Source organism: Bubalus kerabau, chromosome 21 (genome assembly GCF_029407905.1).
Source record: "Bubalus kerabau isolate K-KA32 ecotype Philippines breed swamp buffalo chromosome 21, PCC_UOA_SB_1v2, whole genome shotgun sequence".
In the NCBI taxonomy this organism is placed as follows: domain Eukaryota; kingdom Metazoa; phylum Chordata; class Mammalia; order Artiodactyla; family Bovidae; genus Bubalus; species Bubalus kerabau.
In genome coordinates, this window is record NC_073644.1 from 44,807,405 (window position 1) to 44,858,713 (window position 51,309).

The 51,309-nt window shown below is 47.0% G+C and overlaps 1 protein-coding gene across 4 annotated transcripts; it reads right to left on the reverse strand.

The window, feature by feature from the left end:
* Positions 1 to 2,013: 2,013 nt before the first annotated feature.
* PPP4R1 (protein phosphatase 4 regulatory subunit 1) lies at positions 2,014 to 50,788 on the reverse strand. Of its 4 annotated transcripts, none has more exons than XM_055558987.1 (20): positions 50,552 to 50,788; positions 50,415 to 50,459; positions 31,661 to 31,745; positions 30,731 to 30,837; positions 27,033 to 27,175; positions 26,439 to 26,585; positions 23,825 to 23,932; positions 23,632 to 23,697; positions 22,827 to 22,985; positions 22,356 to 22,483; positions 15,096 to 15,607; positions 12,332 to 12,480; positions 11,434 to 11,532; positions 9,869 to 10,054; positions 8,723 to 8,884; positions 6,427 to 6,527; positions 4,530 to 4,650; positions 4,310 to 4,444; positions 3,853 to 3,994; positions 2,014 to 3,131 (listed from the first exon to the last, which is right to left on the reverse strand). In XM_055558987.1, exons 1-20 carry the CDS (start codon positions 50,556 to 50,558, stop codon positions 2,968 to 2,970), a joined length of 2,766 nt encoding a protein of 921 aa, XP_055414962.1. In that variant the 5' UTR covers positions 50,559 to 50,788; the 3' UTR covers positions 2,014 to 2,967. The 4 variants fall into 4 exon arrangements, with proteins under 4 accessions (XP_055414962.1, XP_055414961.1, XP_055414959.1 ...); XM_055558986.1 differs by having other exon boundaries at positions 15,096 to 15,604; positions 31,661 to 31,796; XM_055558984.1 differs by having other exon boundaries at positions 11,434 to 11,529; positions 31,661 to 31,796.
* Between the last annotated feature and the right edge of the window lie 521 nt (positions 50,789 to 51,309).

The following is a 51,309-nucleotide window of genomic DNA, read 5'->3' on the forward strand; positions in this document are numbered from 1 at the left end:
GGGGACGGGCTGCCAGGAGCAGGCACACCCAGTGCCACACAGGGGTGGGAGGGACTCTGTGGGCTGCGTCACCAGGCCGGCTCTGTGACTCAGCCCTCGCCAATTCAGGGTTCCAGAAAGTTCCAGAAAGACTGCAGGGGTCTGGCATCACAAGAGCCTCGGGGGCTTCAAGGGGAAGCTCACAGGCACAAAGGCAACCCCCAAGCCTCCAGGAGTCAGAGGAGAGCTGGTGGCCTTGGGTGGTGGGTTTCGTTAGGGAGGGACACTCAGGCACTCGGGAGAGGCTCAAGGGTGACTCCCCACTGGGGACACGGGGGACCTGGGAGTAGGCCCGGCCGGAGGGAGGCAGGCGACACAGGGGCTGCAGGAGGGGCGACAATCAAGGACACTGGCCAAGCAGGAGGCTCCAATTTGGAAAAAGTGTTTCCGGTTCACTCGGGTCACTCAGAGTCCCACAGCAGCACGGAATTACTCCCGTGAGGAGCCGCCCAACACTAAATTCCACCAGCACAGATCCTGTTCATTTCTTGCTGTATAATAGTTTGGGTACTTACCAGACTGTGGTCTCTTTTAGCCTCTGGGGGACCTGGAAGAAGCGCGGAGGCGTCAGTGTCTGAGTCCGCTGGGTTTCACTGCCCCTGGGGGCCAGTGTCCTCCCGTCCTCAGAGCCTCCACCTGCCGCTCCATTCACCCCTAAGGGTGACTAGAGAAAGCCGCGATCAGGAGCTGACGGGCCAACCTCGCCTTCTCTTGAGCGCTGTCTGAGGTGTCCCACGCCGGGAGGCCTTGACCATCACTCAGTGGTGTCCTCCCCTGCCCGCTGTGTGGAGGCACCTGGAATCCAGTTTAGGACCCGATGGTGAGGACATGGCCCAGTGCCACAGGAGGAGCTGGCTGATGCTCTAGCTGACCCTAAATCCAGGTTCTTTACCCCAAAATGGACTGTTACTCTTGCCACTGCTTAAAAAAAAAATGCAGCTACTAGTACAGCGTTGTTCAGTCGCTCAGTCATGTCTGATTCTTTGCCATCACATGGACAGCAGCACGTCAGGCTTCCCTGTCCTTCACCATCTCCCAGAGCTTGCTCAAACTCATGTCCATTGAGTTGGTGATGCCACCCAACCACCTCATCCTCTGTCGTCCCCTTCTCCTCCTGCCTTCAATCTTTCCCAGCATCAGGGTCTTTTCTAATGAGTCAGTTCTCTGCATCAGGTGGCCGATGTATTGGAGCTGCAGTTTCAGCATCAGTCCTTCCAATGAATATTCAGAGTTGATTTCCTTTAGGACTGACTGGTTTGATCTAGTGCAGAATTCTAATTAATTTATGGAACTGAAATGGGAGGGAAGGGACAAAGTGTATCTTTATAGCCTAATAGCAGAGAACATGCATCTCAGAAGCTAGGCTGACATCAAGAGGCCTCACCTCCCTCCATCTCTGCTCGTACACTGACTCACAGGCGCGTTCCCCTAACGCCTGCCCGCCACCCCCATCACTTTTTACTCTGCGGCTCTGCCCTTGTTACCTGCATCACACGTTACCTGTGTGTTTACTTTTTTGTTCGTCTAAGTGAATCTGTCCACACACGTTCCCAGAGCACAAACATCCGGTTATAATGGAGGAGGAGGAACCGGAGGCTCATCTGTAATGACAAGCGCAGGAAGCAGCCTGTGGATCCCTGAGGTCTGAGGTCACAGTGGGCTCACGACACGCCTGGGGAGTCCCCACCAGCCGAGAAGACAGAACCGAAACCACGGGAGTGCCGCAGCCACTTGAGCGAGCATCTCTCACAGCCTTCACAAAGCTTGTCCACGCGGCGTCTCACTTGCCAGACGGGGGGCGGGCAGGCTTCACCATCCCCTCGCACGCACAGACCTGGGCTCAGAGGCCTTTCCTGGGAGTGAAGACCCCCCAGGCGGTGGGAGGGTGGGAACCGGGGTGCATACTCGCCCTCGGGGGGAGGCCCCGCTACCAGCCCAGGATGTGCACAAGTTTCAAAGAAGTTACCAAACTAGTTAAAAGACAAATATTTTAATCCAGTTTTCCCATTTTATACTAAAATCATTAATACAGGTCACAAATTGCATTTATTCTAGAAAGCAGTCAGAAGTGTGTCCGTTTCTGTATAGATCTTAGTAATAAATTTTATTTGGACAAGAGAACTTGTGCACAACAGTCCAAGAGCATGATTACAGACTGCGGCCCTCCCCGGGGGCACGGGGTATACAGTATGTGAGACAAGTTGCACCTCAGAGCCGATCATGATCAAGTTAAAAACACCTGACATACAGAATACGTGCTAATAAATTTCCTCCGGGTCATGACCAGCATGAAGAAACCAGGACACAGACGCTCGGCAGACTCTGTGAGTGTGCACAGCAATATGCTGCATTTAAGAGTCACAATCAGCTCCACGTAGTGTTAGCATTGAGCCCTCAGGAGAAATCCAAAAAATATCTCCTCCCCGTTTATGCACGGCTAAACTAGTCACACTTTGGGCTGGACGGGGCGGCGGCCACAGCCCCCGCAGGGCCCTGCCTGCGTGGACACGGCGAGGCCTGGTGCTGGCGGTCTCGGCCCAGCCTGGCTGGCGGTCTCCACCTTCTGGCTGCGCTTCCGTCTCGCGGAGGTGAGATCAACCAGCGGGAAGCAAAGAGGCCTCGGCGTCGCATCCCTTCCGAGGAGAACGCTGGGCAATTCAAGTTTCGTTCAGTCAGGAAGACGGAAGGATTTAAGGCTTCGGTGACAATTATAATCCTCTGAGAAAAGTGTTTTCCCTTCAAGTCAAGACGAGACAACGGCGTTGACTGTACTTTCTCTTGACTCTGAGAATCCCTGGAATCGGGGTAGGCAACTTGCACCTGCAGCCGAGTGTCGCGGGAGGACGGGCCCCGAGGCTGCCCGGCCACGTGTGGGCACCAGCGGGACCTTGGCTCCCCGGGAGCGGGAGGCCCCCGGGACCACGCCAACTAGTAGGTGGAGGAGGCTGTGCTCAGGGCGTCTTCGGAGATCCTGGTGCTGGCCGGGTGGGTGCTGGCGAAGTACTTGACGTCACTGTCGCGGTCCATCTGCAGGGCCATGATGGTCTGCTCCACGGCTTCCTGGTGACAGCTGGCAGAGGTCAGGAAGTGCTCTGGAAACAGGAAGTGCAGACAATCAGAGTTAGCTTTGTTGGATGACCAACAGTGATCCAGACTGACTCATGTTCTATAGAAAAAACCCGAATATAAGAGAATCAAAAATTTACCTTGTTTTTGTAACAGACTAAATCTTGTGAGATCTAATGGCAGCAATGCTAATAAATATATTAAAACTGGTGCTGGTTACAGCCATTACTTGACTTAGGTAGAGGAAAAACTTTTCCAAATACAAACTACCTCCACAAAGAGAACCAGAGTCTTCTCCAAGCATTCAGTGATGAATTCCCAAGGACAAACAGGGAGCAACGTACAGGCCCCTGTGTTCTATTTCAAAGTTTGTCTACGCAAAACTCTACCTGTCCCTGATCACGAATCCAAACGTTCAAGGGACATTTATCAGGCCTTTGGGTGGGGGCAGTCCAACAGCTTGAGACTCGAGGGAGGAGCTTATAATCTGCAGCAAAGCAGACACTAAGGGCACGTCCTCCGCCTGATGCACACGCGCCTCCTGCCCCGACGGTGAGATGGAGGTCAGGTGGGTGCCAAAGGCATGGTCCTCGCTGGATACCCAACTGGCCATACTACTGAGTTCAAAGTATGAAGACAAAGTCATGTGGAACAGGCGGGTCAAAGTTCAGCGTCCCTCTCCTCGCCCCTGACTCGGTGTCAGACTTTCCCACAGCCCCAGCCCTCCCGCTCAGGCCGCTGGCCCACCTTTCTCCAGCAGAGTCTGTCTCAGTGTCTTCGCGAGCAGCACGCGCACATTGGGAACCCTGTCGTTCGCCAAGGTGAGCAGGTGTGGCATCAGCTGCACGGCGAACTGGTCCATGGGCAAGCAGTCGTCCTCGATGACGGTCTGGGGACAGAGACCTGCGTCAGCTGCTGGCTCCATCGACCAGGCCGGAATGTCAGCTCAAGAAGCCCTTCAGAAACCGCTAAAGTGCCTCCGAGTCCTGCGACTACCTTTAAACTAATATCTCAGGCACTCAGGAACTCGACGTGACACAGTAAGTCCCCAGGAGATGCACAGCGGAGGCCTGGCGACATGTTCACCTTCACAGACCCGGGAACTCCAGGCACCAATGGCCGCTACTGGGAGCTCAGGGGACGGGGTGCCCAGATAGCAAAGCTCTGCCCTCAGGGACAGGGCGGGAGTGAAGGGGGCCCTCACCTGGCAGACGAAGACAAAGGCCTGCCGCCCGGACCACCGTGGACAGCGGCCGAAGCTCTCCACCAGCTCCTGGATGAGGTCCGCCCCGAAGGTGGGCGGCGCGGCCCGGTGCAGCTTGCGCACCATCTCGCTGACCTGGGGGGGACACGTGGGTGAGCCACACTGCTGCCCGACCTCACCGAGGCCACTGCTCCAGGGCTGTAATAACGCGACCGCTTACCAGCTTGTAGGAGATCCAGCGCACGGAGGACACCTTGTCCGCACAGAGGTTCAGGGCGATGGGGCGTAGGTAGTCGTACACATCCCGGGGGCTGTACAGCTCTAGGAGCAAGATGAGCTGTCTGCAGAGTGATGAGAGAGACAAAAACATAGTCACAAACCCTCAGCCAGCACGAAAGACGGCTGCTCACCTGCAGCACACGCCGTCCTGGTCGAGTCTGAGAGTGGAACGCATGGCGGGTCACGTGTGCAGTCAGGTAAACAACAAAGTGACGAGATGCCCCATCCAAGGGCACGTAGACCCCGGGAGAGGTGCCCTGCAGACCCTGCCCCAGCCTGGGAAAGTGGAGGAGGCCATGCCCTCGTGAGCAGAAGCCTCAAGCCCCCAACTCCATGGAAAGGCAGCAAAGCCTGTCAGCACCCCACCTGGAAGCTGGCCTGGAAGGCCAGGAGGAGCTTCCTGAGCTGAGACCCCTTGTTGATGCCAAGCAAGAGTCTCGTCCTGCTGGAGTGCAGTGGGGAGCACTGCCCAGATGGAGCACAGATCCAGGCAGCGACACGGCCCCAGGGAGGCTGAGGCCTCCCCAGGACTGAGGCCCAACCAAGGGGGCAGAGGGCCTCCCTTTGCCCTGCACTGGGCAGCCTCCACCACGTAGGTGGCAACCCCAGCCCAGGGCTGGGAGGGCTCTGGGTAGAGGAGGCCCCCAGTCCCCACCCTCATCAAAATGCAACAGCAGCCCATGCTGTGTAAAGTGCCCTGGGCACAAAGCTGACATGGAGACACCACCTGATGTGGCGCCCGCTGCCTGGACAGACGCCCCACGTCCACACCAGCTGCAGAGGAGGAGGCCGGCAGGACACAGCCCGGGTCAGTGACCCTGGAATGCGCTGAAATAAATACCCCAACCCCACACCCAGGCAAAGGTGTCTTCTGAAAATGCAGGTGATGCCCAGAATCCAGAATATTTAATAAAGACCTCTGACAATGCCCAGTTGAAAAACAAGCAATGGACTTGAAGAGACATCTGTCTAGAGAACAGGTACAAGTGGCCAACAGCATGTGAGAAGGTGAGCATCACTAATCACTGAGGAAACGCACACCAAGACCTACGGTGCTACTCTACACCTGCTGCGAAACTGGCTACAACTGGAAAAAGAGGGAAGCGTGGAGAAATGCCCCCCTAACCCGGGCACACCCATCACTGGTGGGGATGCAAGAGCCGGCACCCACTGTGGAAACAGCCACGCGGTTCCTCGATCAAATGAACACACAATCACTGGATGGCCCAGCACGTCCACCTCAAAAAACTGAAACCACCTCCTATCCATAAGTTCACAGCAGCAGCGCCCGCACCAGCTGAAACACAGAACCCACTCAGGGGAACGGGCCGAACGGTGGTGTGTTCACCAGAGCGGTGCACACGCGTCACAAGGAAGGTGATTCCGACAGCTGCCCCGCGATGAGCACAACAGCACGGCTGTGTGAAGGGGCCGCACACGCGCCGGCGGCCGGCGCAGCGCCCCCTGGAGGAGACGCTCACGAATGCACGGACACGGCGGACTGACTGTGCTGCCGGCGGGCGGAGGGTGGCCGGGCGTCCTTCTCGGATGGAGAGACGCTCTAAACGGGACGGGGGGGGACACTGCGCCAGCGGCAAAGGTGCTTGAGTGTGTTTTACCACAATTTTAAAAAACAAAGGTGACAGTCTTAAAAAAAAAATCTGTGAGAACCCACTGCCAGTCAGACCCCACATCACAAGCCACATGAAAAGAGCTGGACACCAGACAGAAATGAGGATCCACGCGGTGACGAGGAAGTAAACCCAGGGCAGGCAGAGGGGGAGCAACACCCCCACCCCCCAAACACCCCAAGGGTTGCTTCAGTCGTGAGGACTCACTCGGCCAGCTCGGCTCGGAAGCGCCAGTTTCTACTGTTGTCAGTCACCAAGAACTCCTGAAGCTGATACAGATACTCTCTTCTTTTGTCGATGTGAAGAAGCTGAAGAAACAAAATAAGCGCGTTCACGAGGACGAGGCAGAGACAGTTTCCCTCACCCGCTGCTGAGCATCTGTAAACCACGCTCCAGGCCTGGAGGAGGACAGACGCCGCCTCCAGCGCTGGCTAAAGCCCACCTCCCCTGATATCGCCACCCACTGTCAGGACGCAGTCTCTGCTGCCTGGCCCAGCGCATGGCCTCCTTTGGCCTCCGCTGTGCCCTCCCCCCTCCCCGCCCCCACCCCAGGGCCACCCCCGAGGAGGCACCGTGCTCTGCTTGCACATCTGTGCCCAGTGCACGGCACTGTAATGGCACACAGTAGGTGTTCATAAATACTTGAGTGAAAAAAATTAATTTATCCCAGTCACTGTTCTGTAAATATTTGAAAGTAACTTCATAGTCAATGAGGGGCAACCTCTTAAAGGTTGATGTGTCTATTAGTCGTTCAGTTGTGCTTGACTCTTTGAGACCCCATGGACTGTAGCCCACCAGGCTCCTCTGTCCATGGGATTCTCCAGGCAAGAATATTGGAGTGGGTTGTCATGCCCTCCTCCAGGGGATCTTCCTGACCCAGGGATCAAACCTGGGTCTCCTCCACTGCAGGCAGATTCTTTACCATCTGAGCCACAAAGAAACAGTCTAAGCTTAAACTCAGTATTCTGACTCTCTAGCTTCACGGAGTACATTCTAATGACAATGTGCTGAAGGAAGTCCTGACCACTATGTGGCTGGTTTCATGTTGACTTATTATTGGAGCAATTCTGAAACTTTTTCATTTGCTCAACTAAATTAGCAAATAACTAAATATGGTAATGATGCTAAAAACCAGAGCTTTTACCACAAGAAAAAGTGTGAAGAAAGGAGAGGAAATGGTATTGGACTGGAACTGAAGACACCATATAAACTAAATGCCTTTTCAAACCCACTCCCCAAGCTCTTGTACCCTGAGAACGAGGGCCTGGAGCTCAGCTCCAGATGCCCAGGCTCCCCAGAAAGGACCAGGGCTGCTGGGTAGACAGGAGAAGCCGGGCCTGAAAGTGAGACATGCCTGGACATGAGGGGCAGAAAGGACACAGGAGGTGGCTTCAAGGGCTCTCAGTTGCCAAATTTATGCTTCAAATAAACAACAGAAATGGATTATGTTACACAGAATAAAAAGGTAATTCCAGAGCCCACACTGATACTATTAAAAAAAAAAAAAAACTTCCAAAAAGCAGAGGAAGAGAAGAAAAAGGTTATCTTTACAGGAGATACTAGTAAATACAGAAAGAGTTACAAAAACAGAACACTGGTATTTTACAATCCACACAGTCATAAGTGATTCAGGGGGGAGCTGAGTATAGACGCACGAGTGCAGAAGCAGCGGGGAGAGACGCTCAGAGCCTGAACGCACCACCCACTGAGGAGGTGCCGACCCATGACCAGGAGCCTGGACTCAGCACCACCGGGGCCCCAGGAGCCCACACCGTGTTACCCGAGAGGAGACCCGGGACCCATGCAGAGAGGCCGTGCCCCTGCACGCACCACCTGTGAAACTGAATCTGACTAGTTGAGAGCGCTCAGACATTTAAAATTGGGGACATTCAGCAAGATCACCGGCCCAGTCTCTTCAAACAGGCCCAGGCCACTGAAGGTGGGCGTCAGGGAGGCTGATCTGAAGAGACACTTCAATTCAGTGTGTGATTCCCCACTGGGGTCTGAGTCGAGGGGACAATCCGGGACAGTCTGAGAAACTGTGATTATAATTCTCCTGCACCTCAGACTTAGGACTATAGTAGCTGCCCAGGGCTAAACCATTTATGGTCAGTGCTCTCCTACTGGAGACCACAGTCCACATCAGAGGGTGAGGACAAGGGGACCTCTCAGAGTTCCCACACACCACAGAAGGCTGAACGTCTATGGGATTTTCTGTGTGTTCAGTTCGGTAATGTTTGAGAAAAAAAATGTACTAATGTTGTAACCATGATCTAACATCATTTCCAAAGGAAACTCAGCGTGATTTTTAAATTAAACACTAAAGTGACACCAGCAAAACTGATCAGAATGGGACTATTTTCTCAGTCACCTTTTGCCATCAAGCTCATGGCGACATTTCTCACGGAACACACGGGAACCTATCTTGATGGCAGCGTGGAGTCAAAACTCTAAATCTACAGTGGAAGTCCAGTGTTTTAATGTAAAAGGACTTAAAAGTTACCTTCAGAAAGTCGTGCAAGTGCTTCAGGACACCTATCCTGACTTCATCTAGGTCTTTTAAAAATCCATTAAAAATTGGGACCAGGTCTGCAGCTGTGAGCTGGTCTCCCAGGATGACGGCGAGCTCGTGGATGGAGAAGGCTAACGTTCTTCGAACCTTCCACTGCACAAGTGAAGACAAAGGCATTAGTGAGCTGAATACAAAGTCCTGGTGCTTTAGCGTCTGGACAATACACGAAGGCTAATTTATATCTGAACAGTGTTATTAACCTCAAGTGAAATCAAAATAAAATAGTAATAATAGATACCCAGTTTAAAATGCTCACTTTCTATCAAAAACTGGCAGAATAACATCAAGTCCCTCAGAGTATGTATCATTCCCCCTTTCACTGAGGAAGGAAAACAATGCTTGGCGAGCTCAGTGGAGGGGGCCCGACTTCCTGGTGTCCCCCTCCTGACTCCACACGGTCTACCCTGGATTAAAAACAACCCCAAAACATATTCTTAAGGAACTGGCCATTAAAGAAATACAAGATTGGGGAAATCTCTTGAAGGCAGCCCTGGAAAAGAACCACTGAACAGGAATGCCCTGCTTTTACAGGCAACTTTATGTCAAAAACTTATTTCTCTTCATGTGACCTTAATTTAAAAATTTACTTTGTTATTTTGCTTAAAACTTTACTTGCTGAGAAGCTGGTTAGGACAAGGGGTTTATCCCCATTTCCAAACACCAGGACCTCTTCCTGAGATGGAACGCCGTGCCCACAGTGATGTGCCCCACGGAGGAGGACGGGGTGCTCGGAGGGGCCCCCGCCCCGCTCAGAGCCGTCCCCTCACTGTCACGACAGCCACGAGAGACTGGGGACAAAGGCGGAGAACCGCTCAGACGGGGCCACCAGCCTCTGCTACTGTTTCTGCGGGAAGGGCCTCACTTTCTTAAGAATTAATCTGCACATGTATTTCAGACCACAGTGCCAGCACCTCTGTGAGCTGGGGATGTCGGCAGTTCAAATGGGAGTCGGATTTTAGGGGTTTAGTCCAAAAGAAGGCGCGATGTGCGAGTGGAGGGAGGAGCCTGGACCTGCAGGGAGACCCTCTGCATGCAGCCCCGCGCCCTGGCCCCCAGGTTCGGCCGGTGGCCCCACACCTGCATGTCCGAGGCCAGCGTCTCGTAGGTCTCGCGCAGGCAGTGCCAGTTCTGGCGGCCAAGCGTCAGCGCCACGCCCGGCAGGCTGTAGGCACAGTGCTTGGCAATCTCGGTGTCCACAGTCTGCGCCCGCGAGGGGTCGGTCATAGACAGGTACTGGTCGAGCAGGGCCTGGGGCACCACATCCTAAACGAGACAGGGTGAGACTTTGTAGATTAGGTACGCTTATGTTAAATATCTGGATTTAACGCAGCATCTCATACAGCAGGAAAAAACCTGTCTCCACGTCTCTAATAACTGAAAGAGATAAGAAAACACGCGAAGGGAAATACATGTATCAATGAATAAAAGTACCTCTAGGACAAAGACGACAAACAAGACCTTAAAACAGAAAACAGCTTAGACGATGATGAGAACTGTTCACTAAATTTACAAGACGCCAGAAACAAGAGCAGGTGGTTCAGTGCTGGCAGAGATTACAGAGTCTGGAGTGACCCAGAGACCCAGGGGAAACGGCCTGCTCCTGAGCCGTCACCAGCCAGCATCTTAAAACCACCACCACCACCTCCAGAGGGGAGTTTTAGCAATTATGGAATTGCTTGAAGTGTGGAAGCAATTGGAAACTTGAAGTGTGCACACCTCTAACAACTTGTATGAATGATCTTGAGTGATACAACTTTGCAAGGAGCTATAAGATAAAGGCACAACTGCTGCCTTGGGTGAAAAACCAAGTGGGTGCTGGAGATAACTGTGAAGGAAGCTCAGTTCTGAACTTTGTAAACCTATTCTCTATTTTTAAAAAATAAAGTGGAAATTCATGGATCCAATGAGACAGTCTGTATGTACTGGTTTGGAAAGCGTGCTTTAAAACACTGTGAATGTGGACTCCATTTTTAATCAACAGAACAAACAAAAATCAAGGATTTGCCCCCTCTGGCCCAGGCACCATCATGATGCATGGGCTTCACCTGTAATGTCATTGCACTCTGCACACCCGCCACAGCCCTGCCCACATTGGGGGGCGGGGGGGTTGTTGTGCTGGGGTTGGGGCGGAGGTGGATCTGTGTTCCTGTGCAAAGAGCTCTAAGACATGATGTTTTTAAAACGAAAAGAAATAAAGGCACCACCACACCCCAGCGGTCCCACACTTGAAGCCTCTGCCGCAGGTCACCTGTGGCCGACGGCACCTCATGGCGGCTCTGGCCCCGTGTCCACGTTCTCTCTGAAACCCAGCTCCACCTTATAAGCCACACAACCCAGGCATGAAGACCAGGCATGAAAGCCTGTCTGTCTCTGAAAGACAAAGGTGTGCACACATGTGCTCACGTGCCCGCAGACACGCTCTGAGGAAACACGGAAGGAGGGTGGCTGTGGTCACCCTGGGGGGAAGGGGTCATGGTGTGAGAAAGGAAAGGTCTCTACTTGTCCTCCACTCCATTGCTTGAATCTTCTCATCAAAAATATGACACACAAGCACTCCTTTCCAAAACAGTATCAGAAGGGCCAAATTCGGGGAGAAGTGGGTTGAAAAGTGGAGTGAAAGTAACATGCTTGGGGTCACTGACCTGGACTTTAGCTCTCCTTTCCTCATCGGGGCTGAAGCCACTGCAGGTGCCCGCGTCCGAGTCATTGTGAATGCAGTGGAGGGCCGAGTCCATGGCCTGCTGGGAGAAAAGTCACTCAGACAGCCACCCCTGTCAGGCAGCTCCCTGCTCTTCCACCATCTAAGCTGCTCACCTTTCACGACCTCCAAGACAGGAATGCATATAAAGTCTTCATGCTTTTCAACATTTATAAACAGATGTAAGACCTCCTAAGAGTTCTCCTGCCTCAAGTCAAACTTGCAGAATAGGCTACTTAAGGTTTAAAAATAAATTCCGGAAGAAATGTAATTGAAAAGCAAATTCAGAAGTAATTTTGAAAAGGCCCAAGTATCTAAAATTAGCAATCAATAAAAACAGTACTTAGACGTCCTACAGTCGACTCTTCTACGGTATGTCATATGCAGTTTTTCTTCTACTGTTTCTATTCCTGGCTATTTCTAATTTCACAAATACACCTTTTTTTCTTGTCACAGATGACACAGCAGCATGGGGAAAGCCAGTGCAGGACACAGGCTGGGGGCCAGCACAGCCCACGCCCACTCCTGGCCTCAAGTCCTGATCTTCGCTCAACACCATGCTCGCTGCAGGGAGAGGCCGGTCAGAGACCCAGCACCTCTCCAGAAAGACACGGGAGGAGTTCATCACCCCAACAGAGGGCTCTGCCCCCTGCGGTGCGATCACCTGGACTGCGGTGGGCAGGTGGGGAGGACGGACCAACTGCTAACTCCAAGCACCAGCCGTGACCCTCGGGTGTCACAGAGATGGCACGCGGTGACTTTATGAAGAAGGGGGGCACTAAGTGGCCAGGATGAGCCCCATGGCCACCCGAGAACATGTGCCCGCCCCGCGGCACCCTCACCTCCTCACTGATCAAAGGCCCTGCGGCGTCATGGTCGAGCCGGCAGCTGGGGAGCTCGTCCTGGGGGGCCCTCCGGGCGGCCTCGCCAGCCTCGTCACCGGCGTCCAGGCTGGAGGCGCGCAGGGCAGCAGCCAAGACATCCACCTGCGCTGTGGGCGGAAGGACAGCTGTGAGCAGGGCCGCTGCGCGGGACTCCCCCTGCGCGGACGCTGTTATGGGCTCAACGAGGTGCAGTGTTCTGGGGACACTACCCTCGAGAAGCTGAAGAGACCACTACTGTGGTCAGTCATTAGTTTTCCCAGGGAAGAAGTAGAAAACTAATACGCTTTCATGAGATTAAAGTGTTTACCCACTACTGTGCATTATTCTGCGTTAGTATGAGAAGAGGTGCTATCTAGTCAATTTCAAGGTCAGTGAACTATGTTTTGGGGACCATGAGCGGGACTGGCTTACTTACTAAGCCACCTTAGCAGGAGAGCAGTCACACAGACCCTGCCAACATAAAACACGGGAATTACAAAGACGTCTGTGGCAGTCACATTTAAACATCTCACATCTTACTCTGGATTATTTCTATTTTCCTCTAATTTTTTTAAGTGGAATCAGTGACTTGCCCCAAACACAGGGATCCCAAACAAGCACTGTCTTGCTCTCAGGAAAGCAAAACAACAGATGGCCAAGCAGCAGTGCTCAAGTCTGACACATAGCATTGTCTACAACTTTTGAGTTACATCTTCTGTATAAAAGTTGTTGAAAGCGAAGATAAGCATTCTTCCTCCTCTGCCCCTAACAAATGAGGAATTTAGCAAAAAAAAAAAAAAAAAAAAAATTTTGTTTAGCATTAATTCAAGTAATAATCCACTTGGATGCTCAAAACATAGGAATTTATAAAGTTTAACTGCAAATTTACTTAGTACAAAGATGAGAAAGCGGGCTCCTGCTCTACTTAAAGATGATTAAAAAGCAATCAGCATTTTTTAAGATAGCCTATTACCATGCTACAGCATTTATAAAATTTACTATAAAGTTTCCTATGAGTAACTGGCAGCAGAGACACAGGAAATGTACAGGATGACGCGCTGACTGAACACATTACACTGAGGTGTCCAATCGTGAAAGCTTACTCGTGGACTGTATCCCCACTCTTCCGGGAATCTCAGCGGCTATCTGTACTAATCCTTTAGTCACTTCTGCTCCCCTTTTAGAATCCTCTGAGTTCCCACAAGGAAACCACTGCAGCAATAAAGGAGGCCGACTGTCCGGTCCATGCTCTGGACTGGGCAAGTGCTCTGTCCCCGGTAGACACGGCGGGGGGGGGCGGGGGGGGGGGGTCTGTGTCCCTGACCCCCGATGACCTGTCCCGGGAAGCCTTTCACAGAGCATACCTCACACAGGCAGCCTGCTCCGCAGGGCGCTCTGCACACGCCTGCTAGTCAGCCAATTCTCTAACACCTAATAAACATTAATGGGAATATCGAATATGCTACTTTAAATGCTTTTTAAACAAATACGCTAGAAGTAATCTGTGTAGTTTGCTTTTTGAAAAGAGCTACACGGACATATGAGTTTCATATGTGTGTTTCCCATCGTCAAACAGTGACTAACACTGTTTGACTTAAAATTTACAGCCTGTAATTGAGATTTTGGTACCAATACTATATTACGATTTAATTATTTCTCTAATTCAGCTGTTAAACCTGCTACAATTTAAATGTGTCATGCCATTCTTTCTGTCCGCAATGCTGATGTTTGATAACATAGTCATTTATCGACTAAATCATCCAGCGTCCCTTACCGAGCACCTTGCATGTGCCAGGTGCGTCTTCCAGACAGTGACCATATAGTGACGACAGACGCCAAAGCCCAACGAAGAAAACTGCTGACCTCACCTCCACTGGTGAAATTTCCCAAGTTTAAATGTAACTAGATTTTGTGTGTTTAGAAGGACACTGAAGGTATGGCTCTGTCTGCTGCAGGGATCTGCTAACACTGAGCAAACGGACAATTTACAAAGGACAGAGAAGTCCACAGAAGATCTGGAGACTTGAAGTTTGGGGATTTTTCAAAACTGCTTTCTGTTTTACGGTGACATTCCAGATTGCCCTGATGATGCTCTGATGTCACTGGCGTCAGATGCCCACGCTCAGACCGTAAACCACCCCCGGCACCCACCCCCGGAGTGGGGTGGCCTGGGCCCTCTCCCCACACCCCTATTCCACCATGTGAGAGCAGCTTGCTATTTTTACACAGTCACACACAGCGACCTTCAAGGCTGCCTTTCACAATGGCAGAACCCAGGTGACACATGTGTAACCCACTGGGAACAAGGGCTGAACTGGGGCACGAAGACACCAGGGGGACCCTCACCAATGAGCACCGCATCCTGCTTCACAGGAAGACGGGCATCTCATCCCCGCTAACAGGTCATGGGCCTTCCTACACAGTCCTCCTTATGTAAAACAAAGCACTGTCTATTGAGACCCAGGGCAGATGAGCAGAGGCAGGACTCGAGGTTTAACCTGTAGACCAGTGAGTGCGTGTGAACACATCAGAGCCATCTGTGAACCAGGACACTGGAACCTGCTACACTTAGACAATGACAAGGTCCTCTAAAATTTACTCCCTAAAATGCAGACCAATCATACTCAAGATAAGAATGCATGATGACAACGGTTGATAGCAATTTTTAAAAGGTAATCTTTCTGGCAGAAAAAAATCAGAAAGTAACATTTCATCAGAACAAAGAACCGACTCCCTCCCATACCTTTCACATCGGGGTCGTCAATGTGTGGCTCCAGGTTTTCTATCATCTCCTCCAGCTCCTTCCTGGTGGCCATGGTGATGCTGGCGGAGCCGGGGGCGGGCACTTCAGGCTCCACATCCAGCCCCTGTGGGCCGGGCTCGCTCCCGGAGCCCTGCTGCAGCTCCACGTCCAGGTCTATCTCAGGGAGAGGAGTCCTCCAGAAGTGGAAGGAGTTGTACAGCTCCTGGTCCAAGGGAGCTGAGTCCTGTGCACCGGTGCCCGCCTCTGGCTGGGATGCTAACCCGCAGGCGCAGAGCTCTCGCTCCTCCTCACTGCCAGCCGCGTCTGGGGGAGGCTCTGGGGACGACCGGAGAGGTGAGGAGCTCTCCGCGGGAGCGCTCAGTTCACCCGGCGGCTGCCTCAGGCTCTCAGCACCGTCCGCCAGCATCTCTTCCAGGTGGACGCTGGAATCGCCCCCAGTGGGCCTGGCCTCTATGTCCTCTGGAGCATCTGCACCCCTGATCTTTTCACTGCTTCATTTGGGAAAAAGAGAGTCAAAGTATCAAGATAATTCCTGAAGAGAACCAATAAAAGACACTACTTAAAGCTTTTAGAGTTAAAATTAAATATTAAAGATTTTTATTTTTAAAAATATTAACTTTAAACATTAAATATTAAAGATTACAAATTATCCATACAAATTCAGCAGTTTGTGTATATCACTGATGATGCTTCTTTTTCCATCAGGTGTTCTGTGTTCAGAGAAGCAAACATCAGTTAAGTCTAGATATTAAACTACCAGGTATTAGTTGGAGAAGATAATTAAGAACTCTGTGATGATACAATACCATGCTAATTTCAATAATAAAGAAACTAAAAAGGAACAGTAGGAAGATAAATTCCCACAGGGCATTTTAAGCTAAATACATCTTTTAAATTATCTGATTTTTAGGATTATAGTATTGTCACTGTGTTCCAGTGACATACTGACAAGCTGAGAATGAAAGCCGCCTTGCCCACACTGAAAAGAAACAAACCCCTCCCTGCAGCACTAGAAAAGATCCTTATTTACTGTCTTACAAAATACATTCAAGTTCACTTAAGTGTAAATACAGTTAATTCTACTTCTGCACTTTCAGCTCTACTCCCAGATGTTTCCCCCAAATAGGAGTCATGACCTAATTGGTAGAGAGATGGTACAAGCCACTAAACGTAAAGCTTACTAGTCACTACATCCATCACTGGAACTAAGTTTATCCCCTAAAGTTTATTTGACTCAATTACATTTAACAAACGTGTACTGAGCACCTACTAGGAGCCAGGAGGTGACATTGTACTGAGGATCTGTGTGTGAATGAGACTCAGGTCCTGCTCCTGAGGTTGTAATTAGAGGCAAAGAGCAACAGAGCAGGTGACCACCGTCAAAGCAGTGCACACAGAAGCATACCTATGATCACAGGAGGCGGGGATGGGAGGAAAGCTTCAGTCGAAACAACAGGAATTGTGTCTGAAGAACCAGACACAAGGGAAGGCTTGAGGGGAAGCGAGCTCAGACAGATGTGCGAAGGCAGGAGCGACAGAAGAGGGGCAGCGCTTTCATAAAACAGAAATGCGAGCGTGATGGCTGAGAGAGGAGATGCTGCCGTCTGCATGGGCCGAGTTGGGATCTACATGCAGTTCTGGGTGGTGACGCCCTGGGAGAGTGGTCAGACCCTGAGCCAGACCAGAGGGGACTCAGGAGGATGAGTGTGGGCTGGGCCTGCGTGTCCACACGCCAGGCGTGCAGAGTAACCAAGAGTGCGGCATTCCTCTCGTACAAAAGAGTGCGTGAGGTGCAGGGAGAAAGGTCTAAAGAGATGAAGAACTGGAGATGCAGGAGGCTGATGGAATAGCTGGCAAAGCCACGTCTTTCTCGGGATGACAAGACATGGGCTGAGAACACAGGCGGGCAGATGAGACAGGTGATGAGACACCTCTCTCTAAGAACCATGACAGGGAGGTGAGGATGGACACGTCAGGTGAGTGTGCGGGGAAAATTAAAGGTGCTTCCCTGAAACTCACACCCTTGAATATACGAATAAAAGACATTACACAGGAGGCTCCCCGGCCTGCGCCCTGGCAGGTGATGGCACCACCTACGTGATACCCTGGCCACCATGCGTGGTCTTGGGAGGTCACCACTTCCCGGATTAGGTTTTGTCTTGTAGGAATCTTTACACTGTTTTCAGAAACTATTTTCTGAAAACAGCATGATTATTTTACAAAGCTGTTTTAGATACAAACATTTTAAAAAGTCATCTGAAAACAGACCACACAGTGATAGCATTTAAAATTCTGGTGCTTCTCCTCCTTTCTGATAAACCATAAACCAGGCCACGTGCACATGCAAGCCGTGCGAGAGCGCGAGTCTCGCCCTGCACGCACGCTGCGGGCTCCACGTGCACACCCTGCTCATAAGGCGAGGGGCTGGCTGCGAGGTCTACAGCACCTGGAGCTCCCCACCAGTCCTCCAAGCCAGTGCTCCTGTGTGTAACAAACGTCCTCCATGTGCGTATGAATTGCATGACGTTTTTCCAACCATCTTCTCTATTAAAGATATTTTTTCTTTTGTTTTAAAAAATGATTGGGATAATTGGTAATATTTGAATGAAATCTCTAGATGACAGTATTGTATCTATTTTAACTTTTCAATTGTGGTAATGAGACTGTGGTTATGTGTTCACGTCTGTGTGTTTTGAGGAAATACAGAGTGAAATATTTAAGAAAGAATATCATGTCTAAAACTTATCTCAAATAACTCAGAAAAATAATAAAGCAACTATGGTAAAATCTTAACATTTGAAGAAATCTAGAAGAAGGGTTTATGGGATTCTCTGTACTATTTTACAGCTTTTTTGATATTATGCAAACTAAATTTTAAAAATCAAAGCAACAGAATGTTGCTTGGTGGGGGTGGGGAGCAAATGACTGAAACTTCAGACGTCATCTGTTATTTGAAGAACTTAATAAATTTCCATTTAAAATTCACAAACAGAACCCAATTCAAAGCCAATTAGTTTGGAAAACTATTCCAAGGGCCTGAAGCTCCTTTATCACTGCCTCATCTTGGCATTAAAGTTACATTTTAACATTCTCAGGAGGAAAAGCAGAGTCACCAGCCAAGTCACTCTATCTGCTAATGAAAAATTACTAATCTGTCCTGACTTCAAACTCCTGCTACAGTTTTCGAGAGAAAAACATCTTCCCTCACATCAAATTCTGCAAATTATTAAATTCTGTATGAATACCAGTTGCTTCAAACTGTCAAAAATATAAATTCTCTAAATATGCTTTTTCCTGAAGCTGAGTAATAACCAGTGCACCATCAAGCTGCTGAAGATGGTCAGGATTCTGACCTTCCTAACAGTCTTGCAAACACCGCCATACGTGCAAATGCCGCCATACGTGCAAACGCCGCCATACGTGCAAACGCCGTTCAGAGAAAGGAGGAGAGGGGTTGGCACAGTGAGCAGAGCACCCAGCTCCTCGGTGCCAGAGGGTCAGCCAGGAATGCGTCTCCACCAGCACCCACGTCCCCTCGGCATCTACACTGGCTGACAGTTAACATCCTTAGGGTCCAGGTGAGCCAAGACCCTGGCCTAGGAAAGTGACTGGGGAACCGCTGGTCCCAGAAGCGCATGGGCATGCGGGGCAACAGCAGACACGGACTCCACGTGCTCACTTAATGGAGTCTCAACATCAGTGAAATACTCCCAGATTTAAACCAATAACAATCAATTTTACTTACACAAAGTTAGCTTTACACTAAAGGGACAAAGACTACCAAACATGATTCAGTTACTTAAGGCTTTTGGGATAAAATCCATTACTTTCTTACATTAACTCATTTGAGATTTATCACGTGCTGAGCGCATGCCAGGGCTGGTAATGGTGTGAGAACACAAGATAAACCCAGGCTACCACGAAGGGGACCTGCAGTCTGTGGATGTTGTGTGCGAGCACAGGATGAGTAGACAGGCCCACATCGGCGCTTGTTCTCCAGCGCTCAAGACAGACAGGATGCAAACGCTCTGGGTTTCCTCCAAGACACTGAGGTCGTCCATCCAGACAGCTCTCTGTTAAATGAGGTGTGGGCAGAAGAGGATGGCATCCCAGACAGGAAGAGGGAGACCCAAAAGGCAGCAGCATGTGCAGAGAGTAATGTGATATTAATAGCTGGTTTAGCTAAATGGAAGACGGGGTGCTCATTTCAGATAACAGTGCAAATCTCAACACTTAACCACTCTGGAAGCACCTTTCTCAACACCTTCAAAGAAGCCCGATCCAGGGAGAGTGAGAGAGAAACCTGGCATTTTATAAAGTCAGAGGTTTATAATCAATACATGCTTCAAAGAGTAGTAAGTGATATTAAGTATCTCCAGGATCAGATGAAACAATACAAATGAAATAAACAGCAGTGGAAATATATTGCCAAAAACTTGTTTTGTAAGACATCTGCTTGAGAAATCTGAATTCTAGGAAACTCAGAGGACCCTGAGAACAAGAACCAAGTCCTGTGTATCTGGCTACAGTCACTGGTTCATAGTAGGTGTTCAATTAAGTTTTGCAAAATCAACCAATCAACCAACCTTAAAAAGCAAAACTAGACTTAGGGCAGCTCAACACGTATTTAAGAGTGGGCCATCCAGCTAATGGCTCTGAGATGAATAATATATGCAACTACAAGACGGCTTTTACAATATCTAACAGAACTCTTAGCAGCCAGGAACTGCCTCCTCCCTCCACCAACGTCATTAACACGAGTCAACCAAGTCTAAAAATATAGCAAAAGTCCAATGCTACAATAGCACTGACCCGACACTAAGACAGACCTCATGACAATGGAAGGGGAGTTAAGATTTGTAGCCAAAAGATATCTAACAGTCTTTAAACGGCTCTTCCAACAAGATCCTATAGAGGCAGTCCAGCAAGATCACCAGCCATGTTTGGCCACACCAATGTTTTTGTCAATAAAGTTTTATTGGAACACAGTTGAGCCCACACACCACGGACTGTCTGCAAAGACAAGGTGAGTAGTTCTGAAAGAGACTTAAAGTATTTACTGCAGGTCTTTTACGGGAAATCTACTCATCCCTGTCCTAGACGATTCTCTGTAAATTCACATTATCACTTCCTAGACTCTTTCCAGATTCATAAATAAATAAAAGCTACGCAACAGTCTTTATACAATTAGTGCCACTAGCGAAAAGGTTGCTGATGTTAACACTGAGGAGTAGAAAACCCCCACTGCCCATCATCACTGAAAAACGTCCTGCAGCAATGGTTTTCAAAAGAAGTGACTTTCCTTGCTAGGAAGACAGCTTTAGCGTGATTTTTCTTCCTTCACAGAGAACAGTACCTTGGGTTTGTTTGACTATTTAGCAGGACAGGAGGAGAACGGGCAAAAAGGTAGAACAAGGCAGCAGAGAAGAAAGGAAGGAGTGCCAAGTCACAACATCAAGAGAGGAAATGCCACAGAACCAAGACCTACAGAAGAAAATGACCATTAGCATCGTGACAAGGGGGACGGGTGCCCAGGGAACTCGGCCCAAGGGCACACCTGTCAGAGTCTGTGTGTGCTTCCCGTGCACTAAGTTAAGTTAGGTCTGGGCTGTTTTCCCCCAAGGATATACTAAATCATAAAAACTAAAACTCAATTTAAAATTAAATGCAAAAAAAAAAAAAAAATTTTTTTTAAGTAAAAATCAGAGGTGTCCTCTAAGCTTTAAAATTTGGTTGCCTTATTGTTGTCATTCAATCTCCAAGTCATGTCTGACTCTTTTCCACCCCATGGACTGCAGCATGCCAGGCTCTTCCCTGTCCTTCATCAACTCCCGGAGTTTGTTCAAACTCATGTCCATTGAGTGGTGATGCCAGCCAACCGTCTCATCCTGTCGTCCCTTTCTCCTCCTGCCTTCAGTCTTTCCCAGCATCAGGGTCTTTTCCATTCAGTCAGCTGTTTGCATCAGGTGGCCAAAGTACTGGAGTTTCAGCTTCAGCATCAGTTGTTTCAATGAATATTCAGGGTTGATTTCCTTTAAGATTGACTGCTTTGATCTCCTTGCTGTCCAAGGGACTCTCAAGAGTCTTCTCCAGCATGACCACTTGAAACCATCAGTTCGGTGCTCAGCCTTCTTTAGGGTCCAACTCTCACATCCATACATGACTACTGGAAAAACCATAGCTCTGACTATATGGACCTTTGTGAGTAAAGTGGTGGTCTCTGCTTTTTAATATGCTGTCTAGATTTATCAAAACTTTTGCTTCCAAGGAGCAAACGTCTTTTAATTTCATGGCTGCAGTCACCGTTTGCAGTGATTTTAGAGCCCAAGAAAATAAAATCTGCCACTGTTTCTACTTTTTCCCTTTTATTTGCCATGAAGTGATGAGACCAGATGCCATGATCTTAGTTTTTTGTCTTATTAAATGCTCTTAAAAGTTGATATTTCAGTTAATAAGTACACCGGTGGTGCGTGGTTTAGTGGCTGAGTCATGTCTGACTCATGTGATCCCATGGACTGTAGCCTACCAGACTGCTTGTCTATGGGATTCTCCAGGCAAGAATACTGGAGTGGGTTGCCATTTCCTTCTCCAGAGAATCTTTCCCAACCCAGGAATCGAACCCAGGTCTCCTGCATTGCAGGCAGATTCTTTACTGACTGAGCTATAAGGGAAGCCCCAGTAAGTACGCCAACTTAGAGCTAATCATTAAAATATTTCCCCCTCAATTGACAAATAATTATGATTACTGACATAATCATTATTCTGCAGAGAATTGAAGATCCAAAAGGAAATTGACTAAAGAGGAAAATAATGGTAAGAAACTGACTTTAGAGTAACACATACTCCTAAATTAGGTTTTACTCCTTGAAAAACCAAACCCTTTAAATTGTATAACCATTACTTTATATTCTTTGTTAAGTGTTAACAGATGGTTTACTAGGTAAATTAATTATTAAATAAACTTACTCAACAATTATCGACTCTATCACGACAGCTTTCTATGTGCCCAGCACCGAGCTAGTTGTTTACATGCATCTTCATCTTCTCATTTCAATACACAATTAACCAAAGAGATGCTTAACAAATGCATTTAAAATAAAATTCTATAAAAAATATTTACCAACTTTTATAATGAAGAGAAATAATAAACTCTCCAAAAAGAACATAATAAAAGTAGTGAAAATGAAAAAATTGCTCACAAGCAGTAAAACTTGAAAGCAAAGTTTTTAAAGATCTTACCTATTTTTGTCCTCTACTGATGTATCTTCTGAGCTTTTGTTTTCTTCTTTAAAATACTGGCCCGAGCTAGATGGATTAGCGAACGTAGATATGAAAGGTCCCAGAGACTGGAAAGCTGCTTGCCGAACCTACGGAGGGAAGAAAGGACATGAGCAGACCCTTAGTCTGTCCTCAGCTAGGAGTTACAATTCCCCTTCAGTCATTTTCTCCTTTTCACTTTTAAGCTTTTTAATCTTGGCTTGAATATCCAAACTGTGAGGATGTGAATATGAGGCCCTACAAAATATTTGCATGGAATCGAAATTTTGTCCGGTTTAAAAAAAACAAAAGTTAATATAGTAGTCCATTGTCTACTCCCAGAAGTATCAGCAGTAACATAACTGATAAATTATTTCTTAAATTATGGGATTAAAATCATATTTTCTATAACATGCACTGTTTTACAAAAATGATAATTAAACAAAGCCCTACCCAACGTGAAGGATCACTGATCAAATTAATAAAGAGCGCTGACAGTTTAGTCCGTCGAATCTCTTGACACGTGGCACATGAAACAGCCATGAAGCACTCCGCGCAGGCCTTGCGGACGCCCCACACGTTGTCCGAGCAGAGCTGGAAAAACCTGGGCAGCTGGGCGAGAGGGGCCCCGGTTGTTAGGCAGACACACGCAGGTTTCCGTTGTTACTTTTACTTCATTTCTCACTTTCCCAGCATTTAAAACATTAGCTTAACAAAATTTAGAAGGCTCATTTAATATTAGCTATTAGTAGCTTTAAATAAATCACACCCAATTCATTCCACTATGACTATGGAAAAGCAAAGATACTCCTGACAAATACAGCTCAAGTTTGTACTTAATGACTCTCTGCATAATAGGTGGTTTCCAAAACTCTTCGAGCACATTAACTTGTACTTTAAGCCCTTACATCCCATGAACTAACCATTTAAAAATCACCTGCTGTAAATCTAATTGGTCACTAAAATACTCTAGGATTGCAATAAAATGAAAGATTCATTTGAATAAATAAGAACTGATTTTATAGAAATGGGAGTTAAAAAGGGATTGATGGTTCTTAACACATCTGCACTTTTAACAAACTGTCCTTAAACACAACACAATACAAACACCCAGGTTACAGAAACTTAAACTCTCAAAGTCATACTATCTTTCTGGAACTATGTTAATGCAATTTGGGGGCCACTGTATGTATTTCAAACTTCAGGTGCTGCTCTGTGAAGCACTGCTTTCTCCTCGGTTCCTGTCTGCAGGCCTTACCAACATCTCCTCAGTAGCTTGCTGGCCGACGACGCTGCAAATATCTCCAAAATTGGCAGCACAGACCTGACAATGAAAGCATCATTGACATTTCAAAATATTACAGTGTTCTTTAAAAACAATCTTTTCAATTCCACAGATCATACAGTAGCCACGAGAAGACCCCCGTATCCCACCACCGCCAGCACAGTACCTTTCGAACGTGAAACATCCTGCAGTCACAGCACATCTCACAAAACCGAGGGAGGATCAAACGCTCCGTGATGTCCTTGCCAACCATGGGGGCCATTTTGCACATGATCTACAATAAATGAGAGCGCAGACATACTGGATGCACCTTCAAACCAAGACTGCTGCCAATTTATTAAAAGTATGTAACTTAAGGAAGTATAAAAAATGACATGATGTCCTTATACATCACAAAAAAATTCATCCTATTTGTCCAAGCTGAAGACAGAAAAACAGGTATTAACTACTACCAACAGAATCAGCCCAGTGATTATTAAAGGTACAATAAACCCAGAGAAAATCCTAAAAATTGCATTTTTACCTATAGTTTCAACCTTATTAATCATTTTGCCCAATAAAAGTAAAAAAACAAAGAAAAGAACTCCTACATTTCCCTGATAAGAGAATAAATGGTGATTGCTCAAAGGAAAGACCATCCACCCACAAGAAGGGTCTAGACGCAGGGCACCTGTACTGCCAAGGAAAGCCTGCACACAGCCAGCCCTCGATGTGCAAAGCACCCGCTGCCTGAAACTCGCAAACGGGGAGACCACGGGCTTACTCTGCAAAACCAGGGCTCCAGGAAGGCATGGACAGAGGTCTGAGATGCACAGGAATTGGATAACACCATTCCAGGCAAAGTGAGGACTGTTTGAAAATCAGCTCAATGCATTTGAATACCTTCCCCCCAGAGTTAGAATATAAGGAAATCTGACGGTCTGTCGTCATTATATATTACGTCCACCCCCGGACCAGGCAAATACTAGGAGGACAGGCCACGGACTGGATAGAAAGGGGACTCTACCTATATGTGCACGACTGTCTACAGACCACATAGCGAGGAACCTACCAAGAAGCCACTGCAACAAACAAGTGAGCTTAAGGAGGTTTGCAGAGCACAGGACAGAATGAAAAAAAAAATGTATTTCTATAAATTATCAACGAACAACCGAAAATGTATAATATTCACAATAATGAAAAACAAACAAACATGAAATTTAACACAGTACATACATGATCTATTGAAAACTACCAAACACTGAGGAGATGAGGGAAAGACCTAAACAAATGGCAAGATCTCTGTGCCCACAGTCAGTCAGGCTGGCCCATCCCTATCAGACCCACGACACTCAGAGCGGGGCGGAGCAGGGGGGGCACAATGACACCCCCATCCCCTAAAGCAGCGTGGTTTCTTGACTCCAGACTGTTCCCAGGCATCTCCAAGCCCAAGCTAATGACGCAAAGATACACAGCATCACCAATCTGGCATAATTAAATTCTTAGGATGAATTATTCCCAAAACAAAACAACCGGGAAGACAGGAAACGCAAAACATAACGGAATAAACGCAAACCACTTGTGAGAGGAGCACACGCTTCTCACTAGCACTGGGTGTAGCCTTGTTATAATTACAATGTTTTACTACTCCTAAATCACATCAAAAATTGTAACACAGCAAGTTAAACTCTGCTCAATATAAACCAACGGTTACACCAAAATCGATTTCCTTTTTCTTGAGAAGTTTGTGAAATTAAAAAAAAAAAAATCTATGATGTGGAACTTGACAGAGGTGATACAACACCATGAATGTACTAAATGCTTCTCAATTGTGAACTTTACCATGATCGACTTTATGTTATGTGAATTTCACTCCAATAAAAATGCAATTACTGGAAACTATTTAAATTCATTATTAACTGGTACCTAAGTATCTAAAAATAAAATAATGGAACTTCCAATGAAAGGCACTAGAGAGAAAATATAATTCATCCTACAAAAGACCCAGAAGCACTATTAAATTATTTCTAGTGTAATTTTCTTTCATATCAACACAAACGCCATTGTATTAGGTTTAAACAGGAAATTCTCACTACCTAAATAATTTAAATTAGTTTTCAGATGGATTGATCACTTTTCTATTTTAAGAATTCTTACTTTTTAAACTGAGGAACCACAGATGTGAATGACAACATACTACCCATGTAACTCAAGCCCAACTTGAGATGGCTCTCAAGTAATCAAACTATTTGCTAACCATGTCCAAAAACCAGAAAACTCACCATATTTGACTTTATTATGTGCATGACAACTTAATCTGCGTGTTTTTCTAGTAATCGTAACATATCATATATTCCTCCCTGCAAAGAGCATGCCATCAAGGACAGGAGCAACAGGCAGCATCACTCTCTTTTCTTACTGTGCACTCACAGTGCCTAGAAAAGTGCTCAACAGCAACTCAAGGAGCTCAAACGCGTCTTCATTCAATACAGGATTTTTAAAAGGATCCTGGCTATCTTTGCCATCTTACTTTTTCCTTTTGATGAGATGAATTCACAGCTGATTCACTATTCTCTTGCCGTGCATCCTGGCCTCTCTGAGCCTAGCAAGAATCATCATCCCAGGAGCTCCATGCAGCACAAGCCCTCCAGGAAAGATACCTCTGCCCTCTGACCCGTGGCTTCTCTGATACCCAACACGTACCCACCCTACCACATGTAATATGGCATCGTGTCTAACGTCACCTCCTATGGTCACACACTAGCTCATCTCCCTGAACTGAGAAACTGAGCTCTACTTACGGCCACGGCCTCCGTCTTCACGTCGTCGTTGCTGTCGGGGGCCGTCAGCTCCACGAGGACAGGGCACACCTTGGTCTCCACATCGACGCGCTCGATCAGCTCCTGCTCCAGCAGGGCCAGCAAAGCTGCCTGGCTCGTTTTTCTTACCTGGGAAAAAACAAACACATCAACAAGGCACATGCACAGTATGATGAAACCCTACGGCATGAAGTTCACAAATGTGCAGACTCCTCATCCAACCAAAGGTTCACAACTGGCACAACTTTGCAGATAAAAACTGGTGGCTGCTCTGCAAAGACAGAACTTGGCAGACTGTGTCGTAACAGATCAAGGGGAACAGAAAAGCCACTCCTGGAAAAGAGGTCTCCCTGTGACAAACTTCTGGGGGCCGCCTGGAAGGGCGGCAGGTGAGCAACAGCCACTGGCGCTGCCCGTTGCGGCACTAAGGCCATCTCCTAGGCTCTCCCCATCTTCTCTGAGATGTCATTTTGTCATTCTGAGAAACCGAATGACCAGGTCTAAGTGGAAGGAACACTCTAAGCAGACCACCAGATGGCACACATTTCTGTGGGAACTTGGACAGGGCCCTCCTACCTGGTTATTCTGATCTGCGAGATAGCGAACCACAATGGGCAGCAAGTACTTTGAAAAGGCGTACGGGATTGCTGGCCGGTTTTCTTGGCAGAACAAGGCAATGTGAGGCACCTGCTCCATCAGCTCTGCCCTCACGGTCGGCTCTGCAGGAACGACAGGAAGGTGAGTGGATGCGTCCTCCCCGCATGGGGTTCTCGCCAGGCGGGCAGTCAGGAGGGCCCCCAGAAGAGCCCCAGACTCTCCTCCCGGCATTGTGAGCGCTCAGGGAACGCGCTCCGCTCTGTGATGCTCTTCACAGTCACGGCAAGGTCACCCCCTCCCAGATTCTGTCTTCAGAGCCTGCCTGGAGCCTGCGGTCACTCCTTGTGAGGACTTCCACCTGAGTTCAGGTCAACTGTATACGGCATCACCCACAAACTCTGCTCTCTCAGAGCCCCCAGACAGGCTGTAAGGACTGGCTCCTAACCTGAATGCAGCCAGTGAGTGCAGGGTTTGTACTCAGACTTAACTATGACAATAGAGGGTCAGCAAATGCTAAAGGAGACCGACAGATTGAAAATAACCAAAAAAAAATCTGAAAAGACCCAAGTGCATATGGCAAATTTAAATGTGACAGCATTTCAAAAAGACCAACTGTCCCCTGAGTAACGGTAAGAAAGCAAGCTGGTTATATGAGGAAAAAAGGTGAGACTCCTACACTGCTCTCTCTCTATAAATTCTAGGTGAATCAGAGATCCAAATTTAAAAAAAAAAAAAAAGATCAAAAGCACTAAAAGACAAGATTTTAAGGGATTTTCCTGGTGGTCCAGAGGTTAGGAGTATGCACTTCCACTGCAGAGGGGCACAGGTTCAATCCCTGATTGGGGAAATAAGATCTTGTAAGCTGTACGGCAAGGTCAAAAAAAAAAAAAAAAAAAAAAAAGTTGAATCTTGAGGTGGGAAGCCCTTCAAGGCAAATAAAATCCCCAAACGAAGACCAGCGAATTTCACTTTACAAAGACTTCATTATGGACAAAAGATGTATCTATCTAATAGGAGTTCCGTATTTTGAACCATGTATAAAATGTATAAAACATTTTGCTGACAAAGGTCCATATAGTCAAAGCTATGGTTTTTCCAGTAGTCATGTGCGGATGTGAGAGCTGGACTATAAAGAAAGCTGAGAGCTGAAAAATCGATGCTTTTGAACTATGGTGTTGGAGAAGACTCTTGAGAGTCCCTTGGACTGCAAGGAGATCCAACCAGTCCATCCTAAAGGAAATCAGTCCTGAATATTCATTGGAAGGACTGAAGCTGAAACTCCAATACCCTGGACACCTGATGCAAAGAACTGACTAATTTGAAAAGACCCTGATGCTGGGAAAGATTGAGAGCAGGAGAAGGGGATGACAGAGGATGAGATGGTTGGATGGCATCACTGACTCAATAGACATGAGTTTGAGCAAGCTCTGGGAGATGGTGAAGGACAGGGAAGCCTGGTGTGCTGCAGTCCATGGGGTCACAAAGAGCCAGACACGACTGAGCAACTGAACATCAACAATAAAACATCTACTTAGACAAAAGAAAGCTTAAAAAATAGGAGTCTGAGGTAGAGGAAACGTAACATTAAAAATATTAAGAACAAAACTTCCTGACATCTGACAGAGAGACTAGAACCCTCAAACTCAAGGAGGCTGCGATAGCGTGGCTCTGACAACCCTCCGACCCTGACACTGCTCCCAGACGACTCCTAACAGTCAGAGGAGCTGCCCAGCAGACCTTCCTGCCAACCCAGCTTCTCCTCAAGTCAATGCTCTCTGCATTACTGTTTCAAATCACAAGCAGTGTGAACTCTCAGGCCCAGAACAGTATAAATCTTTACAATCTAGCCCTCAGCCCCCTCGCTTAAGCCTAGTTTTTCTAAACTGCAGGACAAGTAAACCCACTGTTGACCAAATGGGCCAGTGTCCTAAGTTCCCCAGACTCCTACACCTCTCTTTTCCTCTTCCCTCTGTACCATCAGACCCAGCTCAGATGCCACCAGCTGTCGGAAGCCAGCCCCAATCCTCCCTGTTACAGCTTACTGTTAGTACGTCAGCTGCACTCACTCAACTGTTAATTTGATGACAGGAATTCTTATTCATCTTGGTAATGGCTCTAACATTCAATCTAGAACCTGGCATAGAGTATATACTGTTTACACGTATCCAAAGTATAAATGTCAGCAGAGATATTCAGCAGGAACTCAACAACTTGAGATACATTTTAGAACACATACAGGAGAAGGGAATGGCTAGCCACTCCAGTATTCTTGCCTGTGAAATCCCATGAACAGAGGAGCCTGGCGGGCTCCAGTCCATGGGGTTGCAAAGGGTCGGATACGACTGAGCAACTAACACTTTCACTTTCACATATTAAAAAATAGCAGTGCAGTTGGTAAACAGGCAGAAGAAATACAAATTCTGCCTTAAAAAATATCTAGGTCTCTACTAAGAAAGGAATAAATACAATGGAATGCAACAGTATCAAAATTTTAAGTTAAATTGTTTATCTCTGCCAAATCAAAAATAAACTTAAGTAAAAATAATGATGAAGCTAAGCTAAGTCGCTTCAGTCGTGTCCGACTCTGTGCGACCCCATAGACGGCAGCCCACCAGGCTCCGCCGTCCCTGGGATTCTCCAGGCAAGAACACTGGAGTGGGTTGCCATTTCCTTCTCCAATGCATGAAAGAGAAAAGTGAAAGTGAAGTCGCTCAGTCGTGTCCGACTCTTAGCGACCCCATGGACTGCAGCCTACCAGGCTCCTCCGTCCATGGATTTTCCAGGCAAGAGGACTGGAGTGGGGTGCCAGCAATGACACTCCCCTAAAACCACTTTGGAACATGCATATACATGAGCAATTACACAGAACATCATATGAGATAGTAATAGAATATTAGTGAGCTTACTAACTTTTTTTTCTACAGGAAAATGAAACTATCTAAGTAATGCTGATGTGAACAGTAAACATATTCCCATAACAAGAGACGCTCACCAAAAAATGAGCTCATCTAAAAATTAAAGGATGAGAATGCTGACATGCCAGAAAGTTTGATAGAAATGGAAAAATAACCCACTTCAATAAAGAGATCATGGATTTAAGAAAAAATTTTATTTCTGAATTGTTTCTAAAATCAAATATAGGAATATGCTCAAAGCAATATCAGGTTAAAATGGTAAATTTTATGTATGTTTTGCCTCAGTGAAAAGTATTTTTTAAAAACGTAATAAACTGTATTCTAAGTCTCAAAACAAGTTTACCTCTTAAGCAGACTCTCCTCCTATCTGCACTTTAGAGACAAACAGCTTTAGTTTTACAATGAATAACATTTTTTAAGTAAGAATGCATTTTTTGACAAAGTTTTACACCCCACTCCATCCCTTTTTACTTATTCAAAAAAGTTTAAAATTTTTATTACAGTAATGAGTTATTCTGAATGTACATGATGCAAAACAATGTTCTTAGATTCTTCTGAAAAATGTCCAAAGTCAAACTAAATGGGCCTGGTATATAAAATGTCTGGATCTTAGTAACAGGTTTTTTATCTTCTTGTTACTCCTGGGTTAGATAATTTCCTTAGGAAATATTTCCAAGAAACCTCATGTTACACTTAAGTTTTTCATTAGTTTTTAGAAACTTAAATTTGATAAAAGAAACCTTCCCCTGCGTAAACACACACCTGAGTCATCAGCTAATCTGCTGATTCTCTCCAGAACGGCAATGCACTCTCTTTCATCATCACACACTTCCCTCAGCGTGTCCAGCAGACTCCGGGCCACCATCTGTCTGCACAGAAGAAGATTATACCACGGTCAGTGGCATCCAACAGTTAGTATTCAGAATTTGAAAGCCAGAATCCATACAGATTTCAAAAGTTTTTCTTAACACATCTTATAAGTGACAATTTTCTAAGTGACAAATGCTGGTATGGATTTTATTTTAATTAAGATGAGACTGAACATTTATCAGAATGTTTCACCTTTATCAGACAAATTCCTAAGGTCACTGAAAATTTGTTTCAAGTAACTGTTAATACCTTCAATTATCATAGGGGAAAAGTATAATTATTTTTCATATATAAAATGTTATCTTTACATATTTGATTAAATGAGTTTCATACATCTACACTCAGAAGATGCTAGAAAGACTTTCCAATTTCCCAGAGAAACTGGGAATTTCCCAGGTGGTCTGGGGGCTGCAGGTGGAGAAACAGTGCAACTGGGGAGAGTGAGCGCACGTCCCTGCCATGCCCCATGCCCCCGCCAGCCAGCCACCTGGTCCACGGCAGGGACACACCGCCCCCTGCTGGAGGAATAACAGATTCCTCAGTAGCCACTTCACATGAACGGCAAAATGATGCTTAACAGCAAAAAAGTAGTGGGGTTTTTTGGTTGCTTTTTGCCAAAAAGCCAAGAAACAGTGCGTTTTCTTACAGGACAGAGGAGTAACGAGTGTAAAGGTGGCCACAGCTGTAACCAGCAGTGAAGCTGGGTGACTCTCACTGCCCGTGGCAGTGACACCTGCTTTAAACTGGGTACTTCTGTGAACTGAAATTCGTGCAATAAAAGCCACCCTCCCGCCTCCCCCAGTGGAGAGCACATGCACGTACCTGTTAAATACGTTCTCACTCGCAGCATACTTGTCCAGTCTTCCCAGCGGCGTCAGCATGTCATCTTGTGAGACAAAGTCCAGGGCTGAAGGTACAACAATCACATCAGACTCTGAGCTGCAGTCATCCACACCAACTATCAGAGACATGAGAACACTCCTCATACAACTGCACACAGAGAGGCGCCCAGGCCTCCCAGGCAGCACAGGTCAGCCCGCCCCTCGCTGCATCTGGAGGACAAACAGCCACAGGAGAAGCTGGGTCAGAGGCCACGGATGACGAGGGGCTTCCTCTCCTCCTTTGATGGGTGCGTTCTAACCGCCCCGAGAAGCACAGGGCTCAGAGGCCGCAGATGCTCAGTCGTGTGACCAACGAACAAGAGTGACCAGAAAGGAGTGATCCCACAGACCTGAGAACCCACACGTTCAACCAGATCACTGACAACGTGTAAATAAACGAAGTGTCAGACACCGACAGAGCTAATTCTGCCAGACAGTCAGGGAACTCACACTATATAGAGAAGAACAAAGACTAGAACTACAGCATCCTTCTCATCAGAAAGAACACAAGCCAGAGACAGCAGAGCAGGTCTGCAAGGGATTGAAAGCGAAAAAGCCAACCTACACCTCTAGACCTATTACACAGAAATCGTTCAGATATCTTTGAAATTCATGCCTCTTGAACATACAGAGCCTCTTGATGAAAGTGAAAGAAGAAAGTGAAAAAGTTGGCTTAAAGCTCAACATTCAGAAAATGAAGATCATGGCATCCGGTCCCATCACTTCATGGCAAATAGATGGGGAAACAGTGGAAACAGTGGCTGACTTTATTTTTCTGGGCTCCAAAATCACTGCAGATGGTGATTTTACGCTTACTCCTTGGAAGGAAAGTTATGACCAACCTAGACAGCATATTAAAAAGCAGAGACGTTACTTTGCCAACAAAGGTCCATCTAGTCAAGGCTATGGTTTTTCCAGTGGTCATGTATGGATGTGAGAGTTGGACTGAGAAGAAAGCTGAGTGCCGAAGAATTGATGCTTTTGAACTGTGGTGTTGGAGAAGACTCTTGAGAATTCCTTGGACTGCAAAGAGATCCAACCAGTCCATCCTAAAGGAGATCAGTCCTGGGTGTTCATTGGTAGGTCTGATGTTGAAGCTGAGACTCCAATACTTTGGCCACCTGATGCGAAGAGCTGACTCATTTGAAAAGACCCTGATGCTGGGAAAGATTGAGGGCAGGAGGAGACGGGGACAACAGAGGATGAGATGGTTGGATGGCTTCGCCGACTCAATGGACATGGGTTTGGGTGAACTCTGGGAGTTGGTGATGGACAGGGAGGCCTGGCGTGCTGTGGTTCATGGGTCGCAAAGAGTTGGACACGACTGAGTGACTGAACTGAACTGAACATAAAGGTGAAATAAAGACTTTTTCTGACATACAAAAGCTGACAGGCATCAGTATCAGCAAACTTACAAGAAATACTGGAAGTCCTTGAAGCAAAAATAAAATTACACCAGATGGAAATCTGAACCTACACAAATGAATGAAGACTATCAGAAACGGTGAATATGTGGGCAAACACAAACGCCTCTTCTTCTTGGGGAAAAAAACACACTCTTTAAAGATAATTGCTAAGGGAAAAACTATGCACTGTAAAATAAAGAGAAAAAATTTACTGTGAAGTTTATAATATGTGTAGAAGTAAAATATATGACTGTGTGTACTCAGTTGCTACGTTGTGTCTAACTCTTTTGTGACCACATGGATTGTAGCCCCCCCAGGGTCCTCTGTCCATAGAATTTTCCAGGCAAGAATATTGGAATGGGTTGCCATTTCCTCCTCCAGGGGATCGTCCTGACCCAGGGGCTTACCCAGGTCTCCTGCATCTGCAGCACTGGCAGGTTCTTTACCTGGGAAGCCCAAAACATAAGATTACAACAGCACAAAGGCAGAAAAAGGGGGAGGTATACTGTATACATATACATGAAGACTGACGGTAATGAGGCAGAGGATCACACGAACTATAAACTTTGCAGCAGCTATTAAACACCAAAAAACCCCACCTGAAACATACAGCAAGTAAGCCAATAAAGGTCATTAAATGGAATCACAGAAAATACTCAGACAAAAAAGAGGATGAAAGGAAGAAAAAATACATGGGACAAACAGGAAATAGTAATATAAGAGGAAAATCAAACCATACCAGTAATCACAGTAAGTGCAAACACTCTAAACACCCCCAATTAAAAGGTAGACACTGTCAAACTGGACTGAAAATAACTTCTTACACACAGAAAGATTTTACCTGGTTATTCTGATCTACGAGTTACAGCAAAGTACCTCATGCGTTATGAATCAGTTGTAAAACCACCCAGACACTATTATTTGGCCTGTTTCCTCCTCTAGGATTGTTGGCTGGCATGACCTGGAAGGTGCCTTTATGCAGGCTCTAGAATTCTATGACTATGACCAAACTGTTTCATCAGTTGCACACCTGTCAATCTTAAAGATAAACATGGACATTGCAGGTTCTGGTCCCTAAAAAGGCAGGGGCTGTTGGTTAGAGTGCCAGAACCATGACAGTCACGCACGGCTGTGTTTAGGACAAGCCTGGAGAGCTCACCCTAAAAGGCAGACCCCCCACATCTCATACTCAGACCCTGACTGTGCAGGTGTGGAGTGAGACTCAGAAGCGATCGTTTTTAATAAATACCCCCAACAGGCTTAAACACAGATTGTTGAACAACTATATTTGAGAAACACCAAGAGGGTAACAAACCATATTCTTCCTCTACTTGTATTTCTGTCTATCTTCACATCGTGGTTGAGGATCGTCTCTACATGGAAGGGAGTGCTGTGCCCCAGCAGGGCGCTGGGGCAGACATACGCTCCCCAGCGCTGCAGCCTCCTGCCAGCACTGGTGGACGTCCCCTGCCTGAACATCCTCTCCAGGGTTAGGACTTCCTCATCAACTCCTGACTGGACTAAGTGGCTCTGGGTCTCCTCTTTATGGAGGCAGCAATGATCTAATTACTGTGGCTACAGACTGCATACTTCAGTCTTTACCTAGCCATCCTGCAAACGCCTGCCGCAGGTGACAAGTAGAAGAAGCACACAGATTAATCAATAAAGCTTTCACCACTAAAGAGAAATCCTACAGCATAAATGACGGTACAGTCAATAGCATCCTAGATAAAAAAGACAGAACACAGAGCGTGAACGCAGCTATACTGCTACAGGACTGTGAATAGCTTATGCAAAGCAGTACATTAATTTTAAATAGATTATGGTAGATTAAAGATGCCAATTACAATCCTTAGGAGCCCTGGCTCAGACAGTAAAGAGTCTGCCTCCAATGCAGGAAACCTGGGTTCAATCCCTGGGTCAGGAAGATCCCCTGGAGAAGGGAATGGCTACCCACTCCAGTATTCTTGCCTGGAGAATTCCAGGGACACAGGAGCTTAGTGGGCTACAGTCTACGGGGTTGCAAAGAGTCAGACACAACTGTGCGACTAATACTTCCAATTCCAATGTGAAACATGCAAGAAAGGATGGCTAGAAAGCCAACTGGGAATTAAAATAGAATGCTAAAAAATAGTTAATATCCCCAAAGAAACTCACAAAAGGAGCAACAGAGAAAAAAAGACATGAAGAGAAATATGCAATCAGATCAATAATTATATTACTTATAAACAGACTAAACATTATAAGTCAAAAGGTAGAGAATCACAAACTAGTAACAAGGTAAAAACTACAGATGTTACTCAACTATAGTCTGTCTATCAGAGATGTATTTTTAAAGTCCAAATTTCAACCCATGGGTTGAAAAGAAAAGGATTAAGAAAAAAAGACATAAAACATGACACAGCACAAGAAAGCCAGAGTGGCTGTGTTAATCATCAGACAAAACAGACAAGGAGCATCTCAGGAGAGGAGAAGGATCTTTCATCACCTGACCTGTGTTGTGCTCCAAGGCCGCCCCTCCTTTCTGGATCACTTACTTGATTCTGGATTCTTGGACATTACACAGTAATAGCCCCTTACAGTGCTCACTGCTTTAAACATCCAACTTCCTCCACTGATGAAGTGAAAAAATCATGTTGGCTTTTAATGTCATTTGAAATGTCAAAATGACTGAAAAGCAATGAAAACAATGATCATTCTGAAATGTTTTTTCAAATTGTATCTATACTCCCCAAATCCCAAGGCTCCTCTTCCCCTGTAAACCCATCCTGGGTAGCTGAAAGGGGACCAGCATGGAAAGGAAAAATGATGACCTGAATGGTCAACATGAGACAGAATTCCTACACTTGTGCAGGAAACCTTCATTTCTCAAAATTTAATATTTAATTATAAAATAAAGCTTCCATGAAGAAGCTAAATGATACAAGTGTCAACAAAAACTTGTGTTTCTTAGTGAATTCTAACAGAATTCCTTACGGGAAAAGAAACCTCGGATATGAACTGAAGCCCTTATCCTTAAGGGTTAGCACATCTTGCCTCAAGTCAGAGTCAACAGATCCTTCTAGTTCAAATCAGACCAGAATCAAATGTGTTACAGTGTAAACAAAGAGAACATCCAGGAAAGGGGGACAAGAGAAAGAAGCGCTAAGACAAGGGCCTTCATCTTGTTACTTATAAAAGTGAATCCCTCCCCGTGTGTGAATCTAAGGGGCCACACAGCAGAGGTGGCCGTCGACACCCCTGCAGGTAAGGAAGGCTCCGTCTGCTCCAGCCCCACTTGGGCACCAGCAGAAACCCAAACCACAGGAACCAACACCCCAACTTCCAGCCGTTTTTAAATTCAAGGAAAATGATGTCTTAAAACTTAAAAATTTTAAAGCTTGACCCATTTGAAATGTTAAAGATGATTAGTCCCTACATGGTTACAGCGAGAGAGAGTGACGTGACAAGGACAGAGGCTCTTTAAAGTTAAGACAAATCACATGTATGCCTCTGGCGGATTCGTTTTGATATTTGGCAAAACTAATACAATTATGTAAAATTTAAAAATAAAATAAAATTAAAAAAATTAAAAAATAAAAATAAAGTTAAGACAAATCTGAGTCCAAATCTCAGGTCCTGCTCCTCGTGAACTCTGCCTGTGAACTTGTGCAGGTCATTCACAACTTGGCTGCATTTCCTCACACAAACACGTGTTTGTTGTCAAGACTTTCAGACACACAAAGATAACATCTATCACACACCTAACACAGTGTCAAGCTGCTGCTGCTAAGTCGCTTCAGTCGTGTCCGACTCTGTGCAACCCCATAGACAGAAGCCCACCAGGCTCCCCCGTCCCTGGGATTCTCCAGGCAAGAACACTGGGGTGGGCTGCCATTTCCTTCTCCAATGCAGGAAAGTGAAGAGTGAAAGGGAAGTCGTTCAGTCGTGTCCAACTCTTAGCGACCCCATGGACTGCAGCCTACCAGGCTCCTCCGTCCGTGGGATTTTCCAGGCAAGAGTACTGGAGTGGGGTGCCATTGCCTTCTCTGAGTGTCAAGCTAGGACATCAATATTCCCTCAAAGCTACAATTCACGTGTTTCTGAGACAACCTCAGCATGGTTTCCCTGAGTTTTAAATGTCTTCACTCATCTCATTCAACCAGGAAGCAGGATGCTGTCTCCTGTTTACTTTGAGTGTCAGGCACTTAACAGAGAACACACATACAAAACCTAGACAGAGTGTGTACACACAGAAGCGTCTATGAGCACAGGTGTGCACAGACACAGACAAAAACATGCTACAAAGAGCACACACACAACGTCCTCCTCACTTTACACTGCTAGGTGTGCCCCGAGAGCAAGTCCTGGGAGGACACGGGGCTGCCCCACAGGACAGAGGGTGGAAGAGTGGCCTAAGCCAAGAAGCCTGGGGACAGGGTGTCAAGGAAAACCAAGTCACATCAAGACAGATGAGAAGACCTTCAGGGCACAGGGTTCACACAGAAGTGAGGCGGGAGGAAGAAGAGGGGCCCGGATCAACCTGGCCTTCTACATTTCAAAGACTTTGCAAAATCTTCCTACCTGGCTGGAAAACCTGCCTATGAGATTTTCTAGGCAACAACACAGTTAAATTCAACCATTACCTCGTTTGAGCAGTGGACATATTCAACTATATGAATAAGTGATTTAAATGTGATTTTAAATGATCAATTGTTAATTAAAACCATCTTTTTCATTTGGAAAGAAGCAAAGCTCAGGGTATTCCGAGAGCACCAGAGCCTGAAGATAAAGAAAATCCCTGCTGAAAGGTTGGCGTTAGATGATTGGTTGGGGGCACTGTAGGCTGTTCACTGGAGTGGGCATCTTTGCCTAGCTGGGAGTCAGGAAGTTTTGTTGGTGATCATCAGGGGCTTTTGGCAACAGTTACAAAGAGGCTCAGCCAGCTTGAAGGTGACCTTGCTTCTGGGATTCTGTGGCCTTGGTGCGAGGCCTCCCACCTGCGGCCTGGGGGCAGGACTCAACATCCCTCATCCCGATAGCCTCCTCTCTAGTTCTTAGATTCTCTGGGAGTACGTACTCCATCTTGAGTATTTCCCACCTTCCTAGACCATCCTTGCTTCTTTCACAACCTTTTGTGTAAGTGGTTTCTCTCCCCCCACTCCGTCCTCATACAGATGCTGTTCACACACACGCCTCTCCTCCCCTGGATAACCCACAGCTTCAACCACACTCGCAATGCAAAGGACCCCAACATTCTCCTGCTCTGATCCCCGCGTCCAGGGCTGCAGGTCCTTCAGGGTCTCTGCCTCCATGTCATGTGTTTTCTGAAAAGCCAACTGTCCAAATTAGTCTTATACAAAACCAGCTTCTCCTGCAGACTCACTAATGAACTTCCCCAGGAACCTGAGTTCTCAGGCATGAGGCCTGCAGGTGCTTTTCAAAGCCCTTTTCCTGCCCCCGTTATCTAATCGGTCGCTAAGAACTGTGAATTCGACTTCTAAAAAGTCTTCTGTATTCCCATACCTCTCAGTTTCCAATACCCTAACCCAGAGGCTCTGATACCGTCTGCCTAGAACAGACTGAGGTATCTGAACCCCGTAAGGTGAAACAGGGCTTCCCAGGTGGCACTAGTGGTAAAGAACCTGCCTGCCAATGCAGCAGACTTAAGAGACATGGGTTCGATCCCTGGGTCGGGAAGATTCCCTGGAGAAGGAAATGGCAACCCACTCCAGTATTCTTGCCTGGAGAATCCCATGGACAGAGAAGCCTGGCAGGCTACAGTCCACGTGGTCACAAACAGTCAGACACGACTGAAGCGACCGAGCACACATACACGCGAGGTACATGAAGTTTTCCCGAGGAGCAAGGCAAGCTGGTAACTTTAAGGGCTATTCCAGACCTACTTCCAGGAATGCTCCATCACAGATACACACGAAGGGTGTGGACCCAAGGTGTTCCCATCCACAATCTCCCACCTCCCTGAGCTCAAGACTGCATGGCCCCCAAGCAAAAACCCTCCACTGCGACCCTCTGACACACGGACGCAAGCGTTAAGGTACCACCTCTCTGAAGGCTGCAATACCTACTTTCACAAGTCACGTATTTGTTCCATAATCCTTTACTTTAAAAATAACTGAATGATTGATAGCTCATTAAAAATAATTTTCAGATTTTTGACATGTAAGTTGGAAGAAATTCAAGAAAATTAGTGGCACTACTAGCGAAACTCTTTCCGTCCATTTATCTACATCAACAAAATTTCTCTGTGCTTACAGCTCTGAAAATCAGAAGTAAAACTTATGCTAAATATAGTTTCATTCAAGCAATAAATTATATTCACCCATGAATACATAAGTTATTTTTTAAAAGCTCCACTTTATTGAGACGCTTATTCAATAAAATTTTGTTTACCAAGTGTTTATTATAATTTGTAATACATTCTGGTGGATCAACTATTAATAATAATAACAAAAACAAAGTTTTAAAGATTTTTATGCCCACAGGAAATTAAAAATTTAAATTTTTCCTTATATCTTTGGTGCCAAAAAAATGTGACAGGGTAATAAATAAAACTTTCAAGCATAAAAACATATTAAGGTAAAATTTTGTTAAGGAAATAGATCAAAGAACAATGGAAAATCCGCAATTTGAAGAGTTTATTCTTGGATTTTTGAAAATGGCTAATAGTGTATGTAAGTGCTATATTATTTAAATTCCATTTTTAACAGTGATATGACAGTTTCATTTTGAAAATACCTTTAAACTTAAAAAACATGAGTTTTCTAAATTTTTTTTAGAAGATATCCAGTAGTTAAGTGTGAAGACCACTGCCCTCCACCATCACAATGGTCAACTGTCTACTCGCCTCCTCACTCAAACCAGGCTACCCGGCCTCCCCTCCCCACCCACCTGGACGCACCCCACCCCCCACAGCCCACGCTGGGGGCTCTTTTCTGCAGCTGCCACAAGCTCTACCGTCCTGAGCTGCTCCTCATCTGCCCCCTTTTTCCTCATTGCAGTTGAAACTCACCTACTCACAAATACCATCCAGGAAGTACTTCCTACTCCTTCTGATAAAGATCTCCTCCTCCCATGAACTGCCCCCAGTCTTGGGGGCGCCGGTGCTTTTCTCCACCAGCAGTCGCAGTGTTTCATTTCCTCTTTTTTCCTTTTGCCCTCCAAACCAAACACAGATAAAGTCCCAGAACACAAAGCCTGTTTGCTAATCTTTTTATTAACAAACAAACTCAGATAATGGAGTCTCATGCTCCTGAAGAATGCCTGTTCACTCATAACTGTTCGTGAGGAGGTGGTCTGGACACCCATGAGGGGACGAGGGTCCTTTAAGAGCACTTTACCCCACCCCAACACACATTCCCAACATCATTAGCCTATCAGCACCTCTGAGAAGCTTGGCACCTGAGAGAGCTGATACCTGTATACACCCTAACTTTCTCCAAGCTTCATCAAACACATCCTTCTATCCCCACACAGCCTCTAGGAAGGGCTGCTAAAACAGGAAAAAGCCAATGGTCTGTTCCCCTTCCATCTTCCCCTTGATAATGCTAAGGCCACAATAAACTTGCCCAATTTTGTTGTTTCCCAAGTCCTTTATATCAGAAAATGGAAGATAACAAGACAAACCATACAGATTTAATCATTTTTATAAGAGCTACCTTAACATTTGGGGTTTAACACATTTTAACAAATAAACCAACAGACAGAGAGGAAGGGAAAAATCTTCTGAAAAGCAGAAAGCTAGCGAGGAAACCTAACTGATTCAGGTGAGAGTCATCAACACACCCTAATGCCAAGAGGTGTGTAAAGCTTGCCTGGGAATGGAAAATCCCTGGAGTCAAATCACTGCCCTTACCAGCAACACAAGGAAAAGGAAAGAATCTTAAAGTAGAGAAAGCTGGCAGGCATCACACTTTAACTGAGAGCAGAGAACTGACATTGGGTGCCTTCTGAGACAAGCACTGGGAAAACCAGGGAATTACTTAACATAGCATCCCTGGAAAGGGAGGGAGGGAGGAAGAAGCAAGCAAAACCTGAATTAAATCATGAGGAAACATAAAACCAAGTTGACTCCTCAAAACTCTCTATAATGAATAATACAGGCTGAGAACTTTTTCCAAATTAAAGAGACAAGACAATTAAACGCAGCGCAGGGGCCTGGAAGGCAAGACAGTTGCTATAACTGGTATTATTGGATGACTGGTGAGATCCGACAATGAACTACATATTACATAACTGATCAGTGTCAAAGTTACTCTTTCTGAACTTGCTGTCAGAGGAGCCTGGCCTTGCTTTCAGGAGATACAGCCTAATGATTAGGTCTAGACATGGGTGAACTCTGAGTTGGTGATGGACAGGGAGGCCTGTAGTGCTGCGATTCATGGGGTTGCAAAGAGTCAGACACGACTGAGCGAATGAACTGAACTGAGACAACTTCATCTTAAAAGGCGCAACAAAGAAGGTTAAGTATATATTAAAGTTGTGTATCTAATTACAACTGTAGAGAGAACAAGAAGAGCAAATTGCTCTTTTAACAATGCTGAATGGAGGTGAAGAGTTAAGGAATTATCTCAGTTAATTCCTCACTTAAAGGTGAGGAATTAACTGTGACATCTGTGCAACTTTTGTGTAAATCTGAAAGTTCTCAAAGTAACAAGTAATTGATTTAAAAATAAACCATTTCATTATTTTAGTGCAAGTTAGCTTTATGGCCTTATTCAGCTTGACCAGAAAAATCACGATTTATCTCAGCAAGTGTATACTGAAGTCCTACGGTGTGGTGGGCGCTCTGCGATGGGTGAAGAATTAAAGGCTCCAGATGTAGCTCCTTGAGCACCTGCTATATCCAGTTTCAATTTCTGACACTATAATGCTTATCAGAAATCTTTTCTTCGAATATTAAAGTTCTTAGAAATGATCTTTACTCCTAAGAATAAATCTGTCCTAGAGCATATTTAATTTAACAATTGAATTTAAGCTGGAATAATGTGCTAAAATCAATCCTGAATATTGACTGGAAGGAATGATGCTGAAGCTTCAATACTTTGGCCACATGATGTGAAGAGCCGACTCTCTGGAAAAGACCCTATGCTGGGAAAGACTGAAGGCAGGAGGAGAAGGGGACAACAGAAGATGAAATGGTTGGATGGTATCACCGACTCCATGGACATGAGTTTGAGCAAGCTCTGGGAGATGGACAGGGAAACCTGGGGTGCTGTAGTCCGTGGGGTCACAAAGAGTCGGACATGACTCAACAACAACACTGAGCTAAAGTTCAATCTATGAATATTTCAAAAAAACATTTCCCTAAAGTATGCACATAAAAGAGGCAGGGGCATGTCTACCTGCTCTCCGATTAGGTACCAAAACCTCGTTGTCTGTGCAGCATCTGCAGGTCAGAGATGTGGCACTCGGAGCGCTCGCAGGTGTGGACTCACATACGTTATAGATGGGGGTTTGTTCCTCCATGAGCAAACGTGTCACCTGCAGTCATGCTAACCCAAATACTCGATCAGTGATACTTTTGTTCTGTATGTAATCCAAATGCAAAAGTCGAGCTAATCCAGGGCCAGACTGCCACCAATCCCCAGAAATGAAGCGCTGAATCTACCTGAGTCTTGAAGTTTATTTCCACCAAAAACTAACTTGATAGATGTAAATGTAAAAATAATTTATATCAAATCTGACTCTGAATACAACTTCCAAGCTGTGAACAAATTTCAATATAAATCCAGCCACAAGAGTTTGGACTGATCGCTTTGATAACCAGACACATCGGATCACACAGCACTCTTCCCACCTCTGCTCCAACAACTGGCTCCCTTACACACGAGTGGGTTAAAATACAAAGAAAAAGGGTATACTGTGCCTCCAACATTCCCATGACAGACAGGTGCTACTCGGACAAAAATGATTTTGCCCACCAAATACTTGGAACGTGCTATGACCTTCACATCCTCCAGAACCTTCAGGAGGGCAGATGACCTAAATTAGTGATAAATGAACGGCAGTCACAGCTGGCAGGCAGGAAAGGCACAGTAATAAGGAGTAACACAATAATAAAGACTGTCGGGGTTTAGGAAGATGGGGGGTGGTGAATGGAGAGTAGCATGGAAATATATACACGAACATATGTAAAACAGATAGCCAGTGGGAATTTGCTATATGACTCAGGGAACTCAAACTGGTGCTCTGTGACAACTTGGTGGGGTAGGATGGGGCAGGAGGTGGGAAGGAGGTTCAAGAGGGAGGGGACATGTATACCCATGCCTGATCCATGTTGATGTATAGCAGAAACCAAGACAATATTTTAATTATCCTTCCACTTAAAATAAAGAAAGAAAAAAAGGCATTTGGTGATTGAAAGCAAGATACAACTGCCCTGTGACAAAGAAAAAAAAAAAAAAAGACTGTCGGCCAGCTGTAGATGGGCCCTAACACTGTCAAGGCAGGTGACTGAGCAAATCACTTAACTGTTTAGATGAGCCTCATCAGGGGCCACTTCCATGGTTAATAATTTGTGGGGCTATACACCTCACAGGTGGAGTGTCAGCAAGGTTACACCACAATGCCCAACACACAATATGACAATACGTGGTGATTTTAAAAATGAACAAAATCCAGAAATTTCTCCCACTTCCCTTCTGCAGCAAGTTAAAGAGCTATGTCAGTGTTATGAGGCAGCTTGGACAGGAGGGGAGTTTGGGGGAGAATGGACATGTGTATGGCTGAGCCCCTCTGCTATGTACCAGAAACTATCACAACATTGCTCATCAGCTCTATGTAAAAAAAATAAAAATAAAAAATAAACAGCTATGTTAGATGATATTTAGGAAAAGAACTTTTAAAACCTACAAGGTCTGAATTGCAGCTGAAGCTCCAATACTCTGGCCACCTGATGTGAAGAGCTGACTCACTGGAAAAGACCCTGATGCTGGGAAAGATTGCGGGTAGGAGGAGAAGGGGGAGACAGAAGATGAGATGGTTGGATGGCATCATGGACTCAATCAACATGAATCTGAGCAAACTCCAGGAGACAGTGAAGGACAGGGGAGCCTGGCGCGCAGCAGTCCATGGGGTCGCAAAGAGTAGGACGCGACTTATCGACTGAAAGACAACAAAGTCTGCCTCTACACCATCTCTATCTGCAAGAGCTTGGGTCTACACTTTTTCATGCTTGACATGAAAAGAATGAACACACAACCTGCCCTCTAGCTCCTGGTTTCTATAACCCTGGAACCACTGGCTGAGGAGACACACAGCACAACTCATGTCCATGTGATCCTCTGAATGATACTGCAAACCAATTTAAAACATGAAGTTTTACAATATTCTTGTTACCATTGAGGCTGACCCCAAACAACGAAATGTGCTCATTAGCAAGATGAAAACAAGCAAACAAGCAAGATATTGCTTCTTTTAATCTGGTAGTCAGTATTCAGATGAAAGTGAATTTAGTAGTTATACAGATGAGCTTTATTACAGAACATGCAAAAAAAATGTCTTAAGAATTTAACCACTTAAACTTTCATAAATTATCACACCTCACTGCACCCTTAGATGTCATTCTGTCTGCAGATTATAATATCAGACTTGTGAAAGATTTACAGTTAAAATAAATGACACCTGGGATGGCCTTAAAGCACTCTACTGCCTCCCCCACAAAAGTTCAGGTGTTAGAGGGTGGATAAGTGAAAGCTGAGTGGTGGGTTTATGATGGTTCATTTGCTTTTGTGTATTTTTTAAATATCCTGTTAAAAATATTAACAGTACTTACTTAAAAAAAATGCAATTCATCATATTAAAAGACTAGAGAAAAAATCATAAATGCAGAACAAGCATCTGAAAAAATCCAACATTCAATTCTAATTTCCAAAAAGGTCTCAGGAGACTCAGGGGACTTTCTCAACCTGATAAAGGGCATTTGTGAAAAAATAATACATTGAACATCAAGATTCAAAACTTCCGCTCTTCAAAACACAGTTAGGACAATGAAAGGAAAATCAAAGAATGGGAAATGGCATTTGCAAATCGCATATCTGAGAAAGGATCTGTCTGGAATATACAAAGAACTCTCAAAACTTAGAAAACAAATAACCCAATAAATAAATGAGCAAAAGATCTGAACACCAAAAAAGACAGATGCTGAAAGTGCTATGAAAAAAATGAGCATTATCAGACTTGACAGAGATGCAAATTCAAACTGCAAGAAATACCAGCAAGGGTGCAGGGCACCTGGGTTCTCCCACACACTGGGGTTGGGGGGAGTGGTAGAGGGAGACTGCACAGCCACTCTGGAAAATGGGCTGGCAGCTTCTTATCAAGTTTGGCAGCCAAACCACCCCCAGGTACATACCCGAGAAAAGGAACGGGTATGTCCACCGAGAGACTTGCTCCTGAGTGCTCAGAGCAGGGTGGTGGAGCCAGCCCAAAGCCCAGCAACATTGTGAAGACAGAACACAGCTGAGGAAAGCAGGTGCCTGCTCCAGACGGTATGGACAGTGATACAGCGGTGAAAGGTCCCCGGCTGCAGCTGGAGTCGGCTCTGAGCTTTACGATGCCCCGTGCTTCTTACCCTACATTCAACTCTAAGCGCAGCATGATAAATGCTCAAAGACTACCCGCACTGGTACAAATCAGGCAGGAAAACGAGTCTGCCCCTAGGTCTGGGGAGAAGGGGGCTAAAAAGACCAACTCAGGAGGGGAGGACTGTGGGGAGGTGGCCTGGGGGCCTGTGCTCAAGTCCCCTCTTACAGGCTCCAGGGAGCGCGGGCCTTTCCACCACCTTCCCCAAGGTGCAGAGATGTGTCACCTGCTCTTCTTTCAAAACATTAAAACAGCTGTATGTTCAGATGCAACTTCAAAGCCCAACAACCCCCCAATTCAAGGGTAGGAACTGCCCACCGTATCCTGTAGCTGACAGCAAACATTCTCCGTCATCAGGAGAGAGAAATCCGAAATTCCAAAATATAAGGCACATGTCGTGAAGTAACAACAGTTCAATAAACAAATACAACACTTTGTTTGGATGAGAGGAAGAAACAAGGCACACGCAGAAGAACAAACAGAAATTCCCGCGTTAGCTGTCTGGGTCCCCTAATCCTGCAGCCACCAGCCCAAGAGGCCGACATGACATGCGTAGTTACAGAGGACAAAGATGACTCTCCCAAGAGGACTCTTTCTTTGAGAAATTCCACAAGCGGGATCATGATGCAAGGCATCATTAACTGATTCCATACGCACATGGGTGCCACTAAACCCATGTTTAAGCCCCTTTTCTAGGACACCAACTATATTATCTCCAAATAGAGACTTCTCCTGTCCAGTCTTGTTGGTAGCAGTCGAAACATGCTACAAGTCTCATGACTCACTCTCCCAAATCCCCATTTAACAACTCTTGTAAACATTATGGTTTTCAAGGACGCCTTCCTCGGGGTTTGCGACCCACTGACCGGCCACCTGGGAACACACACTCTGAACTTCCCCAGGCGGTGTGACTCCCAAGAAGCTTATCAATCCAGTCTCCCTAAGTAGCCGTGGGCACAGAGGCTCCGAAAGGAGTGAGGCGGGGTAGTTACACCCCATCAGCCCTGGTTCAATCACTAACTGCTTCAAACTGGAAAAACAGCATTGGGGAACAGGATTCCAAAACTTCAACAGGAAAAAGTCATGCTATGGCATATTCCAGAACACAGCTCCAAGGCCCGTCCAAGGCGCGCTAGTCACAGCTGAGAGAAATTAACACGAAGACTAGATTAGCTGTATTACGCATGAGCCTCATTTGAATCACCCCTCCCTACCAGGTTAAATTAAACCTTAGGCAGCATGCTACATGCACCTTCAAGGGTATTATTCTAAGTACAGGTTCAAACAAACTGCCTATACTAGCTGGGGCCGCTTGATGGTGCAAACTCAGGAATCTAAAGGAAAAATGGTCTTTAATGTAAAAATACTCTAAATATTAGAATCAGGAGATTTGGCTTAAATTCTGGCTGGTACTTAGAGGAGTTTTGTCCCCTGAGAGAATCATTAAGTTTCTATGCATATCAGTTAACTTATTTGATTCTAGGAAGAACTCATGTACGAGAGCAACTGGAAACCACTAACCTGATGTCATCTTTCTTTTAGAATAATATTCTTCAACATATTACTTGAACCAAAATTTAAATTTTAATCAAACTCCTTCAGTGAGATTATTTTTACAAACACTAACTCATCAAATCCTACTGTATCTGAAGTCCCATCTCACCTACCCTAGAAATCCAGCAACTTAACTGTACACCAGAACTGCGTCTGTGAAGAACTGATGACAGAAACTTAAAATCTCCTCCTCCGAGAGTCTATCTGTAACTCCACACTGGTACCCATCATCCCAGGAACACAAAGGGTTCACCCAGCTTGGAAGTCGCTCTGCTTTCTCTTTGAAATTCAAAGTGCGTCTCATCAGACGGTTAAGTACTGGAAGTATCACTTTTAAGCAAACTGAGTTTTTCAATGGGCTATTCTCCTAAACTTAATAGTACCGTACAAAGATGTTATTTATTTACCGCTGATAAGGAGTCTGCCTGCAATGCAGGAGATTCCGGTTCGATCCCTGGATTGGGAAGATCCCCTGGAGAAAGAACTGGCAACCCACTCCAGTATTCTTGCCTGGAAAATACCACGGACAGAGGAGCCTTGGCCAGCCAGAGGTCATGGGAGTGCAAAGGGTCACACACAACTAACAGACTCCACTTCTCTCTCTTCTCTATGACCCTTTGAGGTGTACATACAAGGCACCATTTTTCACACATTAGGGTTTTTTCCCCTCCGAGAGTATCAGTTAAGTCCATCTCTGACCAACCCTTTCCTGTTCTACTCACGTTTCTACTGATTCTACACAGAGACTAGAGGCTTAAAATGAAACAAATCAATGAACGACCTGAGACTCTCAACTCAGGATCCGGTGATGGCCCCTTTTCAAGATCTGGATCTCAGCTGGGGCCTCCCCCAGGCTCCCCAGCGGCTCATCACTTGTACAACAACACTGACTCTCTGCTGTCTTAGTCTTAGAAAGGCCACCAAGAGTCTGGAGCTCAGGCAGCTGACTCAGCCCTTGGTGCAGCTGAAGGGGCAAGCCCCAAGACAGCCTCCGCCAGCACTACCCCGGGCAGAAGACCTAGCTCTGAGACATAGTCCAGCCGTGCAGGCAGCCCAACCCCCACCTCCTCCACCCCAACATCTCTGGTCCACTCCCTTGTCCAGGTCATGCCCAGCCTCTCCATTTCCTCCCCAGCCATCTCACCCTGGACCAAGGCCCCAAGGCTGGCTTCCCCTCTCACCGCCCCCTCCCTTCACAACAGACCCTGAGGGGTCCTTTAACTGGCCATAGGTAGGTTCCAAGATGGCTTGTTCCTGAATATTCTGGGTAAAGGCATCACCTGTAGAAACTGCAGCCACTAAGAAAAATAAGCAATTATTCCAGCAAAGACTTCCACCAAACTATAAATATGCAAATAAGCTACCTGTACCTTCTAAGGTCGAACATTTTATCCTAAATTGAAACACACTCGACAGCACTGTAAATCAACTGTACTTCAATAAAACACACACAGAGTGAACAAACAGGATCTTAAAAAAGTTAAGAGCACCAGCAGCACCTGTAAATATGTAAATTCTGTGGTGTAATGTTCAACATCAGTATCCCCTCCCTGCACTTTCTTTCCAGCTTCCCTTATACCACCACCACCACATCGTAGTCACTATTTACCAGGTATTATTCTAAGTGTTTTGTGTGAATTAATTTATGAAAGGCTCTAACAGCTCTCTAAGGTAGCTAACGTTATTTACGCCTATTTACAAATGACCACATTTGGCACTGAGAAGTTCAAGTGAGTTGCAGTCTGCTCAAACTGAGGACGCCAAGGCTGGAACTAAGCAGTCCTGCTCCTAAGCCCGGTGTGTCCACGACTGTACTGGGATGCCCAGACACCTCACTGTCACACTTACATCATCAAAGCTGCTTGGGAACCGCTAGAGGGGCACAGAGGGTGACCGCCCCTGCTGCTCTACCCTCAGCAGTCTGGAGAGTCCTGAAGAAATCAGGCCGAGTTCCACAGTGGTGGGCTGCCCCTTCCAGTCTGTGCTCCTTAAGGGTGAAGGAGAAAACTGCAGCTCATCTCATAGGCTTTGATTGCCCAGGGCAGCCAAGCGACAGTAAATGAATGAGACAGTCCTTGACACCTGCTGCAGAGGGGCGTCTTCCACCGAGAAAAAGCCTTGGACCTAAACACACGCCTGAGAAGGCCCCGCATGGGGACAGTCCTTAGTCAACTCTCCAAACCTCTCCAACGCTAACCCTGCAGAAGCCCCAGGGCTGCGGTAACCGACACCTGAAACTTATCAGCAGGTGCGCGCGTCCTAGCGGACAGCACGAAAGGAGATGGGAGAGCCAGCCTTCACTACTTGAGTACCGCTGCCTTCAGAGAGCCTTTTTACTGAAGAAAAAAAGAAAAAAAAAACGTAAACCCAGACTGCACCAAACACGAGTTTACGTATGGTTCATTCACTTTAGAAATATTTTTTTCTAGAAGCTCCTTATAAAGTCAATTTCCCTCACGTCACTCAAAACACCCAGTAATTTAAAAACTGAGCTTAATTTGGGCAAGGAAACCACGTTAGACAACGCTAGGGATCAGCTCCCGGCACCTAGAGGAGCGACGCCCAGGTACAGCCCCCGGGGGACCCCCGAGGCGGTCCGGACCACCTCACGGTTCCCGGAGCCCCCACATCCCCGTAAGCCACCCCCGCCGGAGCCGCCTCCCAGCTCCCTTCCGACCCCGGAGCAGAGCACGCGAGAGGGACGCCTCCTTCCCGACGCTCCTCCGGGAACAATGTCAAACTTTTTGTTTTTCCTGAAGCACAAGACTCCTCCGCTCGGAAACTTCACGGTCCCCAGGAAGCCAGGCATGGAGGCGCGGGAAGGCCCGGCCGAGCCGCCAGCCTTTGCGCCGAAGAAAGGCGGTCGATGCTTGCGGGCCCGTCCCGCCTGGGCCGCCCCTTCCGCCTCCGCGGACCCAGGCCCCCCGGACCCCGCAGCCCGGGCTCCGGACCCGGGCCGGCGGCCTCGGCAGGGCTCCGGGCGGCGGGCGGCGCCCCGACCCCTGCCTGCCGCGGCCCCGGCCCCGCCGACCAGCCACCGCGCTCCCGCTTCCGCCGCCGCGGCTCCGCCCGAACGGCCGCCCCGAGCCACCGAGGCCTGGGCTCCCCGCCGCCCGCGCCCTGCCTCCCGCCCGCCCGGCCGGCACTCACATCCGTCCGCGTCCTCCGGCAGGTCCTCCTGCAGCAGCGACAGGTCTGCGCCGAGGGAGACAAGAAAGGCCGTGAGCCCGCCGCCCGCCGCCCCGCGCCCTCGCGTCCCCGCCCGCCGCCCGCCGCGGGGCCCGTACCCGCCATCTTGCGGCGCCCCCTCCTCCGCCGTCGCCCGGGGACCCGGGGCTCCAGGGGCGGCGCGCGCGGCGGCCGGTGGACGCGCGCGGGGGGCGGTGCCGCGGGGACGCGCGGGGCGGGCCGAGGGCGGCGGGCCGGGGGCGGCTCCGGACGCCGGGCGGACCCGGCCCGCCCCGCCCGCCTGCGCGCCGCTCCGCCTCCCGCCTCGCTCGCTCCGCCCGCCGGCGCGCTCTCGGCTCGGCCGGCCCCTTGGTGAGCCGAGTCCGAGGCGCGGCTGCTACTGTCGCCGCCGCCGGGGCTCCGCGCCGTGTGCCGGGCTCGCCGGGCGGGGCCTCCCGCGCGCTTTGTTGGGTCACTGGCGCCGCCCGTCGGCCCGCGGGCCCGGTCCCGGCACCTGCCCGCCCGTCTGCTCGGCCGCGCGCCGGGGCCACCTCTGGGCGTGAAGCGCCGCCTCCGCGCCGGCCGCCGGGTGCGGCGAACAAAGCTGCGGGGACGGCCCGGCTCCCGTGCTGGCCCCGGCCCGGCGGTGGGCGCACGGCCGGGTTGCAGGAGGACCAACGAACCTCGCCCCCGGGATCGTTGGGACTAAGGAAGAACGACAGGAACCGAGCACCGAGTACTGGGCGTCCCGCTGGTGCTGGGGAACGGCGCCTCGCCTTAGCTTTTGTCTGTAAATAATTTGAATAATTGTGGTAGCACTCGAGGCGCTCGGCTGAAATTTGCAGCACGCTTTCTGTTACTTCGTCTTTCCACAAGT

Bases quoted from the DNA above. Each gene is read 5' to 3' on its own strand.
- PPP4R1 (XM_055558983.1), bottom strand. The intron at 6,528-8,722 runs GTAACTTTTAAG...TTGTTTCTTCAG, and splicing joins ACTTGCACGACTTTCTGAAG to CTTCTTCACATCGACAAAAG. The intron at 4,445-4,529 runs GTAAGCGGTCGC...TGTCCCCCCCAG, and splicing joins GCTGGATCTCCTACAAGCTG to GTCAGCGAGATGGTGCGCAA.